The sequence below is a fragment of the Garra rufa genome, chromosome 14 (assembly GCF_049309525.1).
Source record: "Garra rufa chromosome 14, GarRuf1.0, whole genome shotgun sequence".
Taxonomy (NCBI): domain Eukaryota; kingdom Metazoa; phylum Chordata; class Actinopteri; order Cypriniformes; family Cyprinidae; genus Garra; species Garra rufa.
In genome coordinates, this window is record NC_133374.1 from 42,522,457 (window position 1) to 42,594,545 (window position 72,089).

The window sequence follows — 72,089 nt, forward strand, 5'->3', positions numbered from 1 at the left end:
CTGTTATTGTAAAGTGTTACCTGCTGAATGTTCTGTGCAGAAACAAAAAAATCGTATATGGACAAATTACATAAAATTATATTTTTAATATCCTGCGATCCAGCAAAGGTACGGAGAACGGATAAATGTTAAAAAGGCCTAGCTTAAATGTTTAGCATGCCAAGCCATTAACTGATCAGTAGCGTTAACAACTTTAAAGCAGATATTGTGAATTTTACTGACATTGTGGTAGAGTCAGCATTGTGAAAACATTAAATGGATAACTGTAAATACAGTAAGACAGAAACTCACCTGTTCCCCGCTCATATTTCTTGGACATAAGGGTAAACCATATAAACACGTTGTTTGAGGTCTCGGGAGAATAGAGTAAATTGACCGATAGCGCCATCTGCTGTTTTGGAAGAGGAAGTTGCTCCATTGGATTTGTGAGAAAATACGTTGGGCGCATTTGTGAGAAAATCTGTCTGCACACGTGTGAGAAAGCAAAGTTTTCCTCGTAAAAAATATATATATTTGCAACACACAATGCATATATTTGTTATACCTCTGCATTTTCTCTCAAATTGACTTGTGTTTGTGCATATTACTTTTTGTTTGTTTGCAAGTCGATTTTTTCTTTGCAAAGCAGATTGTGTTTGTTTGCAAAACACTGGATTTGTTTGTTTAATTTTGGCACATAAATAACTCCATATCGGCACCCTAGATTACCCTTGGTGAGCGTAGTGGTTTAGTGCAGCGAGTGCACAGGCCCAAGAAGGTGTAGTAAAGGTTTCCGTGGAGAGGAGCCTTTGCGGGTGATCTTTGTTTTTGGGGTTCCTGCTTACAACTGAGCTGTACATTCTGTCGATATCCAGAACCTGCCGTGCCCTTTTGTGCAGACCACCTCCTGTCAGCTAATGCTGTCCGCAGGCAGGATTGGGACAGAGAATCTTGACCCTCCACAACTTGTACGGCATCCACAGCAGAAGTGCATGACAAAAGAATCTGTCTGGAGCTGGGGCCTGATTGTAGGTAAGTGCTGGCTGTGGTGGGTAATACCAGAGCTGGAGGTCATCACGGAGCTCTGGCTTTCCCTTGGACCCCATTTTGAAAAGTCTTTTGCCAATCCACTTGTGATCTTCTGGTGGCAAGGTCTCCGACCACAAACGAGGAAGTGGAACTACAGATGGAGCTTTCAATAATGTGCCAGAAGGAACCGTCTGTGAAAGAAAAAAGACAAACCATTTAGTCAAGTTAGGTTATTGATTTAATAAGCATTTCATTTAGGCATTGCTACTTTTACATAAAATGATCATTACAATTATTGTTTTCTTTTTTGTGTTGTATTACAATGATTATTATGTCAATGAAATGGATAACTTTATATTACGCATTGCTGTCTTCCAAAAAAAAAAAGGAATGAAATTAAAAATATTCTAAAATCTTGCTTGATATATAAAAGAATACATTTTACAAACAATCTATCTTTATTTTGACACATGAATGTTAACAGCTATAAATTATTTATAATTAGTAAATTAGGATTCCGTCAGCTTGATATTATTACCATAGTTTGATTGTTGTTGTTTTATCAGCTTGAAACTACACTGTAAAAAACAACCTATAGAATCTACTCAATAAAATGGGGTAAACTGATGTAACAATTTGCACAGTTTGTTTGGGTAGATTCTATCCTATATATCTGAGTAAAGAATACCTGAATTGATCAGCTAAGACAAACTAAAAAAAGTAGGTAAAGTCTACACAGCAAAAAGCCCAGTATTAAATGAACTCTCCCAATAGTTTGAGTCCATACTCAGAGTATTAAAATGAACACTGAAGCAGTGTTAGAGTTATTGAGGTAATTAAGTTATTCATTGAGTGGTGATTGACCATTATTAAAGACCTGTGTGATGTTAAAAAGCAGAATCGCCAAAAGGAGAAAATCTAATTTTGTAAGTCACCATTATAGTGGTCAGTGTTAGCATTAGTTTAGCTCTTTACCATTAACTTCTTAACATTAGGTTTTGTTTGGATGCTTTAATTGAGTTATAACGGTCAGACAAACCAGGAGAAATTAGATTATGTGGTGTTGAACATGCTTTGACAAAGTCATAATGTAATGACCAGAATAACTGAGTTATATTTTATGTTAATTACGCTGGATTAATCAGAGTATTAATTTTGAAGCTTATTTTGACAAAAATATACACATATTTTAGATATAGACACACAGACATCAACAATCAGCATGAGAATCACAACAATGGTGACCATCAAAAACGTATGTTGTAGCCAATCAAAACTCATCCGTGTCTCCCATCATGCATTGCGGCATGAATAAATTATGAGCTGATTATTTCCGTGATGTTTAGAGTTGATCTGTTTCTGAATATGCTGTTTGTCACCATTGTTGAGATTCATATGCTGATTCCTGATGTCTGTGTGTGCCTAAAAGAGCAACTTTTAAATTTTTTTTGATCAGAGGAGCTTGTAAAAATGCCAATAAAAAAAAAAGCTTTATTATTATTTTTTGCTGCTGTGAAACCCCAATGCAGTTGTAATAAACAAAGAATATAGAACTGAAAGACTAGACTCTAAACGATTCCAGTGGCTCAAATTAAGCTTATTTTAAACCAGAATTATCACCACTGCATGACTTTTGCTCTTTAGCTTGTCTGGCTGGTTTAGCTAAACAGCTAAACAAAACTTAATGCTAAAAAGCTATAGGTCAAGAGCCCAACTAATGCTAACACTGACCACTATAATGGTGACATAAAAATTTTGGTGTCTTCAATAATTTTCAATCACCACTCAATGAATCACTTAATTACCTGATTAGCTTTGACACTGCTTCAGTGTTGATTTTAACACTCTGAGTATGGACTCAAATAAACTCCCGGGAGAGTTCATTTAATACTGTGCTTTTTGCTGTGTAGACTTTACCTACTTTTTTTTTTTGTTTTTCTTAGCTGATAAATTCAGGTATTCTTTACTCAGATATATAGGATAGAATCTACCCAAACAAACTGTGTAAATTGTTACATCAGTTTACCTCATTTTATTGAGTAGATTCTTAAATTCAGGTATTCTTTACTCAGATATATAGGATAGAATCTACCCAAACAAACTGAGTGCAAATTGTTACATCAGTTTACCTCATTTTATTGAGTAGATTCTTAAATTCAGGTATTCTTTACTCAGATATATAGGATAGAATCTACCCAAACAAACTGAGTGCAAATTGTTACATCAGTTTACCCCATTTTATTGAGTAGATTCTTAAATTCAGGTATTCTTTACTCAGATATATAGGATAGAATCTACCCAAACAAACTGAGTGCAAATTGTTACATCAGTTTACCTCATTTTATTGAGTAGATTCTATAGGTTGTTTTTTACAGTGTACTGGTTATAAAAGTCAGGTAACACTTTATTTTTACGGTGTCCTTGTGACACGTTACATGTACTTACTATTATAATAACAATTATTAATGCATTAAGTACACTGTTAAAAATTGCTGTAAAAAAACGGCCAAATTTTGACAGTAACATGCTGTTTTCCATTAAAACAGTGCATTCTGGGTATTATTTGTCAATATCGAAAAGTAGCCTGCTGCTATGTATCGTGAATTAACAGCGTTCAAAATCGACACTCAGAGACTGTGTTTAAAATCACACTCTACACCCTCATTCCCTATTCCCTACATGAGTTTACTAATATAGTCCACCTTACAGAGATAATGAAAACTAATGAGTGACTTCAGACACTGACGAACAGCAGCTGTTAATGAGCAGAATCACTGATTGACAGAGAAACAAGACAAACACAAGAACTATATAACTGACTTCAGCCACAGCCTTAGATGAAATCAACTAAAAATGTAAACAACTCAACACACAGCTTTACCAACTTCACGCATTTCTACCCGGACAGATTTGATTTCTGTCAGATGTCTATAGAAGATCTTATTGAGAATGAACAGATGTTTAGATGATGATGTTTTGTTTTGTTTGACGATACCATTGTGGAGATCAGTGTTTGCTTTAATTGAATTGGGCTCCTGACTCTTGATATTTAAACATAGATTTTTTTTTGATTTTTTTTTGCTGTAATTGGGTTTTTATGATGCATTAGTGACAGTTATGCTGGTCAGTTGATGTTGGCTATTTTTAGTTGAGCATGAACATGATTTATATGTTGTTTTTTTTACACCAAGTGTGTTACAGTACACAGCAAAATCCCCAGTGTTAATTTAACACTCTGAGTGTGGACACATATAGACACTGAAGCAGTGTTGAAGTTAATGAGATAATTAGGTGATTAACAAAGTGATGATTGATCATTATTGAAGACACCTGATGCTAATAAGCAGAATCACCAAAGGAGAAAACCAAAAGTTTTAAGCAACCATTATAGCGGTCAATGTTTGCATTAGTTGGGCTCTTGACCCTTAAATCTTCAATATTAGGTCTTGTTTGACTGCTATATTTGAGTTAAAACAGCCAAACATAAGCTAATGTCATCAGGTGATGATTATGTTTTAACATATTCATTGTTTGACATGAATCACCTAGTGTATAATCTATTTTTTTTTTGCTTGTTATAACAGCCTTTACAAGATATAGATGATCCAGCACTTCCTATACTTTTTTGATATTTTTTTTACAACCTGTTTAAAAGAAAAAAAAAAATTCTTTCACATAGGCACACATAGACATCAAGAACCAGCCCATTAACCTCAACAATGGTGACAAACGGCATATTCAGATAAACAGATCAACTCTGAACTCTCATAATTTATTCATGCCGCAATGCATGATGGGAGTTATGGATGAGTTCTGATTGGTTACAACATGCTTTTTGATGGTCACCGTTGTTGTGATTCTCACGCTGATTCTTCATGTCTGTGTGTCTAAAATTAAATAAGCTCTTTTTTTCACCATCTGTCTGATTATGCCAAAATTGATTGCTCTTTTGTTCAACGTTTCTTGTCTGTAAGGAAATCCTATGTCAAATACTCAAGTCACTATATGATGATTATGTCAAGCACAGTCAATGCCACCTGATGATTTTTGCTCTTGGCTTGTCTGGCTGTTATAACTCAGCAATTGCAATCAAACAAGACCTAATATTGAGGATGTAAGGGTCAAGAGCCTAACTAATGCAAACATTAACCTCTATAATGGTTGCTTAAAAATGTTGGTTTTCTCCTTTGGTGATTCTGCTTATTAGCATCAGGTGTCTTCAATAATGATCAATCATCAATTTGTTAATCACTTAATTTTCTCATTAACTTCAACACTGCTTCAGTGTCTATATGTGTCCACACTCAGAGTGTTGAATTAACACTGGGGATTTTGCTGTGCAGCAGATTTTTTGAGGAGCGTCTCGCTGCAGCCTGCGGTGGACATCCAACCCCGCCCACATCCAAGTGTGACGCCAGACGCCACGTCCATGTTTAAACACGTCACACATCCAACATATTAAATAGTATTAACACATATTAAAATAGTAATAATATGATTAGCAATGTTCACATTTGTGGACATATCTTTAGAGAATTAGATGAAAATGAAAATATGCTAAGTGTTACTTTTACAATAACAAAACTTAATTGTCCGTCTAAATCTGATCTTGTCTAAGCTATGTCAAAATCGATTAATAAACGTGAATTTATGTCATTACACAAACAAATAGGGTAAGGTTTAAATGTTTTATTACCAATTACCATTTTCCTAACTTTAATCAACCAAAGCAAGCGTTTTACCGGCTGTTCGAATGTAATTAGTTCCATATGAAAGATGACCTAGGTTTAATTTGTATTATTTAATACAAACTGTTTTGTTTACATCCCCGATGCAACATACTTCCGCCATTCTTGCACATGCGTAGGCTACAACATCGGGATTCTTTTTTTAAAATTATTTTATTAAAGAATAATTGGACATTACAAAAATATTGAAATAGAAATCCAGATACACAAAATACAAGCTTAATCTGTATACAGTAATACAATATGTAATAAGAGGGGAAAAAAATAAAAAATAAAAAAAATAAACTAATACCATAGAGAGAAAAAAAATAATAAATAAACGTATAAATAAAAAGTAAATAAATAAACAAAAAATAAATTAAAACCTAGAAACAACTAAACAATAGTTCAAATGTTCTTCCTTTTCCCTTACATATACAAAAATTATATTGTGGGAGCATAACCAGAAAAAAAGTTCTCCGTGAAATGTGACAACAAATGTATTCATTTGTTTTAAAGACTTTTGTAAAATGTAAAAGTTAACAACATACTCAATCATTTTACTTTTATGAGTAAGAATAGTACAGATAACATCTTTTAAAGAAAGCATATAATTATTCCTATATATATAATAATTCCTCGTGTGTGTTACAGAAACTGCAGGTGTTATCAATGTCCATGAATTTAGAAAGAGCTACTTTACATGGATAAATTTCGTGAATTTTTTTGAAATGCACCGCTTTAAAACTACCGATGGAGAGGGGAGTCACACGATGACGCATTGACGGGGGCGTGGTGTCTGACGTCACACATGGATGTGGGCGGGGTTGGATATCCACCGCAGGCTGCAGCGAGCCCTACTTGGATTTTTTGGCAACGTGGCAATCAAGAAAAAAAAAAGATTCATTAGATAATATTTAAAACTACTGTAGCGTTTATACTCAAATGGAGACATGAAGAATCAGCACATGAATCTCAACAATGGTGACAATTAGAAAGCTTCATGCTGCAATGCATGCTGGGTATCAGCACAAAACCTCATCATTGTTGAGATATCATCATTGTTCATACGTGATTCTTGATGTGTGTATCTATACCAAAGTTGTTGTTTTTTTTAAAATGAGTGGTGTTTTCATAACTGGATGCTCAGTTTTTTTTTTTTTTTTTAAATCTAGCATCAATATTCAATGAAAGAAAACACACTGGATAAAATCTGTGTCATTACCAAACCATAGACAACTCTAGATTTTTTCTTGTCTTTCATTTTTTTTTTTTTTTACCATAACCAGCATGTTGCAAACACACATAATTACAACAACAAAAAATAGCTTTAAAATGTCAAGGTTCAAGTAAAGTAACTAAAGTAAACACTGATCTCCACCGTGGTAGTGAAAAAAAAAAAACATCTAAACCTCTTCAACTCTCTTCTGTAGACGTCTGACAGAAATAAATTCAGTGTGGTAAGTGAAGCTGGTAATGCTGTTTTAGGAGTTTAATCAGATCTTGAGAGATTTAATGTCTTCTTTTATTTCAGTTGATTTCATCTAAGGCTGTGGCTGAAGTCATTTGTTTTTGTGTTTTTCTTCAGCAATTTTGTTTGTTAACAGCTGGTGTTCATCACTAATGCTCAATCAGAACGTGATCAATCATATAAATATCTCATTAACTCAAACACTCTGTAGTGTTGACACATTATAAGTGTTCATTTAAAACTGAGGATTTTGCTGTGGGTTTTAAAGGGTTAAAGATGCACGATGAAAAAAAAACAGCATGAAATGTAATTTAACAGTAATAAACTGTAATTAATTTACAGCAACACACTGTAGAAAAACAGTAACATGCTGGCAACCAGAGCTGCCAGTAGATTACTGTTAATTCAAGAAAAAACAGTAATATACTGTAAAACACAACAGTCAGATTTACTAAGCAAATCAAGTTATTTTCTCTAAAATATTAGTGAATGTTCATAGAAAAACAATTATGCAAAGTCATTAACTGGTAAGGAGAGTAAATATTTAATTGTGCCTAACTGGTGTGTTTTTGTACAAGAGATCTGTTAGTTTAATTTAGTTTTGTGGGTGACCATTGTGCTGGAGAGTAGAGCTTGTGCTTCAGGCAATGATGAGCCGCAAGCACTGACATTTGCTGCTTTATTTAAAGACAGTAATTGTGGAATTGCTGATATAGTGACAATCTCTTTACTAAGCACTTTATTACACAAATTTGTGCTTTTGTTAGTTAATGACAATCTATAAAGACTTGAGTAAAAGTCGATTGCTTTTTTAATACACTTTAAGTGTTTGTGGGTTTTTATTAATAAATATTTCTTCTTCGTGGACTCAAATTAAATAAGTTCACTGTACTAACACCATATAAACAATAGTTTTTTTTTTTAACTCAAATGGTTTGAAGCAATTGGTTTCCAAAATAAAATGAGTTACCACATGGTATAATAACGGTAACATACTGTAAAAATGAAGAGCTGTAAATTAACAGTACACTGTAAAAAACAACCTATAGAATCTACTCAATAAAATGGGGTAAACTGATGTAACAATTTGCACAGTTTGTTTGGGTAGATTCTATCCTATATATCTGAGTAAAGAATACCTGAATTGATCAGCTAAGACAAACTAAAAAAAGTAGGTAAAGTCTACACAGCAAAAAGCCCAGTATTAAATGAACTCTCCCAATAGTTTGAGTCCATACTCAGAGTATTAAAATGAACACTGAAGCAGTGTTAGAGTTATTGAGGTAATTAAGTTATTCATTGAGTGGTGATTGACCATTATTAAAGACCTGTGTGATGTTAAAAAGCAGAATCGCCAAAAGGAGAAAAATCAAATTTTGTAAGTCACCATTATAGTGGTCAGTGTTAGCATTAGTTTAGCTCTTTACCATTAACTTCTTAACATTAGGTTTTGTTTGGGTGCTCTAATTGAGTTATAACGGTCAGACAAACCAGGAGAAATTAGATTATGTGGTGTTGAACATGCTTTGACAAAGTCATAATGTAGTGACCTGAATAACTGAGTTATATTTTATGTTAATTACGTTGGATTAATCAGAGTGTTAATTTTGAAGCTTATTTTGACAAAAATATACACATATTTTAGATATAGACACACAGACATCAACAATCAGCATGAGAATCACAACAATGGTGACCATCAAAAATGTATGTTGTAGCCAATCAAAACTCATCCGTGTCTCCCATCATGCATTGCGGCATGAATAAATTATGAGCTGATTATTTCCGTGATGTTTAGAGTTGATCTGTTTCTGAATATGCTGTTTGTCACCATTGTTGAGATTCATATGCTGATTCCTGATGTCTGTGTGTGCCTAAAAGAGCAACTTTTAAATTTTTTTTGATCAGAGGAGCTTGTAAAAATGCCAATAAAAAAAAAAAGCTTTATTATTATTTTTTGCTGCTGTGAAACCCCAATGCAGTTGTAATAAACAAAGAATATAGAACTGAAAGACTAGACTCTAAACGATTCCAGTGGCTCAAATTAAGCTTATTTTAAACCAGAATTATCACCACTGCATGACTTTTGCTCTTTAGCTTGTCTGGCTGGTTTAGCTAAACACCTAAACAAAACTTAATGCTAAAAAGCTATAGGTCAAGAGCCCAACTAATGCTAACACAGACCACTATAATGGTGACATAAAAAATTTGGTGTCTTCAATCATTTTCAATCACCAATGAATCACTTAATTACCTGATTAGCTTTGACACTGCTTCAGTGTTGATTTTAACACTCTGAGTATGGACTCAAATAAACTCCCGGGAGAGTTCATTTAATACTGCGCTTTTTGCTGTGTAGACTTTACCTACTTTTTTTTTTGTTTTTCTTAGCTGATAAATTCAGGTATTCTTTACTCAGATATATAGGATAGAATCTACCCAAACAAACTGTGTAAATTGTTACATCAGTTTACCCCATTTTATTGAGTAGATTCTTAAATTCAGGTATTCTTTACTCAGATATATAGGATAGAATCTACCCAAACAAACTGAGTGCAAATTGTTACATCAGTTTACCCCATTTTATTGAATAGATTCTTAAATTCAGGTATTCTTTACTCAGATATATAGGATAGAATCTACCCAAACAAACTGAGTGCAAATTGTTACATCAGTTTACCCCATTTTATTGAATAGATTCTTAAATTCAGGTATTCTTTGCTCAGATATATAGGATAGAATCTACCCAAACAAACTGAGTGCAAATTGTTACATCAGTTTACCTCATTTTATTGAGTAGATTCTATAGGTTGTTTTTTACAGTGTAGAGAGCTATAAAATAATAGTATAATGCTGGCAACCACAGCTGCCAGTAGATTACTGTTATTTTACAGTGCGATTTTTTAGAGTGTACATCCAAGTAACCCTAAGACAAACTCTAATCCGAACCCTAAACATTTAGTAAGTACATATAGGAAATTATATTATATTACTCAGTACTTAAATGAATAATTACACTGTAACAAAGACACCTCAAAATAAAGGGTTACACTTTATTTTTAAGGTATCCTTGTTACAGTGTAATTACACATTTAAGTACTAAGTAATTTAAAATAACTTATTGTGTTAATGTATTAACTATAGGGTTAGAATTTGATTTAGGGTCACTTGCATGTTATTAAATGTTATTAGAATAGTAAGTACATGTAACGTGTAACAAGGACACCTTGTGTAACCAAAAGTCATATAAAAAAAAAAAACAGGGCATGTGAGCCTTTTCACATCTCTAGACATACTTTAAGTGGAAAAAAAAGAAAAAAAAATCAATTTATTTCCAAAGTGTTTGTCACCTAGCTGGTGACAGCTGATTACTTGACCATTTTAGACCAACAGAATATGAATTTACATACTGAGGCATGGCTCCGTGGGACTGGTCACATCTGCAGTAGCTTTGGAGACAGGGGCTGGAATGTGAGGACCTTGTGTCTGTACAATTGTGAAGTGAAATATAATAGATTTTTTAAATACACAACATTACAACAACTTAAATCTACACTTAAATGTATACATATATGTAATTTATTTCTGTCGTGGCAAGAGCTTTATTCTTTATTATTTAGCATTATTCTATTCTTCAGTGTTACATGATAAAAATGCTTACACAAGAGAGACCAACTTTAGATAACTGGATAGATGTGACCATAGATCGAAAAGATATTGGAAAAGATAACATTATTTGATGGAAAAGATAACTTTTTTGGTTAATTTAAAGAAGGATGTGTTTCTGGGAAAGTGGAGGAAATGGGTTGAATATGTATAAAGAAGGTCTGATTTTGTTATTACAAATAAATAGAAGATGATTATATATTTATATTTGTTTGCAAATGCATGTACTCTGTTCAGCATCATTATACATAATGAAGGTCATTTGACGTTGTTCTGGATGAAATTAAATTAGGATATATAGATATATAGGATATATAATTACCTCCCTCTTTTTATTGTATTTAAACATATTTACAAAATATAATTTATAGTTTTAAATAAATAATTGTACATATCTACATATTGTAAAAATACTCTATGGCTGCATCAATCATTGTATATAGCTTGAAATATGCTATATGATTGATTGTACTCAAATGAATGTTCACAATAAATAAAAATGAAGTAGAAAAGAAAGAAAATGGCTAATGCCTAATAAAACTGCATCATTTGAGTTTTTCGGAATTAAGTTTGAAGGACAGCATTAATGCCAAACAGAAATCTTTTGTAACATTAAATGTTTTTACTGAGATTTTTGAACAATGCCATCCTGTTCAATAAAAGTATAAATTTCTTTAAAAACAACAACAAAAAACACTTACTGACACCAAACTTTTGAATGGTAGTGTGGGTTTTTTAAAGTGTAATAATTTAGATGTAACAGAAAATGGAAAGTGTCGTCATAGAATGCAATGTGAATTATGCCATTACTTACAGTGAAAGTGGTGCTTTGTGTAGAGGCACTAGACACTGCTGCGCTGGGCTGGTCTCCAACCTGAGAAGGTCTCCTAGCCACACTATGATTTGGCTTTGCTGCAGCGATGTGAGAACCAGTAAATCTTGGTTTGGTAATCTAAAAAGTGGTCAAGAAAATAGGCATTTTAGTGAAAGGACAAAATGTGTTTGAATAGGATAGGAAAAGTAGTCATGATACTGAACATTACTAAATAAATTACATTTTACAAATCATTTACATGAAACTAAAGCTATTTTAAACTAATAATTAAAAAATATATTACTATTTTAAATGAATGGAACCAGTATTGACCTAGGTTAATCTTAAAAATAAATACAAAAGTGTTTCCATTATGGAATAAATATTAAAATGTGTAAAATTTAATAACAGCCAGTGTATATGTGGAATGTTACCTGCACTCAAAAAAATGGTTTTGTGCCATTGTTGGTTTTATTTAAATATTTTATTTTAAAACAACATATATATATTTTGTTGTCCGCCAAAACACTATTGCATTGTGCTTAAATAACTTAAGCTGTTTAATTATCCACTTTACTTAATTATGAATTGTTAAAGTAACGCAAAGAGTTTAATTTCACCATTCAAAAACGGGATGTGACAATTTGATGATGTGACAAGTATTTGATGAAGACACGTCGTCATGATTGATCATTATTACAGACACCTGATGTTAATAAGCAGAATCACCAAAAGAGGGAAAAAAAATTTAAGCAACCATTATAGTGGTCAATGTTTGCATTAGTTGGGCTCTTGACCCTTAAATCTTCAATGTTAGATATTGTTTGGCTGCTTTTACTGAGTTATAACAGCTAGACAAGCCAAGAACAAAAGTCATCAAGTAGCATTGACTGTACTTAAAATAGCTATCATCATATAGTGACTTAAGTACTTGACTTAGGTTTTCCTTACAGATTTCAATAGAACTGTGAACAAAAGATCTGTCAGTTTTGGCTTTATGAGACAGATGAAGAAAGAAAAAAAAAGCTTTTTTGCTTTTAGACACACAGACATGAAGAATCAGTGTGAGAATCACAACAACGGTGACCACCAAAAAACCAAGTTGTAGCCAATCAGAACTCATCCATGACTCCCATCATGCATTGCGACATGAATAAATTATGAGCTGTTTGGCCTATTTTTTAGTAAACCAAAACAAGCTGACTAAACTTAATGGTTTTAAGTTAAAGGACATTGATTACATTGATTTGGTTGGACATTACTATTTCACATTGATTTTCCTAATTCAATTGTGTTGTCTTAACAGAATAATTTTGAAAAGATTGAAAAAAATCCTTATATGTTAATAATAAACAATTTGGTTGTTTGGAACCACTGTCCATAATTGAATTGAGTTAGTTTAAAGAATCATTTTTTTGAGTGTGAGATAGAGAATGGAAAAAAGAAAATGTAGCTTTAACACATTAAAACTATAGACAGAGATGCCATGAGTCTATCTCAGTGACCTTCAACCCAGGCAGAGCTCAGTTAGAGAGGAAGAGAGGACAATCCAAAAGTATAGGCCAAAGATGAAAGAGAGAAAGCACACAGGTTACATTCTTTTATACTTGACCATGTGACTAAAACCAAATCTTAGACATTCAAACTGACCAATCAGGAGACTACAACTACCCCCATTGTTCAAAAGGTGTGAAATTTAGCAGGTCACAACCAACACTTGTAATCTTCTTTTTTAGAAGATTTCTAAACTTTCTATACTTCCTCAAATTTGAACTGAACTTATACTTCAATGCTTAAAATTTTTTTTAATTCTTTTACCATTGGCAAATGTGGTGCTCTTGTTACTACAGGTGCTGTAGGCTGGGGCTGGGGGTCGGGATGAGGCTGGGGCTGGAGATGAGACTGGGGACCAGGCTGACTCTGCTCCACAACCTTTTGTGCTGGTCCAGCAGAGGCAGTGGGCTGCTTAAGACAACCACAAAAATACACGTAACAATTCAGAAACGAAACAATTTCAGTAAATAATAATAACAAAAAATACATATACTTGATACATTAATGTTACCTTTGGAGTGTGAAAGCCACAAATGCATTTCAGCACACCTCCAAGCAAGGTCATCTGGCCACGAGACTGCATCGGACATTTTTCAATCTGTATGCAATTATAACAAATTTATAACAAATGCAATGCACAATAAAAGGGCATAAAATATGGCATAAAATGCTTCATTACATTTGTTTATCTATTTATTAATCTCTAGAACATGAGTCATGTAAACTCACACTTACCCTTTAAAAAAATCTCGTACCACTTCTTCTTTCGAGGGGCTGGCCTGTTACCCTCATTTGATGGCCAAATTCCTGTGCTCGCAAACATTTTTAGACGTGAAACCCATTCACACCTTCGGCTCGGTTCGGCAACTTGATTGACTCCTCCACCTAGCGGTAAAACGGTAAAACGGGAAAACGTGCCGTCGACATTCTCTTCTACTCTGATTGGTCAAATGTCGAAAATGTTAAGAAAATGTTAAGAATAGCGCTTTATGATTGGCTGGAAATGTTGAAGCGCTTCGACGCGATTGGCCCAAATGTTATAGTGCTTCGAAGTGATTGGCTGCGCAGTTCAACATTGCTCTACATTTCCAAAATATTATCGGACTATCCTTCGGCAGCTGGCGTTCAGGCTACAGTCTCTTCGAGGGCGTGGGTTCGAATCCCATCGCTGCCAGCAACCATTTTAACCAAGGCAGGGAGGCCCTCTAACCCGCTTGGCAGCGGGATTATTTCACGCAAACAGGATTAGACTGCAGCAGTTCTGCAGAGTAAGTATTAGGGAGGCCGTTCCACCTGTCTAGAGGCCCTTGGAGCGCAACCCGACGAGGTAGCATGGCCGCGCAGTCTAATGCTACGTTCACACCAAACGGGAATATGCGTCTGGTCCGTGTGTCTAATTCGCGCGAGTGGTGCGAATTGAGCGTCTGGCACGTTAGGTGCGTTAAGCGCGAATTGTGCTTTTTTGTGAATCACGCGTCTGACAAGAATTCGCGTCTGCTGCCCGAGATGAAAAATCTGAACTTCTTCTTCAATTCGCGCCGCGTTAACCAATCAGGAGCCTGCTTGATGCTGACCTCCACTCCACAGGAAGGGGGCCACCAGGAGTAGGACTGCATACCCCTGTATAAAGGATGCCTTTACGGCGGCGAATTACAAGGCATCAGCTTGCGGCGAAGCGCGACAAAAAAAAAAAAGGGGCCCACGAAGGTGAATGTGCCAGCGTAGCGTGGCCGAGTGGTCTAAGGCGCTGGATTAAGGCTCCAGTCTCTTCGGGGGGCGTGGGTTTGAATCCCACTACTGCCAAGACAGAGTTTCGGAAGGCGATTGTGCCTACACACAAAAAAAAAAAAACGTTCTTTGGCCCCACTCCAGAGGCTTTGCAAAGAAGGTCTGGCGGCCGACGTTTTCTCTATCTTTGGGGTGGGGGAAGAGGGCAGAAAAGGGCCCACGAAGGTGAACATTCCAGGGTAGTGTGGCCGAGAGGTCTAAGGCGTTCAATTTAGGCTCCAGTCTCCTCGGGGGCGTGGGTTCAAATCCCATTGCTGCCAGCAGCCATTTTAACCAAGGCAGGCAGGCCCTCTAACCCGCTTGGGAGCGAGCTTGTTTTACGCAAACAGGATTAGACTGGAGCCGTTCCGCAGAGTCAGTATTAGGGAGGCCGTTTGACCTGTCGTAATGACCCGTGGAACACACCATGACAGGGTAGCGGGGCGTGGGTTTCGAATCCCACCGCTGCCAGGGAAGTCTTTTGGAAAGCTTCTGAGGCTGCTAAGCGACTGGAGAAGTGACGCTGCATGCTCATCCAAACTTAGCCGCTTTCGCATTCTTTGCCATTTAGCAAAGTCAGTGCTGGAAGCTTATCCCAGCATCTGCTCCATTCCAACAGAGGCACACCAATAATTTACAATCATAGGAGAGGTGCAATAAAAAACAAACTAACAACTCAACGAATTTGAAAATTATATTAATGAAAAACATTGAGTAGTCTACAAGAATGGAGACAGCCAATGTCACTCATGGAAAGTTTTGGGTGAAATAACAGCTGCCTGATCATTTTGATTTTTAATGCAACACAGCTGGCTTTCATTTTCACATAAGCCCCAAAGGCCTTGATTAGCGGATTCAGGTGTGCTTGATCAGAGATGGACCTCCACTCCACAGAAAGGGGGCCACCAGGAGTAGGACTGCATACCCTGTATTAAGGATGCCTTTACGGCGGCGAATTACAAGGCATCAGCTTGTGACTAGCGGAGGAATTTGGAGAAATTTGACATTTCTAAGACTTATTTTGCATATAAACATCCTCTGACAATTCTGAACACTTACCTTGAATGTGGTGGTGTCTTTTATCTCTTGCTGGTTTGCATGTAACCAAAAAGTTTATGGTAATCACCACCAGAAGAAAATGAGGCTCTCAAATTTGTTCAAGGTTTACTTTAACAGGGCTGTTTAAAATTTGTTTAGGATTAAGATTTAGATCACTAAGATCACAGCCATATCACCCTGTAGCCCAAGACTGGTTGCTCACTGAAGCTAAGCAGGGCTGAGCCTGGTCAGTACCTGGATGGGAGACCTCCTGGGAAAACTAGGTTGCTGTTGGAAGAGGTGTTAGTGAGGCCAGCAGGGGGTGCTCACTCTGTGGTCTATGTGGGTCCTAATGCCCCAGTATAGTGACGGGGACACTATACTGTAAAAGGCACCGTCCTTCGGATGAGACGTTAAACCGAGGTCCTGACTCTCCGTGGTCATTAAAAATCCCATGGCACTTCTTGCAAAGAGTAGGGGTGTAACCCCGGTGTCCTGGCCAAATTCCCTCCACTGGCCCTTGTCAATCATGGCCTCCTAATAATCCCCATTCATTGAATTGGCTCCATAACTCTCTCCTCTCCACCTGTAGCTGGTGTGTGGTGAGTGCACCAGCGCTGTTGTACTGTGGATGCTGCACACTGGTGGTGGTTGAGGAGAGATCCCCCATATGATTGTAAAGCACTTTGGGTGTATGGCAATACACAATAAAAGCGCTATATAAATGCTTTATTCATTCAAGATTTATTACAACATGTATGGCATGTTTTCTCTCATTCAAGTGTCAGAAAACTCAGAAACACATTTTTTGAGATGTTAACTTATATACATACAGGTTGCACATCACTGTAAACTATGATAACAATTAAATTTATTATTAAAGGGGAGGGGACCTATTCTGCTTTTTCACGTTTTGAATTTTAGCCAGTGTATGGTGTGTATGTTTGAGCATAAAAATCATCTAAAAAGTTACAAATCTGAGAGTCCATTTCAAAGGAAGATATTTAGTTTAAAAAAAAAAAATTCAAGAGCCATTTGATTTTTTTTAGCTGAAAAAGTTCTATAATTATTGTAAGCATGAAACTACAATGATTCAGGCAGAATCAAGTTTTACATGCACTGTAAAAAGTTTTCACCAGTTTCAACTTAAAAAACTTAAGTTTAAGTTAAATCAACTTAAGTCATTTAAACTCACAAGTTAAATCAACTAATTTTGATTGTAATAAGTTCAAAACTTTTGAAACTTGTGAAAACTTTTTACGGTGTGGGTGCTTGGGAAAATCAATCCGAAAATTTGCGTTGAAAGGAGCCAGTTGAGGTAGTTTGGGCATTTAGTCAAGCATACTATAGCACATGTGCAACGTGTCAGTTGCTGTGTTCAGAACTGGAAATTATGAGACTATGTATGGTGATGTGCACAAATGCATTTGCATAAAGGTTGGCATATATATATATGAGTGCAAGGCTGCACATGGGGTGTGGTCTACTGAATTGGTGCCAGGGGCGATCACTCCTTAGTTTCAGCAACTTTGCATATAAACTCTGCAGGTCACCATTCACAGGTAAGACACAGGTAAGATTTTACATGTGAAGTCGAATCTTTTTACATTAGTAGTATAGCGTTACCAATTAATCAGTTAAATAATGTTAAAGACTAGGCCCATAATAAAATTTGTGCCCATAATAAAGTTATGTAATTTAATTAAAAAATAATGTAACTGTAATCGGTTACTATAACCACAATGGTTTAAAGTCATGCATTTCAACCTACAGTCGTCTGCTTTAATTAATCATTAACTAATGATTGGCAAAGGAATAGGTATGTTATGACTTATTATATTAATATTTATTATACTTAATATGTATATATATTAGGGCTGTCAAAAATAACGCGTTAACGGCGTTAATTATTTTGTTGTTGTTAACTACGTCAATTTTTTTAACGCATTTTAACGCAGTGTGACAAATTATTTGTCAGGAAACTGGTTGGGGAGCTAGATGGAGCAAGGTGAGCCTGGACGGATTCAAATATAAAAAGAATGATGATGGTACAGTTAACAGGTACAAGCATGGGCGACAGCCCCTCTGCAACTGAAGTGGTTAGCCAAGCCTATAGGCCCGGTTCTACTGGGGTAGACGGTGCTATATACCCTCAAACGAAAGCAAAGCAATTGAAGATCTGGCAAACAATCCAGCGTTGTTCATCTCATGACTAAGTGTAGACGCGATGTAAATAAAAGATTCATTGTGTAGTTTAGAAAGCTTTATTGATAGTAACGGAACTTTGTGAGATCTCTATAACTAAGATTTGTGACGCTTTTAGTGATAATAAAGGGAGCGCACTTTGCACTTTCCATGCCATAATCCATTCAGAATTTGTATGAAACTTTAGTTTTTCTTATGTTTTGGGAATTACATCTGCATAGTTGCAAAGTGTAGCCTATATATTTAGTTTTTTATTTAGTTAATTTAGAAAAAAAGTTTGGAGCATTTTTTGTTCTTTAAATATAAGTTTTTGTTTTTGTAACGAACAGCGCCCAGCGGAAGATCATAGTCTGACCATAGTCTGTTTGATCAGTTTGCCTTCTCAAATCATCACGACTTGCCTAAAATAAAATCTATAGCCCAGCCGGCACATGACCGACCTTCAACGTTGAAATTTGGTTGAAATAAGGTCAGTTGTTGTTTCAACAGTGAAACAACGTTGATGTGACGTTGAATGCTCAATGGTTGAAGATCAGTCAACACATGACCGAAATTCAACGTTGAAATTTGTTTGAAATTAGGTCGGTTGTTGTTTCAACGGTAAAACAACTTTAATAAAACTTTGAATGCTAAACGGTTATATATGCCTTCAAAAGCAAGTGTTTAAATTATAATATTAATAATAATAATAATTAACAAGGTTAACTTATAAATCAACATAAGATTCAGCATACAAAGAAATGTTTGCCTTTTAAATGATTATGGACATTATTATTTCATGAAACGTATAATAAAATGTAAGTGTATTTAAATATAATCATCACCAACAATAAAACTTAATACATTTCGCTTCCACATGCTGAAACAATTCCTATTGGTTGTTTTACCTTACTGCTTTGATCATGATTGGTTCATCTGGCTGTCATTCAGGAAACTGACAGGTGAAACTGCGCGCGCCTTTGTAATTTTAAAAAATTCGACCGTTACTGTATTTGCCAGTGAGGCTGTGAGTCGCGTAGACTGTATGAGAGCTGCTGCTCACCGAAATTATTCAGTTGGTCCCGAATTATTTTATATTTTCCTGTTATATTTTTATTTTGAGCGTATTTGAATTGTGAGATCCCAAGGGAGAACAAAAACCGGAACACAGAGGCAGGGCTCTCAAGTTTTGGAAAAAGTTTGGAGTGAGATTTTATCTGTTAGGGGAGGAGTCACTCAAATAATTGCAGCAGCGGCCCCTCGGCCCCACGCAATTCTCTCCAGTTTTTGGTAAAAGTTCAACTATCTATTGCTCATAATTAACCTGCACAAAATAAAAAATATAACAACTGGTAGATCTGATAAGTCAAATTCATGTATCAAAAGTAAAAAAAGAAATTTGGCCCCAAACGAGCAAACTAAACATCAGTGCTCAATGCACATACTGTAAACATACAGGAGGATTGCAGAACTTGCTCATAGCATGTATGTCAATCTGTGTGTGTGTTTGTGAAAGAGAGAGGGTACATATTTCAGCTTACTAATGTCATTTTGTATTTCAAGTGTTTATTGCACACTTTGATGCCTTGATGACAGTGGTAGGGGCTTGAACTTAGCTAGAGTAATTAGTTACATGTAACTGAATTATGTAATTTAATTATAAATGACATTAAACTAATCTGTTACAGTTACTGAGAAACAACAAATATAGTTAAATTACAGTTACTTTTAAAAATGTTTACAATTACAAAGTGGGTTACATGTAAATATTTTAATTGATTTATTTCCCAAATCGCATTGACTGCTTTAAAATAAGAGACACCAATGTTTCAGGAGTTAAACAGAGGTGCTAAAGATTTTGTGGTGGCTGTGCTTTAAAATTAAATTATTATAATCTTAATTCAAGTGATGAAGGATTTTGTAAAATTGACAGCAATTAGTGTTGAGTGCTACTGTAAGGTAAACCTGCCTGCTTAAAAAGTTTTTAAAAGGATTAACAGTTGAAAACATTCCTTAGAAATTTAGTAATCAAATGTAATGTTAAATTACCTCTAAAGCAATTGAAATAGTACACTACTTTTAAATTACATTTTAAATAGGGAAATTGAATCTGTAGCCCTGCCTATTACAGCCTATTTCCAAAATAACCTTCCCAACAATGTTGATACATTTGTGTTTTGAAATATATAAAACAATTTATTTTATTTGGATGAATTTGTCTGTCTTTTTTAGCAGATTTACCAATTATCTTGTTTTTCCTTAATTTCAGGCCCACAATTAGTTAAAGCTGTTGAAGAACTAATAATTTTGCACATATTTGGCTGTAATCCCCAACATCAGTTCTCACTATCTTTGATCACAGGCAAGTGATTTTGTCTAGGAATCGTAAAATGGAAATAAATAAATAAATAAATAAATAAATAAAAATAAATAAATATGAAAAACCCTGCTGCATTTATTTAGTTTCTAATGGCAACGTCCGCTCCGAGACCGCAACGCGACCACCTCCTCAACTGTACTAAACGCTTCCACTGCGAGAGAAAGCCGCAGCCCCGCAACGATTCCACCGCTGGCCTTGTCCCGTGTGTGCGCGTCTACGTTGCCTAGTGACGAACGTGATTGTAGCGGGACCACGTGATATACCAGAAAACAGCAAATTCTAATTTTTTGGCTGGTAGGTGCCATTTAACTCTCAAGACAGCTACGAGCTTGGCAGATTACTTCTCTCTGCAAAGCCTGCACCTCGTCTATTTACACCATATAGCGGGACAAGTTATCCCTTACTTTTCAGTGTGAGAAATACAAGGTGTGGCGTGAGAGCGTGTGAACTGATTGAAATGCGTGAGTCTCACGGTGAATGCGTGAGACTTGAGAGCCCTGCAGAGGAAATAGACGTGAGCTGCAAATCTCTGAAAACATACAGCACTGGCTAAATCAGGTAAGACAATAAGTATTTATTATTACCTTTTAAAAAATAGTACAAGAGTTTACAAATTGGTAAAGGACATGTAAACTGCAGAAGTTAAATACTTGAGTGTGTGTTTGTGCTGCTTTATTATCACAGACTGCAAAAGTTAGAAGCTAATCGCATTTAGCTGGCTAGCAATATTAGCTCATCTGGTCGTATATATTTCTGGTGTTGTTGTGTGTTGCTAGTATTTGTTAATGTCTGTCTTTTAGAGATTCACATTTTTCTATATAAATGCCATGCATTACTGCAGGTGTGTTTACATTTTAATCCTATAATAACAGTCCTAAAGATGACATACTTTATCTTTCTTTTCTGAATATCATATAATGGCATAATTAAAATTAATTAAGATTGTTTAAAGGAATGGTTTAAAACGAAAAACAGCTTTTTAAGAAAATTTCAGTAAACTATTTATTCTTTGTCCTTGTAGAGTCATTAAGGATCCAGCTTTTTGGCAGTTTGGTAAGGAATTGTTCATCTGCTACTTTGCACTCTCACTTCTGGTAGAGATTCATTGATCTTTTGTCATTTGTTTTGTCTTACATTTGTTTATTTAATATAATACAAATGTACACAATATGATTTTACTTGTTTCACTAAGTATACTGTTTTGTTAGAATTGTGATTAAAACCATCTTGTTTTAAATTTTAATCTGAATACGTCAAAATGTGTTTAATGAAGTGTTGTGAAGTGTTGTGCACTTTGTTTCCAACTCCACTGTTATTGGACTGTAAAGTAAAAATATTGTACAAGATTTGTTTTGAATTGAGTGTTTTCAGTTAAAGATATTCAACAGTATCAACGTTGGTATTTTATGAAATTTTATTTTTGGTGCTTTTGTTCATGCAGGACAGCACAGAAAGCACACAAGTGGGGGAGAGTAGACGGTGGGCCGAGGGTCCGTATCTGCTTTACTTTTCGAAATGGATGATCCCCATGGAGGGAGAACCTGGATTTGTAAAGTTGGGACAGTTGTTTTATTCTAAACGATATGAAAAGTGTTGCCACTCCCATTTATTGCACATTTTCCACGAAATCATAATTCGCGACCCGTAAATATGCAGGCAAACGCGGTTGCCTACTATATCAGTTGAGCCAATAGCGCGGCAAGATATTGACACGGGATTATTATTAACCAATCAGATGTAGTTTATTTCGAACAGCTGTTACACGAATGATTTAGCTATCAGACACCAGCAGCAGCAGCAGCGCATTGATCATCGTCAAGGACATTCTTTGTGTGATTGGAAGTATTCATTTAATTAGAATATGATATCTATATAAAATGTTTGTTTTGTACACTGTGTTGTTCAAACGTGTGTAAGCGTCTCGTTAGTGTCGTTTTAGTAGGGTAACGTTTCAGTTGGCGAACTAGTAGTAGCCATAGCCGTTGTAGAATATCATATTTAATATCTATTTAATATTTACTATCATATTTTCGGGCTAGGCCTTTTCAAGCCAATGTAAAAGTTTGCCAACAAATTTTGTGTAGTTTTTTGTACTAATCTTATATTGTTACTGCAACTACACTGCACATATCTGTATATGTTGTTCATACTGTATATCTATTTTGCTCTTATATATAATAATTTATATTATTGTAAACCATACTATCTTAACTGTATACTACTGTCCATACTGCACTGTACAGTACAGGTCAAAAGTTTGGAAACATTACTATTTTTAATGTTTTTGAAAGAAGTCTCTTCTGCTCATCAAGCCTGCATATATTTGATCAAAAATACAGAAAAAACAGTAACAGTGTGAAATATTATTAGAATAGTTTTCTATTTGAATATACTTTAAAAAGTTATTTCTGTGATGCAAAGCTGAATTTTCAGCATCATTACTCCAGTCTTCAGTGTCACATGTGACATCCAGTCTATCACATGATTCTTTACAAAACATTATAATATTCTGATTTATTATGAGTGTTGGAAACAGTTCTGCTGCCTAATATATTTGATGAATAAAAGGTTAAAAAGAACTGCATTTATTCAAAATAATAAATAAAAAAATTCTAATAATATAAATCTTTAGTATCACTTTTTATCAATTGAACACATCCTTGCTGAATAAAAGTATTGATTTTATAGCAGCAGAACTGTTCCCAACTTTGATAATGAATCATATTAGAATGATTTCTAAATGATCATGTGATAATGATCCTAAAAATTCAGCTTTAAATCACAGAAATAATTTAAAGTATAATAAATTGAAAATCAATCATTTTAAATTGTAATATTAATAATATATAACAATGTTACATTTTTTCTGTATTTTTTTTACAAATAAATGCAGGCTTGATGAGCAGAAGAAACTTCTTTCAAAAACATTAAAAATAGTTATGTTTCCAAACTTTAGACCTGTACTGTATGTCTAATACTGCACCGCCTGTCTATACAATATAATACCAACCTTCCTTTGCAGTTTCTTCAACTAATACTGCCTTCTCTCTTCTCCTTTGTGCTCGTTTTATCTTCGTGATATCTGTGAAATGGCTGTAGCACTCCCTGTGGTAGCCAGTGTTAGCTGGTTTGACTAACTGGTTTGTAGGTTCATGGCTTTGTAACTTGTATGCCTGTACTGCCTCTTCTGCAATGATACCTTCTCTGCCCTCAAGGTCTTTCCACAGAAACACTGATTTAATACATTTCTCTCAACTTATGTCTGTGAAGGGAATGGTGGGTCCACCACTTCCCTCAAATATATGCATACAGCACTTCATGTTTTGCCATTTCTTCCAAGTAAACATGGGCGGGAAAAAGAGTATTGTCTGTCTCGTTTCCAAGCAATACCATTGTCAAATGTGTTAAATCAGAAGGATGTATTTATTAAAGATTACAAAGAAATGACAGGACCTCGTATGACAAAAGGTGATTACATAAAATAAAAACATTACAAATGGATAACGTTACCTCTACGTACTCATTTTGTGTCAAACTGAATATGTAGCAAAATTAGGTAAAATATTTCTCATCTTAAATAACACAATCTTAAATCCTGGGCGCGAAGCGCGCCAGTGTGTTCAGAAACGCGTCACCAACACCGACACTTTCCATGCACGCTATTGGATGAAGGCATCAAATACGTCATGCAGGTCGGACCCCGCACGTAGTTGCTTGCTCTATTCGCCGGGAAAATAACCTGGAGAAAGTTATCGATATTATAGTAATGGACAAAGTGTGTGAGTGGCAACAATTTTTATTTACTTTGTTGAAAAGCGTAGCGGTTACATATAAAAAACTGGGTTATCCCTCACCACAGATCGTTTGAAAACACGAAATCTCCACTCGGCCCACCGTCTAGAGAGGACAGCATCAGAAAGGACCTAGAGCTGGGACTCTTTCAAAGATCACCTGAAGCACAACCATGATATATGCACAAGGCTGTTGTTTTTATCAGAATTTGAAGAAACATTTTGGCTTAAAATAATAAATACATTTCATTTAAGGTATTTCCTGCATAAAGAATTGCTTTTTGATCCCTTCACCACGACATGGTTTCTGTTGCAGGTTCCATTCTCAAAGTCTTTTACCCATTTGCACTGCACAAATGTACACATCTCTTATAATGAGACACATTTGTAAACCTGTTTTCACAGAACTATAGTTAACCACCAAATAAGAGATCAAGTGGTTTTAGTCAAAAAAGGTTTCTCTTGTGCAGCGCAAAATATGCATGTTATTGTACAAAAACTTTGAGTCTTTAACTTTCTGGGGTCCAGGGATTTGGAGAAGTTTAAACCCTGACATCTGTGTGTGTTTTTTTTTCAGTATCTGAAAAAAATACACTACGAGTCAAAAGTTTTTAAACAGTAAGGTTTTTTTATTATTATTATTAAATAATTTCCTTCTGCTTTATAATATTTGTATTATTTAAAATAATATTTAATATTATTTAAAATATTTTAATGTAATTTATCCCTGTTACTCCAGTCATCAGTGTCACATGAACTTTTAGAAATCATCCTAATATGCTGTTCAAGAAACATTTATTATTATCAATATTTAAGCAGTAGATTTTTTTTCAGGATTCTTTGATGAATAGTAAGATCCAAAGATTAGCATTTACTTGAAATAAAAATCATTATTAAAAATTATATACCATACTTAAACTTTTATTTAGCAAACTTTTATTTTATTTTACATTGATCAAAAGTGATAATAAAGACATTTATAATATTACAATAGATTTCTATATCAGATAAATTGTTTTACTTTCAGTTCATCAAAGCAAACTGAAAGAATTCTACTGAGCTGTTTCCAACATATTTTTTTGAGCAGCAAATCAGAATATTAGAATGATTTCTGAAGGTTAATGTGACTTGATCATGAGTAATGATACAAATTCTGCTTTGACATCACATGATTAAATTACGTTTTCAAATATCTTCAAATGAAAAACATTTTAAATAGTACAAATATATTTTATTTAATTTTTCTGTACTTTGGATTGGTGAGCAGAAGAGACTTTAAAAAACATTTGTTTTAATTTTACTGTGAGAAACTTCTGAGTGGTAATGTCTAAAGTCTGATTACTTTGTATTCATCACAAACTGGGCTACAATAACGTGAGCAGAATTAATGTGTTTGTATTGTTTTTGGAAAATGTTTTCGACAGGTTTTAATTTTGATTTATACAGTGCATGTTTCCAAAATAAAACTTGTTTTATAATATTGATCATGTGTTAGTTTATTGAAGTTGACAGTAAACCCATTGCTGGTAGCCATTTTTTAACTAATATGTACGTACAGTGTTGATCTAAATGCAAACTGGTTGTAATTGAACGTACAGTTGTGTATTCACCGTTGCTGAAAGGTAAGTAAGACGGTGAAACTAAGTCGCTATTTCAACGGTGAATCAACGTCATAATATCAACGTTGAATTTTTTTGCAAATCCGAAAGGTTATTCACCGTTGATCCAACGTCGACAGATGACCATAACCCGAAAGGTAAGAGGGTGAAACAAAGTCGCAATTTCAACGGTGAATCAACGCTGTTGCTTCCACGTTGAAAAGACGTCACAATATCAACGTTGAAAATTTTTGCAAATCCGAAAGGTTTTTCACCGTTGATCCAACCATGGTACCTGACGTTGTTTCAACGGTGAATCAACGTTGAAATGCCGGCTGGGAGATATAAAACAGTTCAAGTATAGTTTAAACATTAAAGATACATGTGCGCGATTAGGCGCATAGTTTGTGCGAGAGTGGAAAATAAAGCCGCTTTGCAGGTCATCGAGGCACCAGCTCAATCACTTGCATTTTTTCAGTGGAAGCAATTTAAAATTATCCGTCATTTTTGCTCACAAAGGAAAGAGTAGCCTAAAATACATCAAAAAACGTTGCAGTGTTTTTTGCAAAACAAAAATGATGCGCTTCTGTCGTCTCGTTCTTGAACAGCCGTGCTTAACAAAAATAAAGCTAAATGCATGCCTCACAGACATGATAAACATATTCTATAGAAAGCTTTAAATTATTACTTAACGAAATAAAACAAATCGAAAACAAAAACTTGTTCATTATGTAATCCGTAAAGATAAATTTATCTCTCAAGGCCCGTCCAAAAATGAGATTGCAGGATCTTTGCGACATTGACTCAGAATACACTTTGTTAATAAATAATTCAGATATGTCCTTACTCTTTCCCCGACACATTTATCATTTATTTTTGCCGGTATTTTGTGGCAAGTTTCAGCCTACTGCGTGCGATTGAACGCGGATCTCTTCCAGTAATTAAGCGCCATCAGAGTCGGTCTCTGAAGTAAAAGCGAAAGTGTCGTGTTGTTTCCACCAGCGCGACATAATTGATGGATGTCTGAAATATAAAAAATAAGGAGTAGCCTAAAACAGGGCCGATGCCGGCGCTGACATAATATGAAAATATGAAAATTATGTATCCATGTCCTGTTATTTATTTTTTGGTATGCATTTCAGAAGAAAAAAAATGGATTCAGGTGTAGTTGCAAATAGTGATTAATCATGATTAATCCACTGAAAAGTCTGATTAATCTGATTAAAAATTTTAATCATTTGACAGCCCTAATATATATATTACTTAACAATAAGTTAATAGTTCTGTGCCTCAACAAGTAGTCATAACATAATGACACCTTTGCAAATCATTAACTAATGATTAATTAAAGCAGACAACTGGAAGTTGAAGTACATACACTGTAAAAAACAACCTATAGAATCTACTCAATAAAATGGGGTAAACTGATGTAACAATTTGCACTGTTTGTTTGGGTAGATTCTATCCTATATATCTGAGTAAAGAATACCTGAATTGATCAGCTAAGACAAACAAAAAAAAAGTAGGTAAAGTCTACACAGCAAAAAGCCCAGTATTAAATGAACTCTCCCAATAGTTTGAGTCCATACTCAAGAGTATTAAAATGAACACTGAAGCAGTGTTAGAGTTATTGAGGTAATTACGTTACTCATTGAGTGGTGATTGACCATTATTAAAGACCTGTGTGATGTTAAAAAGCAGAATCGCCAAAAGGAGAAAATCTAATTTTGTAAGTCACCATTATAGTGGTCAGTGTTAGCATTAGTTTAGCTCTTTACCATTAACTTCTTAACATTAGGTTTTGTTTGGATGCTTTAATTGAGTTATAACGGTCAGACAAACCAGGAGAAATTAGATTATGTGGTGTTGAACATGCTTTGACAAAGTCATAATGTAGTGACCTGAATAACTGAGTTATATTTTATGTATTAATTACACTGGATTAATCAGACAGGTGTTATTGAAGCTTATTTTAACAAAAAAGTATACACATTTTTTAGATATAGACACACAGACATCAACAATCAGCATGAGAATCACAACCATGGTGACCATCAAAAATGTATGTTGTAGCCAATCAAAACTCATCCGTGTCTCCCATCATGCATTGCGGCATGAATAAATTATGAGCTGATGATTTCCGTGATGTTTAGAGTTGATCTGTTTCTGAATATGCTGTTTGTCACCATTGTTGAGATTCATATGCTGATTCCTGATGTCTGTGTGTGCCTAAAAGGGCAACTCTTAGAAGTTTTTGATCAGAGGAGCTTGTAAAAAGGCCAATCAAAAAAATAAAATAAAAAAGGCTTTATTATTTTTAGCTGCTGTGAAATCCCAAAGCAGTTATAATAAATAAAGGATATAGAACTAAAAGACTAGACTCTAAACGCTTTCAGTGGCTCAAATTAAGCTTATTTTAAAGCAGAATTATCACCACTGCATGAGTTTTGCTCTTTAGCTTGTCTGGCTGGTTTAGCTAAACAGCTAAACAAAACTTAATGCTAAAAAGCTACAGGTCAAGAGCCCAACTAATGCTAACACAGACCACTATAATGGTGACATAAAAATTGTGGTGTCTTCAATCATTTTCAGTCACCACTCAATGAATCACTTAATTACCTGATTAGCTTTGACACTGCTTCAGTGTTGATTTTAACACTCTGAGTATGGACTCAAATAAACTCCCGGGAGAGTTCATTTAATACTGCGCTTTTTGCTGTGTAGACTTTACCTACTTTTTTTTTGTTTTTCTTAGCTGATAAATTCAGGTATTCTTTACTCAGATATATAGGATAGAATCTACCCAAACAAACTGTGTAAATTGTTTCCTGAGTTTACCCCATTTTATTGAGTAGATTCTTAAATTCAGGTATTCTTTACTCAGATATATAGGATAGAATCTACCCAAACAAACTGAGTGCAAATTGTTACATCAGTTTACCCCATTTTATTGAGTAGATTCTATAGGTTGTTTTTTACAGTGTATGGACTCAAATAAACTCCCGGGAGAGTTCATTTAATACTGCGCTTTTTGCTGTGTAGACTTTACCTACTTTTTTTTTTTTGTTTTTCTTAGCTGATAAATTCAGGTATTCTTTACTCAGATATATAGGATAGAATCTACCCAAACAAACTGTGTAAATTGTTACATCAGTTTACCCCATTTTATTGAGTAGATTCTTAAATTCAGGTATTCTTTACTCAGATATATAGGATAGAATCTACCCAAACAAACTGAGTGCAAATTGTTACATCAGTTTACCTCATTTTATTGAGTAGATTCTATAGGTTGTTTTTTACAGTGTAGATTTGACCTTTGAGGTAATAATCATATGCATTTGCATGATTAGTTAATACAATATGTTATTAGGGAACTAATATATTATGACACATTTAACAATTAATGTATTACTTAATCTACGAATGATATCAAATGTTCATTAGTTGCTGATGCAGTAATCATAAATAAATGGTTTAGTTCTTGATGTTGATGTTATAACAGAATTCTAATCTGCCATCACCAATGTGCATATAATCTGTTTTTTTTAATGTGGCTCATTACGGATTGTCCTTTCGTCAAGTTAGATTCTTTCATTATTTATGAGGGATGTGATATTTTATACCTGTAGATAACGTGCCAACAGCTGATGATGGATTTCGGCATGGTTATGGCCTTTGCTCTGCTGCAGATCAGTCTACAGCCAGATGGAGTGGATTCCAGTCTATCCATTCCAGGAGAAGACACTTCTATTACTGAAAAATCTGGTGTGTTTGCTTTTATAGTGTCATTTTTATTAGATATACTGCATTTTTTTTGCGGAAGCACTATGAGTAGGTCTATGTGAGCTCACTGTTTAGTTGAACGTTTAGTCAATGACGAATTTAGTCAATGACTGTATGATTTTAAGATCCATCTTTTCACACTGAGGACAACCAAGGGACTCATGTGCATCTATTACAGAAGGCTCAAATGCTCACTGATGCTCCAGAAGGAGACATTATGCATTAAGAGCTGGGGGTGAAACTTTTGAACATGATAGAGATGTGTACATTTTTCTTATTTTGCCTAAATATCACATTTTTCATTTAGTACTGCCCTTCAGAGGATACAGAAGATAGTTATTTAGAAGACAAATTAAGTAAAATGTACCCTGATCTTTAAATTCAAGAAGTTTTTACTCCCCGCATGGTTTTTCCTTGTGGAGAGTCCATAAGCAGTTTAACCTTCTGTAATAGTTGCATATAAGTCCCTCTGTAGTCCTCAAAATCAAAATCATACAGTCATTGTTGGAAAGGGTTCAAATACACAAAAATGCTGGAAAACCAAAGAATTTGTGGGACCTGTTCAGGACAAACAAGGGACTCATGAATGGGGATTATTCAAGTAAGAACATTGTATTAAGAATCAGGAATCAAGAATTATGTAAACTTTTGAACGGGGTAATTTGTATAAAATCAACTATAATTTTCTCTTGTGAGCTATATGTAAAATATTTTATTTGAAATATCTTGTTCAGTTCAGTACTAAATAAATAATAACATGCATTTTGTATGATCCCTCTTGTTTTGGAAAAATAATTAACATTTAGCAAATTCTAAAAGGGGATGTAAACTTTTGACCTCAACTGTATGTGTATATATATATATATATATATATATATATATATATATATGATATGGTTATGGTTATGAACTGTGTAATAAAGACATTGTCAGCTGAATCAGTTATGTGAATCAATTTGTAAACCCTAAAAGAAAACTAAAAAGTGAACATTATCAGTCTTACTTCTATGAATTTGTCCTGCAGAGTCGTCTCATCTTCATCATCTTCTTCCTCGCGATCTGAAACCGGGGCAACAGAAGGAGACTGAGTTCCAGAATTTCTTGGAATGGACAGAAATAAAGCAACATTCGGATGTGCCTAAGGATGCTGTTACTCTCTTTGACAAAAAATTTAAGCAAACCTATTATGCTGCTAGGTTTGAAGACTGTAAACCTTGCTTTTATAAAAAAGATGACAAGACATGTTGGGAATTTGTATCTGAAGGTGAATACAAACTGGGAGGCACTGTCCGAAATGCAAAAATTTCATTTCTAGTGAATAAGGATGATTTCGAATTGCTTGATTGGAAGAAATCTTCATATGGAGGGATTCCACCTTTGGCAGTGGAGACGTGTAATGGTTACTTTTTTGCTAGAGATGATTTGGGTTTAGGCTATTTGACCGAGAACAGTTTAATGACGCTTGGTGGTAAAAAAGTAAACACCGCCGAAAATGAGGTTCTCACCCTAAACCATGATATTAAAGGGCAGCATTTAACCATTATCAAGTATGATACTGAACGAGCAGAGACATCTGAAAACGCACAAACACTAAAACATTTCACAGCTTCCAACAAGAACTGTGATCCAGTCAAATATCAGGTGAAGCTGGACCAAGGCATCGATAAAACAGTTTCTTTCCTTAAGAGCCGTACACATACAGTTGGAGGGACAGGAGATACATCAGTCAGTGGTAAGGTTCCATTTATAGTAAAGATTAACGGAAAGCTGGGCGCAAAATATGACTATAGCCGCCTCAATTCTAAGACTACATCCATAGTTGAGAAAAGCCTGCATTCACTGAGTATGGAGGTGCAGGTTCCTCCCAACCATTCTTGCAGCATTAACATTGAAAGCAATACCTTCACAGCTGATGTCCCATACACTGGCCAGCTCACTAGAATATACAACAACAATGAAATACGCAGAACCTTGATTAATGATGTATATAGTCTTCAGGAAGTAGGAGAAATCCAAGCAGTTGTGGATCCCTGCATTGAACTTTTAAATGGAAAGAAGTGTTAGAAGTGTCACTTTGTAATACTGATTGAGGTAAATGTTCATCGGTATGAATTGTCTCTGCAAGACACTCTGGCCTCGAGCAATGATGCATGTTACTGCAATACGTAAGCAATTGTGGGAACCAATCAAATCGGTGTATCTAATGTAGGCGTACCAGAGGCGAGTTAAGCAGCTGACGACAGCGCTGCGACGTACGGAATCATTTAGTAAACATTGAAAGCGATCTATTCTACAGATGAAAATAAGTTGTTTGAAACGGCTTTGGCCGCTACAAAAGAGGAACAGAAAGCCGCGCTCGAATTGTTCCTTTGCAAGAAGGACGTTTTTGCTGTTTTGCGGACTGGATACGGCAAGAGTTTAATCTATCAGTTAGCTCCGCTGGTAGTTAAGCGTATGGGGGCGACCATGAAGGGGAACAGATCCGAAGCGGGCAATGCCAGATAGCATTCGGCAGTCTCGAGTCCTGGCTGTTAAAAAAGAAGTGGTGATAAATGTTATCGAACAAGGTCTACCGGGACAAGCTGATTGGGATTGTGGTGGATGATGGTAAAATGGTAAAAGTCACTTGGTAAACTTACTGTAACGAAAAACTGAACTATTCAATAGTTATACAGTAGCCTAACTTGAACAGGACAATATGTCTCGCTGCTGAATGAAACGCTAGCGTATCAGTTGATGGTTAATGAATAGTTTGATCGGACCTAATTGTTTTAATGAGGTTGATTTGGCTGTCGTAATTAATAGTTATTAATCTTGTCACATTGTTCATGTTATAACATTGAAATCCACTCTTATATGTTCAACGTCGCTCTGGATACGTCACACCATGTATTGTTGTGATTGGTCTGGAGTTATCCAATTGCGTGCAGTGAGAATTTCAAATGCATGCTTGGTGCCGCCCCTCGAGTTAGGTCCTTTTCATTGCTCAATGCCAGACCCAATATCATAATAGATTTGGGTCTGGATTTTTCCAGGCTAGGGTTCAGCCTGTTAGGTCATTTTATTTTATTTACAGTTTATTTTAAAATTATTTTTTTTACCCAGGTGCTGGGTCGTTTTTCTGCACTTTTTTTTAAACCCAAATGTTCAGCTTGTTGGGTCATTTTATTGGGTTATTTTTATTTTATTTTTTTACCCAGGTGCATTTTTCTGTAACTAAGCTGCTGAGTCATTTTTAATGCTGGTATATTGTTTTCTACTCAATGGCTGGGTTAAGCCTGTCTCTGGCGAAACAAACCTGCTGAGTTACAGTCAGAGCGTAGGCTTTTTGCATTCTCTAGAGAGTGGTTTTCATCACCACCATGTACTTCTTCAGTGAAATAAAGATTTGTATACATTTTATTTCATTTATAAAGTCTTTACCATGCTGTAAATTATATTGTTTCATGCACACAACATACATGGCAAAATAATCTTGTTTTGTCTGTTTGAAATAAGATTATTTTGCTTACCCCGTTGGCAGATTATTTGGCTTGTTGCATTAAAATGCATTGAATTTTGACTTGTTTTTTTTCTGAAAACAAGAAAATTATTTTCACGCGTCTAGAAAATCCTTCTTGGTTTAAGAATTTTTAGATATTTTGTCTGGAAACAAGACAAAAAAATCTAAGCTAGAAAAGCATTTTTTGCAGTATGGCTGCTATTTCTTTAAATGCATTTCTAACCTTTTCAGAAAGATCAACCAGATTCACACAATAATTGCCACATTGCACTTATAAGGTTAGTAGCTGCTGCTCTAGCCAAGTGCTCACCAGTTGTTTCTGCAATTTCATCAAATCCAATGAAGGCCTCTTGTGGAACTACACTGAAAAAAATGTTATGTTGAATTTACATAATTTTATTACGTCAAGGGGTTGCACTAAATAAATTTATCTAAATCCAGATATATTTTTTAAGTTGAGTGAATTTATATTTTATAAGTTGAGTTTACTTATATTTTATAAATTGGTTGTATTTATATTTTATACATTGAGTTTATTAATCTCTTTCAGTAATTTCAGATTAATTATATTCATAATTTTAGCTAAACTATTTTGAGTAGAATTTACTCAAATTAATTGTGCAACCAGATCAATTTAATCGTTTAATTTCTACATATTAAAATTAATTTTAATCCAATATTTTTTTTTAAATCTAGCTGGCAGAGGTGGGACCAAGTCTTTCTATTCAAGTCACAATTTAAAGCCAAGGATCAAATGTTGATGTTTCATTGGTTAAGATGATGCTACCATCATGAAGATCAGTGTTTGCTTTAGTTGGGCTCTTGACCCTTGACTTATTATGTTAGATCTCTTGCTGCAACATCATATGTAGTGCTATAGATTAGAGAGTTTGAATGTAATATGATAGTTATCAGGTAGTGGCCTGATTATATGTAGAGTAACTATTATTGTGTTTAGGTGTTGAATGAGTAGCTCTGTTTTCCTGTTTTGCTGCGCTGCGGTCTGGTTTGTGTTTTTAGCTCTTTGTATTTGTAGCTTTCAGGAGCTTGTTTTTCTTTAGAAATCTCTATCTAATTATTACTCTCTGCTGTTTAAAGTATTTAAAAACAGTTTTACTCCCAACAGACTTGTGAAATTATCCGTCACACTAATCTGACCGCTTACTTTACCCGTTAAACGTGAGTGCAGTGAGCTAGCTAGCTTGCCACTTGCGGCTTACATTTTATACACGTAACGTTACTCCATTCGCGCATACTACCGCTCTCCTTTCTCTCTCGCTGATTGTTCGCTTTTATTTCAAAACCACGATCTGAAACGCGTTAGCATTCCGCTAATCGATTAGCTTGCAAATCGCGATTCCTTTTACATCCTATTTACTCCGTTGTTCCTCCTCCCATCCCGCTCTTCAAGTGCTCATCAAGTAATAGTGGTAAGTTGGGTCCTTTCTACATAAACGGTGAGTAATGGCTTCTTCTCTTGCTGTTGTTGTGTGCACCACATGCCACATGTATAGTTTATCTATCTCTGTCGGCAGTGAGTCTTATACATGTGATAAATGCAAGGAAATAGCTAGGCTGACAGAGAAGATCACAGAACTAGAGACACACATCCAAACTTTAATGGAGGATAGTAAGAATGTGAGGGACTTAGATACGGCTTTGGATGTGACTAGCTCAGGGAGTCATGCAAATTGTTCGGTTCCGGTAACAACGCCCGTGCAGCAGGACAACTGGGTGACTGTGAGACGGCATAGTCGCGGGTCAAAACACCGCTCTTCCGTTCCGATCAGAACATCAAACAGGTTCTCCCCACTCAGTGAAGCACCCACTGAGAAACCTGATGAAAGTGCTCTAGTAATTGGCGATTCTATTGTACGGAACGTGAAAATAGAGACACCAGCCAACATAGTCCAATGTTTACCGGGAGCCAGAGCGCCTGACATCTTGGCAAATTTAAAAGTGCTGGCTAATGCTAAACGTAAATTCAGTAAGATTGTTATTCACGTCGGCGCTAATGATGTTCGACTTCGCCAGTCGGAGATCACTAAAAATAATGTTAAAGAGGTGTGTGAACTTGCAAGTACGATGTCAGACACTGTAATATGCTCTGGTCCCCTCCCGGCTTACCGTGGTGACGAGATTCACAGTAGACTGTGGTCACTCCATGGCTGGATGTCAAAGTGGTGCCCGCGAAATAACATAGGTTTCATAGACAATTGGACAAGCTTTTGGGGCAGACCTGACCTGTTTAAAAGAGATGGTCTTCATCCCTCCGGATGTGGAGCATCTCTTCTGTCTAGAAATATGGCACATAGTCTTAGTGTTTGCACTTGACTCACTGGGGCCCAGGTCAGGAAGCAGACAGACTGGCTAAACCGACCGTCTGCTAGCCGCCTCACGTCACAGAAATCAGTTAATTCTCAGCACATAGAGACCCTTTCACCTAGATATCACACTATAGAGACTGTGTCTGTTCCCCGAGCTCGAAAATACAATAAACTTCCAAAGCAATTTAAGAGTCGCAATTTAATTGATGTTCAACAAATAAAAAATGTACATAATACTGAGAAACAAATGATAAAGCTTGGCTTATTAAACATCAGGTCACTTTCTACGAAAGCACTTTTTGTAAATGATATGATCACTGATCATAAGCTAGATGTGCTCTGTTTGACAGAAACCTGGCTAAAACCAGATGATTACATTATTTTAAATGAGTCTACCCCCCAAAATTACTGTTATAAACATGTGCCACGTGTAAAAGGTAAGGGGGGAGGTGTCTGCACAATTTATAACAATATGTTCAGTGTTTCCCAGAGAACGGGCTTTAAGTATAACTCGTTTGAAGTAATGGTGCTCCATATAACATTATCCAAAGAAACAAGTATTAATGCTAAATCTCCTGTGAAGCTTGTACTAGCTACTGTATATAGGCCACCAGGGCACCATACAGACTTTATTAAAGAATTTGTTGATTTTCTATCCGAATTAGTGTTGGCCGCAGATAAAGTCTTAATAGTGGGTGATTTTAACATCCATGTTGATAATGAAAAAGATGCATTGGGATCAGCATTTATAGACATTCTGAACTCAATTGGGGTTAGACAACACGTGTCAGGACCTACTCATTGCCGAAATCATACTTTAGATTTAATATTGTCACACGGAATTGATGTAAATGGCGTTGAAATTCTGCATCAAAGTGATGATATCTCAGATCATTATCTAGTCTCGTGTATACTCCAGATATCTAAATCTGTAAAATTAACTCCTCGGTATAAATACGGTAGAACCATTACTTCTACCACAAGAGACTGCTTTGTAAGTAATCTTCCTGATTTATCTGAATTCCTCAGCATATCCAATAGCTCAGAAAAACTTGATGATGCAACAGAAACTATTGCCTCTCTTTTTTCTAGCACTTTAGATATAGTTGCTCCTCTGCGTTTAAGAAAGATTAAGGAAAACAGTCCGACGCCGTGGTATACTGAACACACTCGCGCACTGAAGAGAGCACGACGAAAAATGGAACGCAGCTGGAAGAAAACAAAACTAGAGGTTTTCCGTACAGCCTGGCGTGAATGTAACATATCCTATAGAAAAGCACTAAAATCTGCTAGATCAGACTATTTTTCATCTTTCTTAGAAGAAAACAAACATAACCCTAGGTATTTATTCAATACAGTGGCTAAATTAACGAAGAATAAAGCACAAACAGACGTTGAGTTTTCCCAACAGCACAGCAGTAACGACTTTATGAACTACTTTACTACCAAGATAGATAGTATTAGAGATAAAATTGTAACTATGCAGCCATCCGCTACAGTATCAAATCAGATATGCTATAGATCTCCTGAGGAAAAATTCCATGCATTTTCAACTATAGGAGAGGAAGAGCTGTGTAAACTTATTAAATCATCTAAACCGACAACATGTATGTTAGACCCTATTCCATCTAAGTTACTAAAAGAGGTGCTTCCAGAAGTCATGGATCCTCTTCTGAATATTATTAATTCGTCATTATCATTAGGATATGTCCCCAAAACCTTCAAACTGGCTGTTATTAAGCCTTTAATTAAAAAACCTCAACTTGATCCAAATGAATTAAACAATTACAGACCAATTTCCAATCTCCCTTTTCTGTCAAAGATACTAGAAAAGGTAGTGTCCTCACAATTGTGTTCTTTCTTAGAGAAAAATGGTATCTGTGAGGATTTCCAGTCAGGTTTTAGACCGTATCATAGCACTGAGACTGCTCTTATTAGAGTTACTAATGACCTTCTCCTGTCTTCTGATCGTGGATGCATCTCTCTATTAGTGCTACTAGATCTAAGTGCTGCATTTGATACTATTGACCACAATATTCTTTTAAATAGACTTGAAAATTATGTTGGCGTTAGTGGTAGTGCACTGGCTTGGTTCAAATCGTACTTATCTGGCCGGCATCAATTCGTAGCAGTAAATGACGAGGTATCATATCAGTCACAAGTGCAGTATGGAGTACCTCAAGGCTCAGTATTAGGGCCATTACTTTTTACACTTTATATGTTACCCTTGGGAGATATCATCAGGAAACATGGTGTTAGCTTTCATTGTTACGCTGATGATACGCAGCTCTATATTTCTTCGCGGCCCGGTGAAACATACCAATTTGGAAAACTAACAGAATGCATAGTTGAAATAAAAAATTGGATGGCGAGAAATTTCTTACTGCTAAATTCTGAAAAAACAGAGGTGTTAATTATTGGACCTAAAACCTCTACAAGTAATAACCTAAAACACAGTCTAATACTAGATGGCTGCTCTGTAAATTCGTCATCATCAGTTAGGAACCTAGGCGTCCTATTCGATAGCAATCTCTCCTTCGAAAGCCACATTTCTAGCATTTGCAAAACCGCATTTTTTCATCTAAAAAATATATCTAAATTACGACCTATGCTCTCGATGTCAAATGCAGAAACGTTAATCCATGCGTTCATGACCTCAAGATTAGATTATTGTAATGCTTTATTGGGTGGCTGTTCTGCACGCTTAATAAACAAACTCCAGCTGGTCCAAAATGCAGCAGCTAGAGTTCTTACTAGAACCAGAAAGTATAACCATATTAGCCCGGTTCTGTCAACACTGCACTGGCTCCCTATTAAACATCGTATAGACTTTAAAATCTTGCTAATTACTTATAAAGCCCTGAATGGTTTAGCTCCTAAGTACTTGAGCGAGCTCTTATCATATTACAGTCCTTCACGTCCGCTGCGTTCTCAAAACTCCGGCAATTTGATAGTACCTAGAATATCAAAATCAACTGCGGGCGGCAGGTCCTTTTCACATTTAGCGCCCAAACTCTGGAACAATTTACCTAACACTGTTCGGGAGGCAGACACAATCTGTCAGTTTAAATCTAGATTAAAGACCCATCTCTTTAACCTGGCCTACACTTAATACATTTTCCAATCCAAATCCGTTAAAGGATTGTTAGGCTGCATTATTTAGGTCAACCGGAACCAGGGACACTTCCCAAAACACCTGATGTACTCGTTGCATCAGAAGAAGAATGCCATCTACGCTAATACTAGTATCTTTCCTTCTTATTCCGAGGTCACCGTAGCCACCGATCATGTATCCAGATCAGACGTTTCACTGCAGTCCCCCGGATCCAGTCTGTACCCATCAGCACCCAGAGATATCCTTTACAGCCCTGAATGTCAGCAGAGACCACATCAACTAGATGAGCCCCAGAGACAGATCATCAGTGAAGACCCCATCACCTAGACGGCCATCGACGCAAGACTGCCAAAACCAGATGAGTCCTCTCCAATCTGATTTTGTGGCAACTTGGAACTCTTGCATCTACATTAATATTAGTCTGTTTGTTTCTTATTCCCAGGTCACCATAGCCACCAGATCCAGTCCGTACCCAGATCAGATGGTCACTGCAGTCCCCCGGATCCAGTCCATACCAAGAGGTGGATAAACACCTACAGCCGAATGTCAGCGGATACCGTGTCAACTAGATGAGCCCCAGGGACAGATCATCAGAAAGAACTCCTACCCTAAACAGCCACCGGCACAAGGCCATGGGAACCAGATGAGTCCTCTCCAATTTGACTTTGCTGCAATATGGAACTTTTGCACTTTTATTGACATTTTATCTTATTATTTTAATACTGTAAGGTTGCTTTGACACAACTTGTATTGTAAAAAGCGCTGTATAAATAAATAAATAAACTTGACTCTGTGAAGATTGACATGTAATTTTTAGTTTTGTTCTGATAGTTCAAAATTAAAAATTCTGCTACATGTAGGACATACAAATAGCTTCAGCTCTTGTGCTATTTAGATAAAGCAGACATCAAGAACCAGCATATGAATCTCAACAATGGTGACAATGAACTAAATTCTTCATGCTGCAATGCATGCTGGGTAACACCATAGTAAAAAGTCCCATCATGCACTACAGCATGAAGAATTATTGTCACCACTGTTGAGGATGGTATGGTAAGTTGCTGTTAGTTTTTCCTCAATATTTTAGCATTACAGTGGCATTTTTGATAAGACTTTCTCTCCAGCTGATTGATAGTTGAATGTCAGTCTATTAACCAAAGATTAACCACTTCATGATGTTCACTCACATGATTTAAAAACAAAACATGTTAATTGGACTGCTACCACAAATTTTTGATTCAGTAATGTGCAAAAACTTGCTGCAGAACAATATAACAATTGCTTTTAAGCAATTAACTTTGAATTACTAAAAGGGTCAAAAACCCAACTAAAGCAAACACTGATCTTCATGATGGTAGCATCATTTTAACCAATAAAACATCAACATTTGATCCTCTGTAATTCTTGATAACAGCAGGTGTTTATGGCTAATGCACAATCATCATTTAATTAGTCACTTAATTATCTCATTACCTTTAACTCTTTGAGGACTTAGGCTTTAAATTGTGACTTGAATAGAAAGACTTGGTCCCACCTCTGCCAGCTACCATGTTCCAAAACACAGCTTGAGCTGGTCTAACTGGATTTTCCAGTAGGGGGATGCAGCATCCAAACGAGTGCATCACGTTCAATCCCCCCGCCTTGGCGCATGCGCAGACCGGACAGTATATGGAAATTAAATGAAACGTATTTTTTTCTAATTACTTTTAATTGAATGAAATTAACTTGTTTTACACAAGGGCAGTGAATTTGAAAATTAATAATAAAAAATAAGTAAGATTAAATAACACATTAAAATCAGTGAAATTAACCAGATAAAAACATGTAACATTTACAGGGGGTCAGAATCATTTTTTTCAGTGTAGGTTATGGTTCACATATATTGGCATATTGAATCCTGCTTTGTCCCAAATACATCGTGCGCTCCACCCATTATAATTGCAAATCACAATTTAGAAAAAGTCGGATTGGATTACATTAGATTACATAGCCCCATATAGATTACATATGGATTGCACACAATACAGGACTACAAACGCACAATAATGTAAAAATGATATCCTTTTGCCAGCATTTGATTAGTGTGATTTATGATTTAGGTAGATAATATGATATGAATATATGCAGGGATTATGTTTTTTGTTAGTGACCTACAAAACATTATTAGTTCATACACTATTTCTAACTCATAGTAATTGATCCTGTGCATTTCTCTTGTATGTGTGCTAATGATTGTTCTTTTAGGCAAAGTTAATTTTCACCACTAGCTGTCAGTAAGCACGCTGGCTGGCTGGAAACCTTTTTTGTCTTCTGGGAAACATAACTATCTTCTGTAGCTTCTGAAGGGAAGTACTACATGAAAATATGATATTAAGGCAAAATAAGAAAAATGTATACATCTATATCCCTTAGTTTTCTCTTAATGCAACATTTTTCATTTTTCAGGTGAGCATTAGAACCTTCTGTAGTAGTTGCAATAGTTCCCTCAGTTGTCTTCAGTGTGAAAAGATGGATCTCAAAATAGTCATTGTCGGAAAGGGTTCAAATACACAAACATGCTGGAAAACCAAAGAATTTGTGGGACCTGAGGGATTTTTCTGAAGAACAGCAGGCAGTTGAACTGTTCAGGACAAACAAGGGACTCATGAGCAACTATCACAAAATAAATAAATAAATTAAACCTGAAATAAATAAATAAAAAAACAGCTGTGGATCATTCAGGTAACAGCACAGTATTAAGAATCAAGGGGATGTTAACTTTTGAACAGGGTCATTTTGATAAATTTAACTATTATTTTCTCTCGTGGACTATAAATAGTGGACTATATATAGTACTGAATAAGATACTTCACATAAGATGTCCACATATATGTCAACATCTTATGTGAAGTATCTTATTCAGTACTAAATAAAAAATAACATGCATTTTGTAGGACCCCCCTTATATTATGATAAAACAAGTAACATTTTGCAGTTTCTGAAAGGGGATGTAAACTTTTGACCTCAACTGTAGGCTATATAAGTGTAAATAGTGTGTAAATGAATGAACGAATAAAAAACTCTGGATATCTGTCAAAAGTAAGTTCTATATAAACTTGTGTTTTACAAACAGGAAACACGTAATGTAAGAAAACAAGTTAAGTAGAAAGCCAGTGACTAAATACATACAATAAAATAAAATGAATGGACATAAACTGTATGCTCTTCTAAGGAAACTGCCTATTGCTTAAAGAATTTACAGCCATTAATCTTCAACATGTTTCTGTATCCAAAATCTGTAAACAATCATTCTCTATTCCTTGCATTAGTCCACTGATATAGACCACTTGAACTCAGTCACTGAATCATCAAATATCAATGTCTCCTATAAATATGCTGTTTTTAACATAAGTTGTATCGGAAGCTAAATTTGCTGAGGTATGGCATCAAACACAACACCATATTCTTCTGGTGCAAGTGGAAAACCAAATGTATCCAAGAAGTCACAACAAGATAAATGTTAATTCGGCTTGCCATATTTCGTTTTCATAATTTAGAAAATGAAACATTCAGTTTATGTTTAGTTTGCCGTGTTGGCCTTTTGGTTTGTTTTGTTATTATTTTCATTAAATATAACTTACCCTGCATTTGGACCCAGACCTCATCATTTCCTTTACTTTCACGTGACAGAATGCAGACATCACAAATGGGTCCAGCAGGGAAGAATTTTTTTTTTTTTTTGAGGCGACAGTCCCCCGCTTGGGGGCAGCGACCATTCCCTCTGCTCCCAAGACGGAGGGGATGTTTTTCGAGGCGGCGTCGGCCGCACGGTTTGAGTACATCTACGCCTGCCTGGCGGTGGATGCTCGTATCGCCGAGGTTATGCTGAAGCGCCCCTGCTTTGCTGTGGGGGTGGAGACGACTGCGCTCTCTGTTCCTGACGCGGAGGTGGCTGCGCTCTCCGTTCCTGACGCGGAGGTGGCTGTGCTCTCTGTTCCTGACGCGGAGGCGGCTGCGCTCTCTGTTCCTGACGCGGAGGCGACCGCTGTTGCTATTCCTGACGCGGCCCTCACCGCGCCTTCTGTTCCTGACGCGGAGGTGGCTGTGCTCTCTGTTCCTGACGCACAGGCGGCTACGCTCTCTGTTCCTGACGCGGAGGCGACCGCTGTTGCTATTCCTGACGCGGCCCTCACCGCGCCTTCTGTTCCTGACGCGGAGGCGGCTGTGCTCTCTGTTCCTGACGCACAGGCGGCTACGCTCTCTGTTCCTGACGCGGAGGCGACCGCTGTTGCTATTCCTGACGCGGCCCTCACCGCGCCTTCTATTTCTGACGCGGAGGCGGCTGCGCTCTCTGTTCTGGACGCAGAGGCGACTACGCCTTCTGTGCCTGACGCGGAGACAACCGCGATCTTTGTTCCTGACGCGGAGGCGGCTGCGCTCTCTATTCCTGACGCGGAGGCGGCTGTGCTCGCTGCTCCTGACGCGGAGGCGGCTGCGCTCTCTGTTCCGGACGTGGAGACGACTGCGCCTTCTGTTCCTGACGCGGAAGCAACCGTCGTCTCTGTTCCTGACGCGGAAGCGAACGCGCTCTCTGTTCCTGACACGGAGGCGATCACTCCCTCTGTTCCTGACGCGGCTGTGAACGCTCTCTCTGTTCCGGACGCGGCCATGACCGCTATCTCGACACCTAACGCGGAGGCGACTGCGTTCGCTGTTCCGGACGCGGAGACAACCGCGCTCTCTGTTCCCGACGTGGCAGTGATTGCGCTGCACGGGCCTGGCCCACCATCCCTCCCCCTGAGTTGCCTTCCTCCGTGCCTCCTCCCTAATTTAACCACAGTATTGAACAAATACCTAGGGTTATGTTTGTTTTCTTCTAAGAGAGATGAAAAGTAATCCGATCTGGCAGTTTTTAATGCTTTTCTATAAGATAAGTTGCATTCACGCCAAGCAGTACGAAAAACCTCTAGTTTTGTTTTCCTCCAGCTGCGTTCCATTTTTCGTGCTTTTCTCTTTAGGGCGCGAGTGTGATCGTTATACCAAGGCGTTACACTGTTTTTCTTAATCTTTTTTAAGCGCACTGGAGCAACTGTATCTAAAGTGCTAGAAAAGAGAGAGTCCATAGTTTCTATTACATCATCAAGTTTTTCTGAGCTATTGGATATGCTGAGGAATTCAGATAAGTCAGGAAGATTACTTACAAAGCAGTCTTTTGTAGTAGAAGTGATGGTTCTACGGTACTTGTAGCAAGGAATTGAATTAACAGTTTTAGCTATCTGGATTATACAAGAGACTAGATAATGATCTGAGATATCATCGCTTTGCTGCAGAATTTCAACGCCATTAACATCAATTCCATGTGACAGTATTAAATCTAGAGTATGATTTTGGCAATGAGTAGGACCTGACACGTGTTGTCTAACCCCAATAGAGTTCAAAATATCTATAAATGCTGTTCCTAATGCATCTTTTTCATTATCAACATGGATGTTAAAATCACCCACTATTAAGACTTTATCTGCGGCCAACACCAACTCGGATAGAAAATCAGCAAATTCTTTAATAAAGTCTGTATGGTGCCCTGGTGGCCTGTAAACAGTAGCTAGTACAAACATTACGGCGGATTTATCATTAGCACTTGTTTCTCTGGATAATGCAATATGAAGCATAATAACTTCAAACGAGTTATATTTGAAGCCCTTTCTCTGAGAGACATTGAGAATATTGCTATAAATAGTAGAAACACCTCCCCCTTTACCTTTTAGACGCGGTTCATGTTTATAACAGTAATCTTGGAGGGTGGACTCGTTTAAAATAATGTAATCGTCTGGTTTTAGCCAGGTTTCTGTCAAACAGAGCACATCTAGCTTATGATCAGTGATCATATCATTTACAAAAAGTGCTTTCGTAGAAAGGGACCTGATATTCAATAAGCCAAGCTTTATCAATTGTTTCTCTGTATCATATACATTTTTTATTTGTTGAACATCAATTAAATTGTTAGTCTTGATTTGATTCAGGCGTTTTTTGTATTTTCTAGCTCGGGGAACAGACACAGTCTCTATAGTGTGATATCTAGGTGAAAGGGTCTCTATGTGCTATGTGAGAATTAACTGATTTCTGTGACACGTTCCAGGTGATCGTCATTATTATAATTATCCATTTCTACGTAGACAATTTAGATTTAGGTCTAAATCTCTCCGTAGTGGCTTCCCATCTAGACCGGCTGGTCTATATGAAATCAACAGAAACAGAAAAAATAAATTTTCTGTCTAACCAAAATGACTTCTTTGCACATATTGACTCCTTTCCATGTGATGAATCCTTTCCACGTGATGACTCTTTTCCACGTTATGATTCTTTTCCACGTGATGACTTTTTTCCATGTGAGAGAACTTTCATTAATACACGATACAAACCAAGACAAACACAACAAAGACAATTAACACAGAATTGGACATCTAGCAACGTTTTAGCTAGAACAACTCCCAATTACACAAACTGGACAGAACAAACACACAACAACCTTGAAACAGGTCTTCCTCCTAGTAGTAAAAATAACAGAACCAGCAGTAGAAACAAAAGAAGAGCGGAAATAAGGAGAATTAAAGCAGCTGATAGGGAAAGTGACCTTTACAGGGAGCCGGAGGAACCTGAATATCCTCCTGAGTACGAAGTGTTAGCTCAGGAAGATCACACAATCTCTGAACCAATACCACCTGGACCAGAGATGTACAGCAGCAGAGATGGATACAGGGATGCTGCACGCTTTCAAGTTAATAGAAACTCATATCCTGATACCTTTTACAAACACAGCACACAGGGTCATCAGGATCCAACAAGCTCCCAGGATCATTAATAGAGACGGACCAAGCCGTCCTTTCACCAAAAGAAAGAAAACAAAGATATTTTGAGAAACAAAATAACACAAACAATAAAAAAAGAAACAATCAAAATAGAAACAATCAAAACAGAAATGATTACACTCCGGCGCCTCCAAGACTGTGAGCTGCATCCAAATTGATGTATGACCTAGGGATGTTAACCGATGACCGTTTGACCGGTGGTTGACCGTATCAACGTTAACCGGTCAAAGTTGTCGGTAGTCGGTTAAAAAAAAAAAGTGCCAGTGCGTCTTTTACGCATTCTGAAGGTGCCTGTTTTATCCATTGGTTTTATCATGTTGCAGTCTATTAGGCAACATTCCGCATAAAATGGGCTTAGATTTGGAAATACATTACATCTACATTTCAGTGGTAACCGATAAGGTGATGATGATCATCATCTTTCTTTATTATGGTTAGCACTACCGAAACTAAAGCGGCGTCTCTTCGGAGCTGTCATTTTCTTAAATGAGCCGTGGCAATGTTTCAAATGAGCTTCTAACCTAGACAAACGCCTTTATTTTCAAAGCGATCACCTTGTACCCAAACCATTTGAAACTAAGGAGCCATTTGTCCTACGATTACATACAACAAGCTCTTCGGCGCCGCGTTTGCGGGACTCATGTTTCGCGCTGTAGGGGATTTTAAAAAAAGTGACGTGAGTGGCAGTGTGTGTGTGTGTGTGTGTGTGTGTGTGTGTGTGTGTGTGTGTGTGTGTGTGTGTGTGTGTGTGTGTGTGTGTGTGTGTGTGTGTGTGTGTGTGTGTGTGTGTGTGTGTGTGTGTGTGTGTGTGTGTGTGTGTGTGTGTGTGTGTGTGTGTGTGTGTGTGGCGTGGCAGAGCGGCAGAGAGAGGCTGCGATCACACCGAAGGCGTTTTTGCAGTTGGAGGCGCCTCTTTTGAATGGTTTTCTGTTGGCAGTGAGCGTTCTGACGTTCTGACGTCAAGTGGACCGTTCCAAAATGGCGGACGCATCTACGTGCTTGGAGCGGTCCAATGGGGTATCTACGTATATATATCTATGGGAAAAACGCCCAACGTCATTCGCGTTCTTTTCCATTGTCCAATCGAATGAATGGAGAGGCGGGCCTTCTGTTGTGGTGACGGAATTTTACGGTTGCTTAAAAAGTCCAGAGACTGCAAGAAATAGAGGAGAAACCTTTTGTGTCTATCGTGGGTAACCCGGAGCTGTATTTTTTAGGGTTTCTGCTAATATGACAGTTTACTTAACAGCATAAAACAGTCTACGCATAAAACTAAGATTTTAGAGTGCTCACGCTATAATCCTTTGATTTGACTGACGGGACAGCTGTTTTGGTCGTTGCTTAGCAACATAAAAAAACGCAGCACGCTCTTTTATTAAAAGTCACCAAAAAAAAGGCAGTGCTGTGCGCCTCGCGTTTTTAGAACTAAAAGACGCGTTCGGTGTGATCGCGGCCAGATGCGACAGACTTGCGAAATTGCAGGAGCGGCTCGAAATGGCTGTTATTTCAAATAGCGTACCATATTTTAAACTAATCGGTTAACCGGTTTCAACCGGCTAATGAGGCTCGGTGGTCGGTCAAGAATTTTTTTAGTTTTCGCCATCCCTAGTATGACCTAAAAGGTTCATCCACCATCTTGAAAAAATCAGTACAAAAGTGACAAATCACAGTCCTGTGACTTTCAAATGCCTGGCCAAACACCTGACTGTCAAACCAGCTATGCCCAATGAAAGGACAAAAAATCTCCTTGAGGGCAATGCCAAAATTTGGGCTTAAACTACTCAACAGATTCTTGAGGAGCATTATGAGACTTCAGTTAAAGTGACTCTGACAGAGTTATGTAATGATTTTGACAGAAGAGACCAGGAAAGACTGTCTCTCTCGACTGTCTCTTAGTGCAAACTTCTCCTTGAGTTTTTGGATGATTCCCTGGAGTATCAGTTCTCTATGTACACAGCTAATTCAATAGCTGGGTACCAAGAAGGGGCAGCACCGAATCAGGAAGAAACAGGAAAGGATATGGGACAGATTGAAAAGAATGCACAGGACAAAAAAGGTGCCTGTGCATCAAATACCAAGCTTCCTAAAGAGGTCGCTGCAGTTTCTCAAAAACCAACAAAGACCCACGGGGCCCCGGAAATTCCAACAACACCTTGATCGGCGCAAAGACCCTGTAGACATATTAACACTGAACGCAAACAGATTGACTGGGGCTTAAACCTTAATAAGAAATATGTAGTCACTGGGGACTCAAATTCCTCCCTACAACATTCCGGATCTCCAAGTAGATAGCTTCCCGGGTGCGAAGTTTCAGCATCAGCCCTGGTTTGGTGATGGAATGCGATGCCGGATAAGGATTATCAGATTGGGGCCTTATGGATGCGGTCTGGTTTGCTGGTCTGGAGCAGATTCAATCTGGAATCAAGTATTCTTGGATCAAGTGGTATCCAACCCTGTTATGGTTCAATCGGTTAACCCAGAAACGACTCACACCCTGACTTTAGCTCTCAAAGGCTTGTGAGATCTAGCCCGGAACCAACTCAAACCCTGAAACCTAGCCCTCACAGTCTTGGGAATGGTAGAGTTTGCTTTAGCCCTACCCTTTACAGCCCTAGGAGGGATGGAACTATCCGGACAGCAGAGTATAATTTTAAACTGATCCCTCACGGAAGTTGTGTGATGCACCCATGGTTCTTGGATGGAATGCGGTGCTGGATCTGGATTATCAGGCCGGGACCTAACGGTTCCAAATCTGGGGCGGGTGCCCCCCAGTAAGGAAAGGAAGGTGGAAGTGGATTATTATCCTGTAGCAAACTTAGCACAGGCATACTATTTTATATGGCACAAGACCCTTCGGTCACCGGCAGTCCAGCATGTGGTGCTTTCCTTTGGTCTAAACAACAGAGAACATAGAACATGGTGAACATGGAAAGTTTATTGGGGGCAGCGGCTCAGACATTTCAAAACGCAGTGGTGCACATTCCCCTGAACAATTATAGTAAGGCGTTACCTGGGCGGTTGATCGAAAATATCAGGGCATTAAATTACATCATCCTGAGGACCGGCCGTAGCATTCCCTTTCTGCGGTGGGAGTCCTTCAGGACGGAGAAAGACAAGATCCACTGGACTACGGCTACGGTCAGGGCAATGTATATACATTGGCTCAGTCATTTAAACTTGGGAGGGAAGGGACCTGTGATCAATCTTTTCCAGACTTATAATCCCAGGTAACTGTCAGCCTTAACCCTCTAGAGTCTGAGGGTGTTTTGGGGCCCTGAAGAAGTTTTGACATGCCCTGAGATCTGTGCTTTTTTCAGTATCTTAAAAACATATGAATGTCCTAAATCTTATTACGTTGTAATCAGCACATATTCGACTACAATATGTAAGCAACATGAATGTACATGTTTGTGTTTTTGAGAAAACAACGTTTATGCGTGCTTAGTGAAAAACTAAATTTTTGAAGTCACTAAAACAAGGTCATGAAACACATACAGAATATTTGTTCACAAGACTTTTGAGAACTGGATGTGGTAGGCAAGAGTTTTTTCCTACCAAATGATGTGAAAATCATTTAGTTCACTTGTTTACACAAAACAGTATATTGAATTAAATTTTTGAAGACACTTTTTGTTTAGAATGGCTGTATGCGAGAAGGCGTGAATCATCGTGAATTATGCTGTGATTCACACCTGAGTAGACAAAGACCCACATAATGAGCTGCATAATGAGCCTTTCAGTCAGGTGTGTCACTGAGAGGGAATTGCTACCAAGAAAAGAATGTGAGGGAAAATAGAAATGTATATACTTTTTGTTTATTTAGAATATAGAACTATCATGGTTTGTATAAATGTGCCCACTCACCCACCAATAGTAATAATCGACTATGCTTTACATGTTACTGAAGGAAAAAAAAGTACTTAGAAATCTGAGAAGACAAAGACCTGCATAATGAGCTGCATAATTAGCCATTCAGTCAGATGAAGGAGGAATGTTAAAGGGATGGTTCGGAGTAGAATTGACTTCATTGCTATGCACTCCGAAGCTCAAGTAAATACCCCAGTTTTTTTTACCTTAGTCAAACATTTATGGAGATATTAGAGTTTTTCGAATTGCTTGTTAAAGGAGTGATTGGTACATGTGATGTATCTCATAAATTGCACCACTAAACGTGCAAGTAATCTTACCAAACTTGTACAGTAGTGTAAATAGGTTATTTACTCACAAAACGCTGCATCGGAACATTTGTAAGTCCACCAGGACAAAATGTGGTAACACTTTACAATAAGGGTACATGAATAATCATGTACTAATGCCTAAATTAATACTTAATTCATCACCTACTAATGATTATTCAAGGAATTAACTAATTATGAACTAACAAAAAGCTATCCTTAACTACAACTGGAGTCATACGTAATCATGCATGAATAACGGCAACCTTAACTACATGTTAGTACATGTTTGATAGTTAATGCATTAATTAACATTTATGGGTAAACTAAATCAAACAGCCTCTTTAAGAAGGATTCTGACTTTAAAATGAATTTATATAATTTAATACTATCATAATTTGAGCATTTGACATCTACAGCTTTGTCATAAACATTATTGGGTGGCAAAGGATTAGTTGATTGTTCCCATCAAATGTAGAATATATAAATCCAGTAATGACTTATTTTCTGTTTTATGTCTCCCTTTAAACTTACCTTATTGTGACTCATGCACAGATTAATGAAAAATAAAAAGCCACAAAGATCATTTGTAGAACAATTCCAAAAGAAATGCTCAAACTGTAAAGAGTTTACTCTCCATCCAGACACAGCCATGATGATCCTGCACCTCCGCTCTCTGACTTCTTGAAAATCCACACAGCATCTTGGCACAGCATAATTGGGCTGAATACTTATTGTGTTAGTACATGCGTAGTTGATTGGAAGTATAACATAAATCATGAGCTGAGATTAGTAAGTAGTTAACAGTGAATTCATTATGATTGGGCCCTCTCAAGTAAAGTCATGTCAAAATCAACCTTAACTAGCCATTAGTTGATGTCAGTGTATGAGTAGTTAACAGTGAACTCATTATGATTGGGCCCTCTCAAGTAAAGTCATGTCAAAATCAACCTTAACAAGCCATTAGTTGATGTCAGTGTATGAGTAGTTAACAGTGAACTCATTATGATTGGGCCCTCTCAAGTAAAGTCATGTCAAAATCAACCTTAACTAGCCATTAGTTAATGTCAGTGTATAAGTAGTTAACAGTGAACTCATTATGATTGGGCCCTCTCAAGTAAAGTCATGTCAAAATCAACCTTAACAAGCCATTAGTTAATGTCAGTGTATGAGTAGTTAACAGTGAACTCATTATGATTGGGCCCTCTCAAGTAAAGTCATGTCAAAATCAACCTTAACTAGCCATTAGTTGATGTCAGTGTATAAGTAGTTAACAGTGAACTCATTATGATTGGGCCCTCTCAAGTAAAGTCATGACAAAATCAACCTTAACAAGCCATTAGTTAATGTCAGTGTATGAGTAGTTAACAGTGAACTCATTATGATTGGGCCCTCTCAAGTAAAGTCATGACATAAAGACGCCTCAACAAATCATGAACCCATGTTAGTTATTGACTAGTTAATAATGAGTTTGATGTTACAAAGAAAATTACAAAGAAATGATCCCCAAAGTATTAAAGACTACAGATTGGAATCTTATTTAAGGACCAAAAATTAGTTAAAATGTTAGACAAAAGTACAAATCAACCATCATAAAAGCCCTGGAGATATTGATCAATTAAAACACAGCAAATAACAAATGCTTAATCCTAAAATTTTTCACATTGGTTTTCTGATTTGTAAGTATTAACGGGAACTGGTTTTCTGATTTGTAAGTATGAACAATTATCACATAACCACATTTCATAGTCCCTTTGTGTCCAAATAGTTGCTGTCTGATATTTAACTGACACAATGAATATAAATGTTTTAGAAGTGCATAGAAAGTCAGTGAGCCATTGAGCATTAAACACACACATGTAACAAGGAGATATGACTTGTTAGACTGGAAATTGATGGTAAATGTCTTTGAATAACCGTCCAAGGATACCTGTTCTGTGTTTTTCACCAAGCCAGTTGGTCCACTCAATGAGAGAGAGATGTTCTTTTAACATTTTCTCTGTCCTGTTTCCTCTTAGTCTCCACACCCTTGTTTTATAGGTCAGCCATGCTCGTTCTAGATGCTGTGAATGGGCTCCAGTGTTTGGGTCTACAAACCAGCGGCTGTGATTGACTGTAAAATGTCTGTAGCCCATATTTGCTAGTACACCTCTGTAAGCTCTCCACTCATCTGAGATCAGGCTTGTACCTGGACGCACATGTTTGACAATAATTGGAATTAGACGATTTCTTGATCTTCGTGTGACAAGCCGCAATATTGGGCGTCGCAGATTGTGTTTCACACCCAGCATTCCAAAAACCCACTTCCTTCGCCTCCATGTGGAAGAAGCTCTCCCTCGTCCATACTGCAAAAAAAAAAATAATAATAATAATAATAAATTGAAATACATACAGTACTGTGCAAAAGTTTTAGGCCACTTCAATTTTCACCAGCTTAATCAGTCATTTATATCTTTCGCTGTAGTGTGTCAGTAGGAAATATCAGTTTACATTTCCAAATATTCATTTTGCCGTTAATTGTAATAACCCAGAGAGATTTTTGTTTGCACAAGGCGTCTGACAACAGCCAGTGCTCCACACATAAATCTGATCTCATCCTCATCCAGTCTGTCTGTAATGACATAAAGAAACAGAACAAACTGAGACAGACTAAATCCGGAAGAACTGTGGCAATGACTCCAAGATGCTTCAAGAAACCTACCTGCAAAGCTACAGTACTTTTAAAAGTTTTAGGCGCTTGTGTAAAAATGCTGTAAAATGAGAATGCTGTCAAAAATAATGTCATAAATAGATTTTAGAATTATTTAAATTTGGTGGTCAACATTTGGTGTGACCATCCTTTGTGTTTAAAGCAGCTTTTGCCCTAGGTACATTTGCTTATAGTTTTTTTCAAGTAGATTTGCAGGTAAGTTTCTTGAAGCATCTTGGAGATGTTGCCACAGTTCTTCTGGATTTAGTCTGTCTCAGTTTGTTCTGTTTCTTCATGCCATTCCAGACAGACTGGATGATGATCTGTGTGGAGCGCTGGCTGTTGTCTCCTTGTGCAAACAAAAATATCACTGGGTTATTACAATTAATGGCAAAATGAATATTTGGACATGTAAACTGATATTTTCTACTGACACACTACAGCAAAAGATAGAAATTACTGACTTTAAACCATTTTAGCTGGTGAAAATTCGAGTGGCCTAAAACTTTTGCACAGTACTGTACTTAGAAGAAAAAAAGGGTGATAATGTCAGGCATAATTACAAATAAGTTCTGTATCCAAACAGTTTATAGTTATAAAATATTTTTTGTTAAAACCACCAGTGGTGTGATGTGATTTTGTGCCACAAAGTCACATGCATGCATACATTCAGCTGAAAAACAGCCAAAATGCATTATTTACCTGTTATCATTGTAAAGCTTTACTATATAAATCTGTATATAAATCTGTACCATATAAAGGCGACTTGACTTTAATTCACATTGAGTGTGTTACAGCTGCATCTCTGCTGCAAACCACAGCACAAACTCTATAAATGTACCTTTCGTTTATGACGAAAATTGCTTTCATCAACCACAACAAATTCTTGTTGACCTCCCATCCGCTGCAGATTTCTTTGTTTGTAGTCTTTCATAGCCTTGACACAGATCTTCCTCAGTACCTTAGCCATTCTTGAGAGAGTTTTAGAACTTTTAGCAATCCCGTCCTGCATCATGTCAATTTGTCTCAGGTGCAATCCTTGAGAGAACCTGTGCAATGCAGTGTGGATAAAAACAACTATAATGAAACATCAATAATTTACAATAAGAAATCAAACCAATACAGCACAAAACAGCCAATATGTTCTGAAGTAAGTTATACATCAAAAGCAGGTTTAATTTCTGCAGTTGTCATGACCACTTGGTATATGCTGTGGTGATACATTATTAAATTGGCACAGTGCAATGGTTATGTACTGTAGCAAAAAACATCAAGTTAGACAAACTTTTTTCTTGCAGGGATAGTACTATTACAGTAAAACTTGTTTGACAGAAAATGAGCTCTGGCATGATGCACATGTATAGGATGCACATGTAGCATGTGTGCAAGTCTCCTGCATTTTGAGTAAATACCTTGATTGTTATACATTGCCCTGATAGGTGTTTTTTATGTCTATAAACTTCTCACCTCATATGTACTGTATACATTCTATATACAGTTTATATACATTTTACACTTTCACACTAAAATTTAGAAATATATAAGGTAAAGATAGACAAGGGAATGGCTTACCTGTAAATAAATGTTAACCATGATGGCAAGCTTATTTTTGATTTTTCAAACAAAGAGCCAGTTCTTACAGTTCGGGTGCTTTTAACGCCACGATGATTTTTAGATTTGCACACCCTGTGATCAAAAAACAAGTACAATTAAATGGTGTTATGGAGACTTATATACTCTGCCTGTCAAAACTGTAATATTAGGTGTGCTTATTTCACTTTTTTTTTTGTTGTTGTTGTTGAACGTTCTATCACTTTAGCAAGTAGACAGAAAACGTAGATACAATAGTCATGTATGATTTACACAATTTGGCCAAACATGTAATGTCTAATTAGGCCTCTGTTCCTGGCCAGTTTCATATATTGACATTTTTAACAAAGTAGCCTACTGCTTATGAATATCTTGTTCTGTTCAATAACGCAACATAGGCTAATTCTAAAAGAAGAAGAAGAAACATTTCCTCTACTCACCAGTTATATCCATCAGAAATCTTACTATTCCTGGTCAGTTTCATTTTTTGGACACATTTTGAACATCGCACTCTGCTTGTGAGTAGCTTTTTCTTTTGGAGCCATTTTATTAATTTGAGTTTTCGCTTTTTTGTGGGCTTTTGAACCGCCATTAGCAATAACTTAGTCACTAATCCCGCCATAGTGATGGGTCGTTCCTTAACGATTCGTTTATTTTGAACAAATCTTTAATGTGACTCGGGAGGAACGAGTCGTCTCGGGGAGTGATTCGTTCAGTCGCATACATGCACATGTAGGTTCCGTGTTGTTTCGAGTTATTTTCGCGGCATTCGTTGATGACGTGACAGACCATTAAGCTTAATTAATTCAGTCTGACCAGTCCAAGCAAGAAAAGTAAGAGAGTTTAGACCGCTCTCTTAATTCGTTCATCACGTGACAGTCCATGTAAATTAACCAATGATTCCAGTGTGCACAGGAAATTCTTGTCATGAAGCATAGCGGTAATATAATAAACATTTTGAATAACATACAAATTTATGGAGAGGTACCTTCATTTGAAGTCTTTACATGCTGGGACAACTGTAAAGAAGTGCAAGATCCACCAGAATTGCATGTTAGTGTAAAAGGTGGACATGCTTGTATTTTGAAAGTTGCCCCAATGGCAGAGGAGGAAGAAGTGGTTGTTGAGCGCCAAACCGAACGTGACGACGAGAGCACAATGGCGACGACACGTGGGAGGCCACTGAAAAGGAATAAGAAGTACAGTTCCGATACAGATGGTAAGTGTTTATAAGTTTCAGAAAAAAATTTGTTGTAATAATGATAATGGGTGACTAATATTAAGCGTTATGTTAACAGTTCAGTAAAACAGAAAATTCTGTCTTCGTCTGCACATCATCGTGCTATTCCAAAACTGTATTTTACCTTTTGAAATTTTAAAACTGAAATTTAATCAAAATGTTCACGTAAGTTAGTTGAAGCCGTTGTTATAGTTGGGGAAATACCCAGTGTTAACTTGTGAGGTATTTTAGTAAAAATGTAGCTTAATATAAATGAGATTGTTAGTTAAGAACTTTTAACCACGGTGACCAGATCATGTCAAGGTGTGAATTTGAGTACCGGAACAGACTAATTCCTAAAATAAATCATGCTGTTTACATTTATTTACAGTATATCAACTTATTTATCACCCAACATTATAAGCATAACTGCTTTTCTTTTACAAAGCCCTTGAATGTGCCAAACTGGATGCAAAGATTTTCAGTTTATAAAATGTTCTTTGCACCATATGCAATCTTGTGGCTTCAAGAACTTAATAATCAGTGATCTGAATAATTAATGATATGTTAATTTTCATTAACCTTTTAACTAGTTAAGTGATGATTTGTGTCTTTCTTGCAAGCTTACTTCATATATGAAGTAATGTTGAATGATGTTAAAAGATGTTTATGTCAAATTAAAATTGTTGTAAACTGTATACACAAATACAACATTCTGTGTGATAAGCTTTTCATATTAAACACATTAGAATGTGGACTCACCTTCCTTTTTCTTGACATTTACAGTCCCTGTGTCTGCTGTTCAAGAAAATGCAGGATCAGGTATGCACAGTGCAAAGCAAGTGTGCAAGCAAAATAGGCTACACTGATCAATGCACATCTTTTGTCAGGGCTTGCAAAATTTCAAAATCTCGGTAGCCCTTCGGGCAGGTACTCTTTTCAGATTTCGGTAACCTGAAAATTTATATAACTAGACCAAATAAAAAAGGTCCACTTTTTTTTTTTAAATATAGAAAAATCAGATAGGATATAAACAAATATCAAGGAAGTAATATTATTTTACTATTTAGTGTATCTGCAGAGTTTTTAAATATCAATTTAATGCAATTTATGACCCTTTTTAAGAGCTGCACAAGTAAAATGAACAGTATGTGTGGGGTTGAACAATGTACGGTAGAATTTAAGCCTTAAAATTACATGATTTATAATTCAGGTTCACACAAAAACAAAATATCTTACACAATGGCTTTTCAGCCTTTATACCATTAAAAGGGATAAATCAAGTATATAATTTATTATATTTATTTAAAACATAAATATTACTGTCTTAATTGTTTAGATTTTTAGAAGGCACATTAATTTATTTCACATTTACAACTCTATGTGTTTACTGCATAAAAACATAGGACGATAATTGCAATAATTTGACCATGAACAGCTAAAAAATGTATTGGAAATAAAAATTCATTATCTGTCACGAGGTGGTGCTTTATGCTGCCTTCATGTGATATGGGAAAGATGATGCTTTCCACTTGTGAAGTGGAAATTACCAGTGTGTCGTGTTCAGGTGCTTCTGTTGTCGTAGTGAAGAGAAACATGGCGGACTCGGGAATTTGTCCTCACATGCTACTTTGGTAAAACAGACCAAATAAAATAACATGAGAAAATTGGCTCCTTCAGAACACTGTACCGCACAGCACCCTACTGGAGGCGAGCCACGACAAGCTAGCACCTTCTCTTAACGGTATTTTTAAAGACAACACTACGTTTAAATAGCGACGTTATTAAAATCCTTTATGCCCCAGCATTATGGGGGCTAGGTCAAAGTTTATCCCATCTCGGCAGCTCGGGTGTCATAAATTTCGAGCTTTCCAGTGGAAATTACAACGTGAGTGGGTGTTCATGTGCAATTTCGATGTCAGATTTTGGTATTTAACATAATTAATATGAAGGCAGCATAAGTAGCGCTGAAATATTAGGGTTTCCCTAGTAATGGCTGTATACAAAACCGCGTTAATGCTGTTTAATCAGACATTAAATGAAAATGCCAAGGACGCGTTTCTGAGGACAGTCTGTTCCCTGCAGATACATTCATATAAAGACATTTGTGCCGCGTTTTGACTTTGAAATGTGCAGTGCGCATATTTATTCAGCGACATCATTGCCTTTTGAAGTTTTATCCAGCCCTATCGCGATTCTTGTCTTTCCATCCCCAACTGTAAGACCTCTTAAAATTATAATTAAGTCTTTTCTTATACTACTTAACATATTTAAACATATTTGTATGGTCTTAAATTTGATACAACTAAATTGAGGAGTTTTTAAGGACCTGCAGGAGCCCCCTACTTTATTTAGTCTGAACACATTTTGGTAGGCCGACTAGAAAACACAATAGCCCCGGGACGTCGGGCTAGCGATTTTGCGAGCCCTGTATGTTTTAAAATGTATAGAACCTGTGACGCGCCGAGTCAGGGTTAAGGGATAGCTCGCCTGTGCACAGAACGGAAGTCTACTCTTAAAGGAGCCAAAAACATTTTCACCCGTTACAAACCTTTCATAGCTGTAGGCTTTAATTTTTAGATGAGACACACAAGTAAATACTATATATAGCTTTTTGTAAGTGCAGAGATGTCATTCTTCTGGATTAATCAGAATAATGATTAAGGACATGAGACTGTGAGATATAGTACCAACATAGAATCTGCAACGTTTCTGAACCATACAGTAAACATACAGTAGGTCATAGTATGACACCTTACATGTCTGCTGTAACAGTACTGCATTTCGATTCACTGTAAATGCTAGCTGCATTTGAGTCCCTTTGCATTCAATAATGCAATAAAGAGAAGTTCCATTTTTACACAATCCTACAAAATTGTAATATGCTAATGTACTTCTCAAAAAATTTACTATTTTTACTATTTATTATTAAAAGCAATGTTAAAAACAGTTTTTAAAAACAGAGTATTAATGCAAAAAAAACTGCTTTGAATTACACAGATAAATTATATTGTGTAGAATGAAAATAGAAAACCTTTTATAAAATGTTAATAATATTTCATAGTATTACTGTTTAACACATTACAATGTGAACTTACCACCCTTTTCTTGACATTTACAGTCCCTGTGTCTGCTGTTCAAGAAAATGCAGGATCAGGTATTCATACTGCAAAGCGAGTGTGCACGCAAAGTAGGCTACACTGATCAATGCACATCTTTTTATTATGTTTCAAAATCTACCGACGCTATAGTAATTTTAGATTTGAATGAGGTACATAAAAAAGTGAAAATTTATACAGCTTTTTCTCAGTGAAAATGACAAATGATTTCTGTACATTACATGGACAGAATACTTTGTATGATAAATTAAAATAGATTTTTTTTATTGTAATATTTCACAGAATTGCTGTTTTATTTATTTATTTATTTTTTTGATCAAAGAAATGCAGCCTTGGGGAGCAGAAGAAATGTATTTCATAATCATAAAATAAGTCATCTTTCCCAATTTTTGGAAGCTATTTTAATAATAACTCTAATACTTTGTTATATTATATGATTAAATTATGCTTTATATTTTCACAGATGATTCTCTATGTATATTTTAAACGGACAATGTGTAAGCTTTTGCTGCTAGAGGTTTTCAAAACAAAAACAGAGACGAAGCTAGATGACGCAATGACTGAGCATGTTAAATTTTAAAATGTATAATGTTTATAAAATAATTTATTTATTTTATGCCAAAATGTTAATGAATGTTTATATACAAACTTATGACACATTTTTTTTCTCATTTGTTTTAGATGCCTCTTTTAAAATACTTGTAATTTGCTTCACTTTTAGAAGGAGCACCAACCATACAAATGCAGTTCCAAAATGCAAAGCAAACAATTGAAGTTCAAAAACAGAAAATCCTTCACCTGGAGGATAAAGTTAACAGTCTGACAGAGGAGAGAAATTACCTTCGTGAGAGACTTGAAGATGGTTAGTTACCCTCCAACCAGTCACATTGTACCCTGCATGAAAATGTTTGTTTAAAGTTTGGTTTAAAGGTCATAATTGTTTATTTTATTATGAAGACTATTGCATGTTTCCTGTAGGAGTGAGAATCACTAAGCACCTCACAATTATATTAGATTACGATTCAGAGAACTGTGATGCAAAGATAAAATTATGCATCGGTGCTTGCTGCTTCCTTCACAAATTTCAGTTCACTTGCACTCCTGTGGCGTCTGCCATTACTTAGCAACCATCAAATCACTCTCCATTACGATGACATGGCTTTAGATTTCACCACTGAAACCATTGCTGTTGCTTTTGCTACAAGATTTAATCATGGAGAAAATGCCACAATGATGAACTGCACTTCCATCGTGCATAATATTTCCAATGTTATCGAGAGGGTGAATCTAATTGTGATAGCTTGTCACATGATGTGCGGTGCATTCTGGAAAGCTGAAATGTTTTTATATCACTGCGCACTAGCTGTACCTGGAAAGCATGTGCATTGCAGAAAACACTAGATTAGTAATTATTAAACTATTAAAATGGCTAATTACTATTTTTCCAGACACTATTACCTCATATAAAATAATCAATTATTTTAATATAAAAAATAATATTTTAAATATAAATACTAATCAATAATAGCCCCTCCCCCTACAGTTAATATATATATATATATATATATATATATATATATATATATATATATATATATATTTAAAAAAAATAGATACAAGTGTGATTACTCGGCTGACGACTACTAGTCAACTACAGAAATCTTTAGTCTGGGAGAGCCCAATGTATTCACTTTCAGTCCTGTTAAATTATATTTGTCCCTTTTTTTTTTTTTTTTTTTTTTTTGTCCTTGTTCTGTTTGGAACATTTGTTACTGTTTTATCCATATTTTGTTTAACCTTTTTTATTCTGAGTTAATTTCTTATTGTCTGCCACAGCTTTAATTCAGAAGGGTACCTCAGAAGGGGTACCTGCACAGACTGGAGCTAGAAGGAACAGCAGTACTTCTGAATCTTCAGATTCTTCAGCTTCAGACTCCTCGGATTCTGAGCCAAAACACAAAAAAAGAAAGATGAAGGAGAAACACAGAGAGAGAAGAAATAAGAAATCAAAGAAATTGACCAGTGACTATTCCAAAAGAGGTATATGATTTTAGGAGTGATACTTTATACAATTTGTCCTTTGCTTAAGATAAGTAATTTGGTGGTCATTCATATAATAAATGTTTTTTTTTTTTGTTTGTTTGTTTGTTTGTTTCAGTGCATACCCCAGAAGAATCAATGAACAGATACTACAAGGTATTAAAGCTTGTAAAACAGGGCCTGAGTAAGGCAGAGGCCTACAACAGGCTTAATGTAGACCGAAACACTATAGTGATTCAGGCTCCAATTGCAGAGTTAGCAGCAGCTAATCCAGAAGCCTTCAGGAAGCTGAGAGAAACATTCAAAAAGGGAGACAGCATCCAGAAGTTTGCTGAAACATGTCTGTCTCTGTGTAAAGAAAAGGCCAATGAGGATGTGATTAAAAAAATGAAGGCAGCAAATGACCTACTAGACATAAATAAAAAATGAAGGAAGAAAAAGCACATGCTGTAGTTGTTAGGAATAGTTCTTGAGTGTTTTGTTAAAATATTTAATCTTATAAATGTTAGAATAAAATATAAATGTTTGTTAATAAAACGTATCTGTGGGAATGCACATGTTTGTGTATACACAGACACACAGATAGTACTGTAAGCATATGTTAAGCGGGTTCACTACAAATCTAACAACATTGTTTATGTAGGCATTTATGCTTTACTAAGTTATTAGTAGCTTTTATAAGGTCACTGATATTTGGAAATGTTTTTTTAATTTAAAGTTTTATATTTGTTGTTTTACTCCAGTGTTTTAGTTTTTTTCAATAAAAACTTGAGAATTCCCAATCATAATGAGTTCACTGTTAACTACCCATACACTGACATTAACTAATGGCTTGTTAAGGTTGATTTTGTCATGACTTTACTTGAGAGGGCCCAATCATAATGAGTTCACTGTTAACTACTCATACACTGACATTAACTAATGGCTAGTTAAGGTTGATTTTGTCATGACTTTACTTGAGAGGGCCCAATCATAATGAGTTCACTGTTAACTACTCATACACTGACATTAACTAATGGCTAGTTAAGGTTGATTTTGTCATGACTTTACTTGAGAGGGCCCAATCATAATGAGTTCACTGTTAACTACTCATACACTGACATTAACTAATGGCTAGTTAAGGTTGATTTTGTCATGACTTTACTTGAGAGGGCCCAATCATAATGAGTTCACTGTTAACTACTCATACACTGACATTAACTAATGGCTAGTTAAGGTTGATTTTGTCATGACTTTACTTGAGAGGGCCCAATCATAATGAGTTCACTGTTAACTACTCATACACTGACATTAACTAATGGCTAGTTAAGGTTGATTTTGTCATGACTTTACTTGAGAGGGCCCAATCATAATGAGTTCACTGTTAACTACTCATACACTGACATCAACTAATGGCTTGTTAAGGTTGATTTTGTCATGACTTTACTTGAGAGGGCCCAATCATAATGAGTTCACTGTTAACTACTCATACACTGACATTAACTAATGGCTAGTTAAGGTTGATTTTGACATGACTTTACTTGAGAGGGCCCAATCATAATGAGTTCACTGTTAACTACTCATACACTGACATTAACTAATGGCTAGTTAAGGTTGATTTTGTCATGACTTTACTTGAGAGGGCCCAATCATAATGAGTTCACTGTTAACTACTCATACACTGACATTAACTAATGGCTAGTTAAGGTTGATTTTGTCATGACTTTACTTGAGAGGGCCCAATCATAATGAGTTCACTGTTAACTACTCATACACTGACATCAACTAATGGCTAGTTAAGGTTGATTTTGTCATGACTTTACTTGAGAGGGCCCAATCATAATGAGTTCACTGTTAACTACTCATACACTGACATTAACTAATGGCTTGTTAAGGTTGATTTTGTCATGACTTTACTTGAGAGGGCCCAATCATAATGAGTTCACTGTTAACTACTTATACACTGACATTAACTAATGGCTAGTTAAGGTTGATTTTGTCATGACTTTACTTGAGAGGGCCCAATCATAATGAGTTCACTGTTAACTACTCATACACTGACATTAACTAATGGCTTGTTAAGGTTGATTTTGTCATGACTTTACTTGAGAGGGCCCAATCATAATGAGTTCACTGTTAACTACTCATACACTGACATCAACTAATGGCTAGTTAAGGTTGATTTTGACATGACTTTACTTGAGAGGGCCCAATCATAATGAATTCACTGTTAACTACTTACTAATCTCAGCTCATGATTTATGTTATACTTCCAATCAACTACGCATGTACTAACACAATAAGTATTCAGCCCAATTATGCTGTGCCAAGATGCTGTGTGGATTTTCAAGAAGTCAGAGAGCGGAGGTGCAGGATCATCATGGCTGTGTCTGGATGGAGAGTAAACTCTTTACAGTTTGAGCATTTCTTTTGGAATTGTTCTACAAATGATCTTTGTGGCTTTTTATTTTTCATTAATCTGTGCATGAGTCACAATAAGGTAAGTTTAAAGGGAGACATAAAACAGAAAATAAGTCATTACTGGATTTATATATTCTACATTTGATGGGAACAATCAACTAATCCTTTGCCACCCAATAATGTTTATGACAAAGCTGTAGATGTCAAATGCTCAAATTATGATAGTATTAAATTATATAAATTCATTTTAAAGTCAGAATCCTTCTTAAAGAGGCTGTTTGATTTAGTTTACCCATAAATGTTAATTAATGCATTAACTATCAAACATGTACTAACATGTAGTTAAGGTTGCCGTTATTCATGCATGATTACGTATGACTCCAGTTGTAGTTAAGGATAGCTTTTTGTTAGTTCATAATTAGTTAATTCCTTGAATAATCATTAGTAGGTGATGAATTAAGTATTAATTTAGGCATTAGTACATGATTATTCATGTACCCTTATTGTAAAGTGTTACCCAAAATGTGTTTGTAGCTTATTTTGAATAGATTAATTTATCATGCTAAATAACTTGAGTTTCACTTGTAAACTTCTTTAACATCTGAAGTTGGTAAAGTGCTCTCAGGAAAATGTCAAATGTCAGCAGGATTAATCTTTTGAGCAGGTTTCAGATCACTAAAAAACAACAACAAAAAATCTGTGATCATGTTAATATCAGGTTAAATATTTTATAGAATTAAGTAAAAGTCAAAGACAAATTTATTGTCAATTCTGCCACATGTACAGGACATACAGAGAATTGAAATTGCGTTACTCTCAGACCCATGGTGCATACAAGCAGCGTTGGGTTAGTTACTTTAAAAAAGTAATTAATTACTAATTACTTAATCAATGTTGTATTTAAAATACTTGTCTAATTAATGTGTCTAAAAAGTAACTTAAATACTCAATAAGTAATTTAACTAAATACTTCTTAAAATCCCTATAAACCTTGAGTGGACAAAAAATAGAAATTAAACTCTTTAAATAATAGATAATTAAATAAAACATGAGTCAAACATGAAATAGTTTAACATTTTAGCTTTTTAAATAATCTATATTACATTCTATGAAAACTATTCTATAATTCTATATTCTATAATAATACACTTTTTTGTAAGAAATGTAACCTTCTTTCGGTAAGAAACACAATTCAAGAATAACAAAAAATATATATTATTCTTAAGAAACTTAAGAAAAGTTAAACATGACATGTATCAACCTGTAAACGTGAAACTTAATTTCAAACAATGAGTTCAATATATGTTTTACTTTGTTTAAACAAATCTAAAATGTTTGGAAAAATGCAATAGCCACCAATAGATGGCAGTATAGTCACTGTCACAGGGAGTCAGACTGAGACGTGCGGATCCATTTGCAGCATTTATTTAGAATCGTCAACAGGCCAGAATAATCACCAGAAAACAGGAACAACGTAGGTTATCCGGGAAACAGTTCGATAGACAGGGAATGGTCGCAATGGCAGGAAGCAGGAATCGTCAACGGGGTACACAGTCCAGAGTCATACACAGATAATCCAACACAGAGAAAAACGCTTAGAATAATGACCATATGGAACGGTAAGACTTCGCAAGGTGGCTGTGTGTGTGAGTGGCTTAAATGCAGACAGTGTGATGAGGTGCAGCTGTGAGCAGTAATCAGTAAAGTGAGAGCAGGTGAATGCAGTGATTAGAGCAGTGGCTTGTGGGGAATGAAGTCCATGAAGTGTGGTGCAAGAGTTCATGATGACAGGATAGACCAGATACGTGACAGAGCCCCTCCCCAAGGAGCGGCTTCCAGACGCTCTAACCACCTAATACAACCTGGAGGGTGGTGGAGCGGAGGCGGAACAGGGGGAGGGATGGAGGGCCAGGTCCATGTAGGGGTACTGGAACCACGAACTGAGGCGGAGCCGACGGAGGGAGAAGCCATGGCGGAGGAAGGGTTGGCTCCTGCATGGGGCCGACCGACGGAGGTGGAGCCGGTGGAGCCCGAGGCGGAACCGGAGAGTCGATGGTCCTGGGCGACACAGAGGATCCGGAGGGCCAAGGCGGAACCCAAGGCTCTGGCGACCCCGGCGGAGATGGAGGTCCGGAGGTACGCAGCGGAGCCGGAGTGACAGAGGATCGAGGCTGTGCCCACGGGAGGGAGGAGGTCCACAGAGCCGGCAGGACGGAGTGACGAGGCGCAGCCGGAGGAGTAGAGTCCAGAGGCGAAGGTGGGGCGACGACTGACCGGGGCGGAGCCGGAGAGACGATGGAGCCCGGAGGAGCTGGTGGGCCGACGGCCGACAACGGAGACGAGGGAGCACAGAGCCGGGGTGGAGCCGCAGGGTCGGAGGGCCGAGGTGAAGTCCAGGACTCTGAGACTGGAGGTGATGGTGAGGGATCCTTCAGTCTGGACAACGATGGAGACTGGCAGTCCCACGGCAAGTCCTCTGCACCGAAGGTGGGATGTGGGTGAGCAGAGGGACTGTCAGGAGACAGAGGTGGCGGGACTGGAGCAGCAGGGAGGGTGGGTGGGAAACCACACAGTCCATGCATGGCCTCCGTGACCAGAACCGGGCAGACAGGAATCTCAGGATGACTGGATGGAACCAGCGGAGGCTCTGGAAGGCTGGGCGGAACCAGCGGAGGCTCTGGAAGGCTGGGCGGAACCAGCGGAGGCTCTGGAAGGCTGGGCGGAACCAGCGGAGTCTCTGGAAGGCTGGGCGGAACCAGCAGAGGCTCTGGAAGGCTGGGCTGAACCAGCGGAGTCTCTGGAAGACTGGGCGGAACCAGCGGAGTCTCTGGAAGGCTGGGCGGAACCAGCGGAGTCTCTGGAAGGCTGTCTTGAGGAGCGGGCTCTGGACGACGCTCTTGTGAAGCGGGCTCTGGACAACGCTCTTGAGGAGCGGGCTCTGGACAACGCTCTTGAGGAGCGGGCTCTGGAGAACTGGACGACCCCAGCGGAGATTCAGGAGGGCTGGGCGTCTCCAGCGGAGACTCTGGAAGAGCAGGCTCTGAGTGAGCGGTCACTGGAGGGCGCTCTGGCGGCGCAGTCACTGGAGGGCGCTCTGGCGGCGGAGACTCTGATTTGACGGTAGCCATCTTAGGTGCAGACTCAGGTTTGGCGGCCATCTTGGCCGGGGACTCTGGCGTGGCAGCCATCTTGCTTGCAGACTCTGGCGTGGCAGCCATCTTGCTTGCAGACTCTGGCGTGGCAGCCATCTTGCTTGCAGACTCTGGAGGGGCAGCCATTTTGCGAACAGGCTCTGGACTAGCAGACATCTTAGGCTGTGGCTCTGAGCTGGAACTTACTGTGGGAAGATGGTCCTCCTCCACAATTCCCACAGTAAAAGGAGAGCCACACAACGAAAGAGCAAGATCCATATAAGATTGCAACGTCCAGCCCGGTTCAAACATTGGCATGCGGGAAGCCAATGGCTCTAAGAGTCCTCCACGGAAGAAAATCATCAGGCAGTGATCATCCATGGAAGACAGATTTGCCAATTCGATGAAGGCCATGACATAATCCTCAATAGTCCGCTCACCCTGCTTGAGAAGCATGATCTGTACCGTGGGATTCATGCTGGAACCGAATGACACAATAAAGCTGCTGGATCCTTGTAGTGGCGAAGTCTTCTGTCACAGGGAGTCAGACTGAGACGTGCGGATCCATTTGGATAGACCAGATACGTGACAGTCACTGTATTATATAAATGTATTTGCATTACTAAAATTACAGTGGTTTTACCATTTTTTCAATGAAATACGTTTTTGTTCAATATTTTGTGATTTTTTATAATACTATCCAATATTTTAATATTTTAAAATTTTTAATGACCATTTTTGTAATCATGTCATGTGTTTCAACATAGTGAACTGTAACCTTGCTCATTCAGACACTTTTCTGCGCTATCGAAGTAAAATCAAGTTTTGCCTGTTTAGCAGGAGTTTCCGCAGTTTTATCCGTCGAATACGAAGGATCACACAGAAGTGTTCGTCTATGCTGCCGTGTCAGGTGCTTGAGTACTCATGCTATTGACAGCGCAGCGGCCGATAGTTTTTTCTCCCCAGGACATAGCTTACATATTACTGTAATGTTCTTGTCTGCTTATTTCAGAAAACTGAAGTAATGGGCATGTTTCCATTTCGCAAAACAGCCACTCGCTTCAGCCGAGTCCAACATCCGCTTTAAGAATACGATACGAGTATGCAGCAAACTTGCGCGAAATTACGTGCACCTGCACTTCAACGATTTTAAAGCGGCAGAGTTTACTTTCACATTTAGAAGATTTAGTAACGCGTTACACCCAACACTGCATACAAGTAACATTAAATACAAACAGTAACATTAAATACAAACAGTAACATTAAGTACAAAGGTAGAATTTAAAAATATAAATAAATACAAATAAACATAATATATAAAATGAAAAACACAATATACAAGTAAGGGCACATGGTAGAGAGTGCAAACTATGTAAACAATATAGTATAGTGCAACAGAGCTTGTGTAAAAGTGACAGAGCAGTCTTGTAACTGTCTGTGAGTAGGTGAGGTAGTTGGCAGACCAATGCTGCACAAAGTGACTGGTGCAGTTCAGGTGGGTGTGTGTGTGTGTGTGTGTGTGTGTGTGTGTGTGTGTGTGTGTGTGTGTGTGTGTGTGTCAGAGTTCAAAAAGTTTGTGGGGCGGAAGAGGGGAGTGGGGGCAGAGTAGGGAGAGAGTTGAGCTTCCTAACAGCCTGATGGATGAAGCTGTCCTTCAGTCTACTGGTCCTGGCCTGGAAACTCCGAAGTCTCCTCCCTGACGGCAGCAGGCTGAAGAAGCTTTGCATTGGGTGGGTGGGATCGGCTGCTATGCAGAGGGCTTTTTTGGTGAGGCGTGTGCTGTAGATGTCTTGGAGAGAGGGGAGAGGGACACCAATGATCCTCTCAGCTTGTCTTGACTATGCGTTGGAGAGTTTTTTGGCAGGACGCATTACGGGCTCCAAACCACACAGTGATGCAGCTAGACAGGATGCTCTCGATGGTACCTCGGTAGAATGTGTTAAATATAATTCCACGTGTTAATTCATAGTTTTGATGCCTTCAATGTGAATCTACAATTTTCATAGGCATTAAAATAAAGAAAACTCCTTGAATGAGAAGGTGTGTCATACAACGAAAAAACTGGTGAAGTTTCATCAGAATCAGGCAATGTGTGCAACAGTTATTCCACTCTTCCTGTTTCTCAATTCTCGCCATAACTTTGTCGCCTTGCCACGGCCAAACCGTTCGAGATATCAAAAATCCCCCCGCAATTTAGCGTCCCCAATGTCTTGAGATCATGCTGACCGAGTTTGGTGACAATCCTATGGAAATCCTGGGAGGAATATGTTAAATTCCAGAGCATGCACTTTTTAAACAGCCCTAAATTTCTCACTTCCTGTTGGGTGGAGCCTATGACATAGAGTAGAAAAGTTGTTTGGCTCAGTGAGATCTATATGTGTACTGAGTTTCACATGAATAGGTGTAAGTATGTGTGCGCAGTACATCAAGTTTTCTAAATGTGTTCCAGGGGGCGCTGCAGCGGCCCTGTACCACGCCCGGGTCCCAGCCTTTGTGGCATCCTGATGGCCGCAGATTCCAACGTGTGTGCAAATTTTCAAGAGTTTTTGAGCATGTTAAGGCCCACATAAATGCCCGGAAGGTTTAAAAAAAAAAAAGGAAAGAAGAATCCTTAGAAGAACAATAGGTCCTTCGCCCCTTTGGGCTCTGGCCCTAATAATGCAATTGTATTGACAACTGTATTTTGCTGCTGTCTGAACGTGAGCATATAGGAGCACAATGAATGTAACTAAAATATGCCGTCACAAATCTGGGGATAGACGAATGCCACATTTTCTGCCAAAAAGCCACGTAATTACAAATGTGATATTGATTTTATACAACAGTTCAATAAACAAGAAGTTAATATTACAGGACTTGCATTTTAGACACAATAATGCCTGTTTTGGCTTTATTTCGCCAGCAAATTTTAGTGTAACCCACCATTGCCAGATCTAAGCTCAAGAGGCACCATTTGGTATAGAAAAGGAACAACTGCGAATGTCCTGGAAGAGGAGGTGGAAATTGACAACTAAGGAAATGCATTTATTGTACTCTTTGGATTATTGAATGCACTCATCATGGAGTACAACAAGTGTGATATTTAGGGGTCACACTTGGCTCCCTCGTGGTCAAAAGTGACAGAAGCCTTAAAAAGTTACTTTTTTTTCTTCAGGAAAATTAATTAAATTAATTTTTTGTTCAATATTTTGTGTTTATTATTCAGAATTTTTTTATCTTTTTATGAATCTATGCAATATTTATAAAATTTTAATGAACAAATTTCCCACTAGAATTATTATTATTTTTTAAATGAATTAATGCAATGCAATAAATGCAACATTTTACATTAAAATAGAGTAAAAGCATTTAAAATCCATTTTTAAAGTGAAATTTGTGCCATCTGGTGGCCAAAAAGAATCTGTATCTCCCTATGCATAATCAGAAGCAATTTAATCAATCTGGGCATTCATTAAGGTTTTTGGAAATCCAGACGGCTTGTTTCGATATGTTTAAACATGGCTCATTTATTACTTTATTAATCACTGAAACCTGATTACTTTGACTTGTGTTCAATAATATGCTTTTTTTTATTTATTTTTTTTGCAGCCCCCAGCACAGCCTCTACAGTCTGGTCTTTTCATAGCCTTTATCAAACTGCCTGACTGAGGTAAGTAAAACACACTTTGACAGGTAAAGCATTTAAAAAATTTATTGTAAGGAATACAATCTGCCATTGGGAACACATGCTTGCATTATTTTGTAATTTTAGACATTACACAATGAGTGAGGAAAAAGAAATAGAAAGAACATCAGTATCTTAGATCTTGGAGAGCTCGAAAACGTGTTTTTAAAAACACTGAAAAAAACCCCCACAAAAGTAAATCATCCAGAACAAGTCCCAGGGTGTCAGACTGACTCTGATGATGCATTAAGTTCTATGAAGGACCTCCTGTCCACTGGAACATCATATACACAGGAAGAAAGTGACTGGGATGATGACTTTGTGGAAGACATGGACCTTGATGAAAATTACATCACTGACCAGGAAAACATGACTGACATTAAAGAAGACAACAAATCATCATTGGCAACATTTCTGGCAACCTGGGCAACCCGATTTTGTCACGTTATACAAAGGAGGTCTGGGTCCAAAATGCAGGTAAGTAGGTTTTTAATGAATATAACAAACTAAAACAAACAAAAAGGCCAACACGGCACAAAACTAATAACTTAAACACAAAATAACAAAACCAAGAACAAGATCACAGAGTCACAGAACACAAACAAACCAAACACGAGACAATGCAGACATGAATGCAGAGTGAGTGGAGATGATACTTATAGTCCTGATAGTAATTGTGAACAGGTGTGTGTGTAATCAGTGCAAATGACAAGACAAACGTGAACGACTAAAGGGAGTGTAGTGCAAGGGGAACAGCGACCTCGAGAGGCTGAGGAAGACCCACAGCCCCGATCATGACAGATTTCAAGTAAAAAATAATGCCGTTGACTATTTGCTAAATGTCCTTCAGCAACACGGCCAAATAGACCTTCCATCCACTGCATGTACTTTTCTAAAAACACCAAAGAATGTAGCAACCGTACAAAAGTCTGGAATGGAGTATTTCCATTACCCTCTGCATCAAAAGCTACTGGAACACCTGGAAAAGTACCTTGATGAAGAGCTGCAAAACCATGAAACCATCGATTTGTCTTTTAATGTTGATGGCCTACCCCTGTTCAAAAGCTCAGGGAAAGCCATGTGGCCTGTCCTCTGTGCCATCCACCTTAGTCCCGTTGCTGTTTTCCCTACAACATTAGCTTGTGTAAACAACCGGCCAAAAGGTCGGCATTTTCTAGAGGATTTTGTAGCAGACCTCGAAGTCCTCCTGTCTAGCGGCATTCAATGCAAAGGTAAAAAACATAGCATAAATGTTCTCTGCATCTTCTGCGATGCTCCAGCGAAGGCTTTTGTCCGGGGCACTAAGCTATACTCTGGATATTACGGCTGTGACAAGTGTGACCAAAAGGGTGAATGGTTTAACAGAGTGACCTTTCAGGACACCGAAAACCTTACTCCAAGAACAGATGTATCCTTCAGAAGTCAAGTTCAGCCTAACATCACAAAGACAGCTCAACACTGGCCCAGCTGTCCATTGATATGGTCAAGAGCTTCCCCATTGATTATATGCATCAATCATGTCTGGGGGTGATGAAAAAGATGCTGCTTAGTTGGACCTTAAGTGAGAGGAGTGAGAGGAGTGAGGCTCTCCAGCACTCAAAAACTAAATGTAAGCAATAGGCTTCTACAAATCAAAAAATAAATTCCATCCATCTTCTCTCGCACACCTCGAAGCCTGGGTGAGATGGAGGTGGAAGGCTACTGAATTTCGACAATTCATGCTGTACACAGGCAAGCTGGTGCTGAAAGGAATCCTTGAGGATGACCTGTACCAACATTTTCTGGCTTTCAGTGTGGCCATGTGCTTGCTGGTTTCACCAACACTAGTCAAGAGCCATTCGGAGTATGCGAGAAACCTGCTGCACTACTTTGTCTGTAAAGGACGAGCGCTTAATGGAGAGGAGTTTATAGTGTACAACATCCACTCTATGCTCCACATCACTGATGATGCTGTGCAATTTAATGGGCTTGACAACTGCAGCGCATTCAAGTTTGAATAATATCTGTACACAATGAAGAGGATGGTGCAAAGTGGAAAACACCCTTTGAGACAGGTCGCCAAGAGAATAGAGGAAAGGCAGTCATGTCCTCTTGAAAAACACAGAGAGAGAAAAACTACAAGTACCAAGAACAACGCCTTCTTGCTGAATGAGAACGGCTGCGATATCACAAATGAAATACAGAAAGATGGAAAAGTTCTTTGCAGGGTTTATCACAATCCTCTACCTTTCTTGTGGGAGTATACAATTACAACAAAAAACAAGCATCAATGAGATGGATCCCTAGAGAGAAAGTGGAGAAGAAAGCAATCAGAATCAATCATGGGGACACAGTAAATTTCATGGCCATCTTGCGTCAACAGTGAATTTCTGACATTGATAATGTGAGATTTATATGCACATACATGTGTGTAAGTTGGGATGAGGTTGAAAAAAAAAACTTAATATTGATAAAATTGTCTTAAGACTTTACTTTATCATTTTGACCCATTG

General features: G+C 37.2%; 1 protein-coding gene across 1 annotated transcript; it reads left to right on the forward strand.

The window, feature by feature from the left end:
- Positions 1-18,114: 18,114 nt before the first annotated feature.
- LOC141284450 (natterin-3) lies at positions 18,115-31,845 on the forward strand. Its single transcript, XM_073817421.1, has 3 exons — positions 18,115-18,177; positions 29,628-29,763; positions 30,806-31,845. Exons 1-3 carry the CDS (start codon positions 18,115-18,117, stop codon positions 31,843-31,845), a joined length of 1,239 nt encoding a protein of 412 aa, XP_073673522.1.
- The last annotated feature ends 40,244 nt before the right edge of the window (positions 31,846-72,089 follow it).

Excerpts from the sequence above, each read along its gene's own strand:
- LOC141284450 (XM_073817421.1), top strand. The coding sequence starts at position 18,115 with ATGGGCGACAGCCCCTCTGCAACTGAAGTGGTTAGCCAAGCCTATAGG. Across the intron at positions 18,178-29,627 it reads ATAGGCCCGGTTCTACTGGG|ATAACGTGCCAACAGCTGAT; the intron begins GTAGACGGTGCT and ends TTATACCTGTAG. Across the intron at positions 29,764-30,805 it reads TTCTATTACTGAAAAATCTG|AGTCGTCTCATCTTCATCAT; the intron begins GTGTGTTTGCTT and ends TTTGTCCTGCAG.